We start from the raw sequence: 60,948 nt of genomic DNA, 5'->3' as shown, positions 1-60,948 counted from the left end.
GGCCCCTTCAGGAGCTGGCCCCTCTGCAAAGCCCTCTCTGGCCTCTCACAGGCTGTGGAATTGCCACCAGGTGGCGCTAGTGGTAAAGAACCCGCCTGCCAATGCAGGAGACAACAGGAGATGCAGGTTCAATTCCTAGGTTGGGAAGATCTGGAGAAGGAAGTGGCAACACACTCCAGTGTTCTTGTCTGGAGAATCCCATGGACAGAGAAGCCTCTTCGGCTACAGTCCATAGGGGTCACAGAGTCATACACGACTGAAGTGACTTAGCACACGTAGAATACATCTACTCTGCCCAGCATGGGGCAGAGCTGGGTGACTAGTGTGGCAGGGAGTATTAGCCCAGGGCAGGCAATGCAGGCAAAGAGCAAGAAAAGTACTGGTCTCCTTTATTGACCATGGGCAGGGGCACCTCAGCACTGACCAGGAGGTCAGAGGAGGAACATGTGGGTAGGAGGTAGGGGCAGGGAGACGCCTGCCCTCACTTCCAGTCCTTGAAGAATTGCTTGAAGATGGCACTCTCGCGGCCCTGGGGCAGAATCTCCACCTGTAGGGACGGCAGGGGAGAGTCTGGCTCACAAGGCTGCCACCTCTGCCTCTTCCAGAGCCAGGGAGGAGGGTGCTGGGCACCAGGCCTGAGTCCACAGGCCTTCCAGCCAGTGATGCTCTTCCAGGTAAGCCAAGAGACAAGAAAGATTACAGGGACATGGGCTGAGAAAACAGTGAGAAGGGCAGAACTAGCTAAAATCCATGGCCCAGAGGAGCCACATGAGTGATCCAGAGGCACACCCGGCTAGCTGGACTCCCAGGGGAGCGCTGCCCATCATCCTCTTAGAAAAGAACACAGATTGTGGAATATTACTCAGTCATGAAAGGGAACGCATTTGAATCAGTGCTAGTGAGGTGGATGAACCTAGAGCCTGTTATACAGGGTGAAGTGAGTCAGAGAAAAACAAATGTAGTATAATAACACATATATATGGAATCTAGAAAAATGATATTGATGAATCTATTTATAGAGCAGGAACAGAGATGCAGACAGAGCAGACTTGTGGACACAGCAGGGACAGGAGAGGCTGGGACAAATTGAGAGAGTAGCATTGACATACATATACTACCACGTGTAAAAATAGCTGGTGGGAAGTCACTGTATAACCCAGGGAGCTCAGCCTGGGCTCTGTGACAACCTAGAGGGGCAGGATGGAGTGAGTGTGTGGGGGTGGGGGGTGCAGGGCAGAGGGTGGAAGGGAGATTCAAGAGAGCGGGACATATGTGGGTATGATTCACATTGTCATATGGCAGAAACCAACACAACACTGAAAAGCAATTATCCTCCAATTAAAAAATTTTTTTAAATCTTTTTTAAAAAAGTACATTAACAAGTTAAAAAAAAAAAAAAGAAGAAAATAACATGTACTGTAAAACTCTGAAGGACTGAGAAGGGCCTTCCCACTGGGTGTTTCTGGGAGGGGAGGCCTGACTGCTCCTGACTGTGCCCGGGGCTTTCTCACCCTTCTTGTCCAGTCCACGGACAGGGGACCAGGGAAGCGTCCTAGGAAGACGGTGTGCTAGCACAGGGAGGGCTCCTCACCTGAGTGTTTGGGGCATACCGCATGCGGGTGATAAAGTCCTCGGCCACTTGGAGGGCCGCCTGCCGTTCCTTCTCATTAGCTTTGCGCCCTGGATCATAAGGAGGAGAAATTTTAAAAGAGCAGGGACTCTCTCTAGCCCACATCCCCTTTGTCTCGAGGAGATTTAAGAAGGTCCAAATTCCATGGACAGAGGACCCCGGTGGGCTACACAGTCCATGGGATCACAAAGAGTCAAGCATAACTGAGCTCACACACCCACAGAATAGCTGGCCTCCTGGTCCTAAGAACACCCTGAGGGGGCTCAGTGAGAAGTCAGCCTCTCCCAACTCGCAGCTCCAGATGAAAACTGCCCTCTGCCCGCTCCAATCATCAAAGTGTTCTGCTCGGGCCAGGGCCCCAGGGATATTCAGGGAGAAACTAATGTCGCCCTCTCATGAGACACTCAGGCCCCTCTCTCCCTCTCCAGGGCCCCTCGCCTTTTGAGTCTGTCAACTGTACTGTTATCAAGCCTTGCAAAATTAAATTGGACAGAAAAAAAGGGCATGATTTACTGCAATCTTACTCCCATAAAGCTAGATGCCAACATCAGCCTAATGGTTATACCAACTAAGAGTCAGTAAAAAGGAACAGCAGTGCCCTCCCTTCTCGCCTTTAACCAAACCCTGCTCCACCTGGAGGAATTTTTCCAAGGAAACAATGTTGTCAACTGTGGTTGGCTCTTCAGCCAGGCTATTAAAACTCTAGTTAGCCACAATATATCTGAGATTAATGTGCTGTATCCTTCCTCTGTGATTGCCTGATGCTTCTCTTCCCAGCTCCTAAGTTTACTGTTTTTCCCACTGGTTTCTCCATTCTTTGCTTGGGGCTAAAGACACTTCCAAACCAGATCAAACCGGTTAATCCTAAAGGAAATCAACCCTGAATATTCTTTGGAAGGACTGATGCTGAAGCTGAAGCTCCAATACTTTGGCCACCTGATGCAAAGAGATGATTCATCAGAAAAGACGCTGATGCTAGCAAAGACTAAGGGCAGGAAGAGGATGAGATGGTTGGATGGCATCACTGAGTCAATGGACATGAGTTTGAGCAAACTTCTGGAGACAGTGAAGGACAGGGAAGCCGGACATGCAAAGACAGCCCCAGCAACACAATCCTCCCCACCCCCTACCACCATCCTCCTCACCTCTTAGAAACCTGCCTTGCAGCTTGCCACTCCTGGTCCTTCCCTGAGGCAAGAGTGTGATGCCTAGTAGCTGCCAAGTTACAACACCTAACACTTCTCCATCCTCCTGGCTGGAAATTTCTCCTGGCCCTGGTTCATGTCACAAATATTTACTGAGCAAATGCTATCTCATCAAGGCACTAGAGACAATGTGATTTCATTCAAGAGGTTTATAATCTGGGCAGTTGAGACACATTCAAGAACAAGAAAAGACACAGAACTTCCCTGGTGTTCCAGTGGATAAGAATCCATCTGCCAATGCAGGGGACACAGGTTTGATCCCTGCTCTGCGAAGATTCCATACGCCTCAGAGCAAACCTGTGCGCCACAAGCACGAGCCACAACTACTGAAGCCTATCCACCTAAAGCCTGTGCTCCACAACAAGAGAAGCCACCACAATGAGACACTCAAGCATCAAACCAAGAGTAAGCCCCTGCTCACCGCAACTAGAGAAAGGCATGCAGCAACAAAGACCCAGCACAGCAGGGGAAAAAAAAGAACAAGAAAAGACAAGCACAGAGAATTACTCACAGACTCAGAGATTTGTTACAATATTTTCAGAGTCTGATCTAGCAAGCAGGCTTCTGCCCAAGGGTGTTTCATTTCCAGCCAATACAACCTCTTGGAAAAACGAGCCCTACCAGTTTGCTACCCAGTGCATAAGATGAGATTTCATATCTAGAATTGGTCACAGTCAAGGCAGACAGGCAGAAGCAGGGGTCCCAGTGGCACTGAGGCCTAGGAGAGCTCTGTGGCAAGTGGTCCTCAACACAAAGTCAGCAGCAAGACCTGGGAACCCGAGAGACGGTTCCCAGAGCCTGCAAAGTCTCATGCGTGCTAAGTCACTTCAGTGTCCAACTCTCCACAATCCCATGGACTGTAGACCGTCAGGCTCCTCTGTCCATAGCATTCTCCAGGCAAGAGTACTGGAGTGGGTTACCCTGCCCTCCTCCAGGGGATCGTCCCTATCCAGGGACTGAAGCTGCATCTCTTATGTCTCCTGCATTGCCAGGTGGGTTCTTTATCACTAGCACCACCTGGGAAGCCCAGACCTCGAGAATGAGAATCTCAGGGGTGTGGTTCACTCTGTGTCTTAACAGGGCCCTCAGATGATTCAGAGGTGGGCTGAAGGTGCAGAACCCTTGCCAGGAATTAACCATCAGCCACGGAGGTTCGCTGAGCCAGGAGTCTATGGGCTGGCTGAGCCCTCTCGTGGGAAGCCTTCCTGGTTAGTGGCCACAGGGGCCTCAGGCTGGTGTGGAGAAGCCACACGCACCCTTCCAGATGTAGATCTTGCCACAGAGTCCATTGTCCAGCACAAAGCAGTCATCGGGTATCAGCAGCTCGAGGGCAAAGGGGCTGGAATCAGCCAGCTTGGTCAGGTTCATCTGTCCAGTGGCGTCAGAGACCTGGGGGAGAGTGGGCAGTGCTGTGTCACCCTCCTTCCCGCAGTTCAAAGCTCTGACCTCGGCCAAGGAACAGCCCCCCTCCAGTACAGGTCCCACCCACCAACCCAGGCTGAACAGCAGACCAGAGGTAGGGGAAGAACTGACAGCTGACAGGCAAATCCCAGACAACCCCCACCCCCACTTCAGCCTCAATCACCGCCTCCCAGAGCCCCAGAATCTGTGGAAATTAATTAGACTCCAAATTAACAAGTAAATGCAAAGAATGCAAAAAAGGTACAGTTCAGGGACTTCCCTGGTGGCTCAGACAGTAAATAATCTGCCTGCAATGGAGAAGACCCGGGTTCAGTCCCTGGGTCTGGAAGATCCCCTGGAGACAGGGATGGCTACCCACTCCAGTGTTCTTGCCTGGAGAATGCCATGGACAGAGGAGCCTGGTGGGTTGCAAAGAGTTGGACATGACTGAGCAACTAACACTTCTTTTCAGTGTGCAATGCAAGGGATGCAGGTTAGACCCCTGGTTGGGGAACTAAGATCCCACATGCCATGGGACAACTAAGCCCAAGTGCCACAACCAGAAAGAAGACTGTGGCTGCAACTAGAGAAGCCTGTGCACCACAACTAAGACCCACCGCAGCCAAATAAATAATAAATAAATAGATACTAAAAAAAAAAAAAAGTAAAGCTCAGCACTGGCTTGTTTCAAACCTCCATATCTAAGAATGGGCTGGAAGGGAAGTGACATTCACCTCCCCAGGAGGGCCGAGCATCCGTTCACTTCCCATCCTCCCCTCACTCCACGCCCTGATAAACCACCCTGGGGCCTGGGCCCACCTGCCCGCTGCTTTCTCCTCTCCTCTCAGCCCACAGGCATCAAGATCACACCCCCACCTGGTCCCAGGGCAGGCCCGGGACACCCACCTTATACAGAGCCGCGGCCTGTGCGTTTGTCCGGTCAGCTGTGAGGTCTTCCTCAGGGTTACCCTCCTTCAGAGAGGGCTTGGGACCCAAGACCTGCAGGGACGAGGGCAGGCCACATTTCCAAGGATTCCTGGGCACCTATCATGCCCAGGACCACCCCCTCACTCCCACCCCGACACCCATGTCTGCACAAAGGCGCCGGGCAGAGCTGGAGAGGGCTCGGTCCCTGGATACCAGTCCCTTCATCCCAAGGGGTACTTGACTCTGAGTCCCACAAAGGCACCTGATGAGCCAGCCAAGCCCTAAGCAGGGCTCCAGATGCCCTTACAGCCCTCCTGCTGTGATCACTGCCTCCTTCAGTGGCCTCAAGCAGAGGCCACCCTCCCACTACCCCCACGTCTCTCAACCTGGATCATGTCGGCAGGCTCCTCCCCATCGGTGACGATCTCCACGTGGGCCTTGCCCTGCCGCTCGCTGTCCCGGATGGCCAGCGCCAGGTCCCGTGCCTTGTTCCGCTCCAGTATGTTGGACTTCGCACCACACCAGGCAAAGATGTTCTGGAAGGAAGTGGGGAGGCTCAGGTTAGAGCCACTTGCATCCTGTCCTCTGCAGAGCTGAGGCAAGATGATCAAAGACAAGCAAGAAGGCAAGGGAAACAAGGCCTCTGGGGACAGGAATGACAGTCTCTGTGAGAGCCTTTCTCTGCCCCACACCCCCATCTCCCACAGACTTTTATTTTCCACATCACTTGTGTCATATATTGAAACATCTTTATCTTATTTATAATCTATTTTCCCTGACTAGAAAGTAAGCCTCATTAGGGCATGAGGGTTTGGTTTTGTTTGTCATGACCTGACCCACTGCTGTATGCTCAGTGCCAAGCAGAAACAGGCACATCTTTAGGCCCAGAATAAATAGTTATTGCATGAATGAATTGGGTGAATGAGCGAATGAAAGGGTGAATGGGTGAACAGGTGAATGGCGTCCCTGGGCCCAGAATGTCAGATGCCTCTGCGCACTCACCAGGCATGGCCCTCATCACCTCTACTGAGCAGGGGACTCCATCTCACTGCTTCCAGTCCTCCTTCTAAATAGCATCCAGGTTCCTCTTCCTGTTCCAAATCTTTAGCACGACAGGTGCAGTCCAGACCCTCAAAGACTCGATCTCCTCCTGCCCTGTCGCAGCTCCTTAGCACTTTCCACTCCCACTGGTCCTGTCCCCACCCTGCGTCCAAGTCAGGCTGCCTCCTTCCTGGCTGTCGACAGGCGTGTCTGTGCCCTTCTCCCGCTCAGTGCCTCAGCTCACCCATCACCTTCCCCTGGAATGGCGTTTCCCCTAGTCTAGTCAAGTGGCACTTTCCTGGGGCAGTGGCTTGGCCTAGAAGGCTCCTCACTGCCATAAGCTCCCCCAGCCCATCCCACTGCTCCTAAGAGGACCCTCATCACATCCTGTCATGGGTTAAAACAGTAGCCAGTGACAGACCCGGCCTTGGCTGCCTGCCCTGGGCCAGCAACTTGTGGTCCCCAGATGGCGCTAGTGGTAAAGAACCTGCCTGCCGATGCAGGAGAGCTATGAGATGCAGGTTCAACCCTTGGGTCAGGAAGATCCCCTGGAGAAGGGCATGGCAACCAACTCCAGTATTCTTGCCTGGAGAATACCATGGACAGAGGAGCCTGGCGGGGTACAGTTCAAGGGGTCACAAAGAGTTGGACACGACTGAAGTGACTCATCAAGCACACATGCTGGCTCAGAGTGGGGGCCATAGATTCACCAAGGGAAGAGATGAATGAACTGATTAACGCATGGGACAGGAGGCAGCTAACTCAGAGCTTCAAAGGTTCCAGGAGCACTAGAGAGTAGACTCAGTGTTAGAGGCCAAGACTAGACAGCAGAGGGAGGTTTCTGTCCAAACAAATACAGGGATGTCTTCTAACAGCCACAGTGACCCCCCTTGGAATGGGCTTACAGCTTCTCAGCCCCTTTCCCTCTGCTCTGGCTTCCTAGTCCCTGCCCTTTAAAATAGCACCAAGGAGTTCCCCGGTGGTCCAGTGCTTAGGACTCAGCACTTTCACTGCTGTGGCCCCCATTTCAATCCCTGGTTGGGGAACTAAGATCCTACAGGCTGTGTGCACAGTGTGACTGAAAAAAAAAAAAAAAAAAAAAACAACCCAGTGACTTCCTGGGCAGTCCAATGGTTAAGACTCCGGGCTCCCAACACAGGGGGCCCCAGGTTCGATCCCTGGTCAGAGAACTAGATCCCTGATGCCACAGCTAAGATCCAGCACAGGCATAAAAAAGAGAGACACACACACAGTGCAACATGAGTGGGTGCTCAGTCAGCCTTGCCCACTTACCTGGCCCAGGTCCAGGATGAAGCAGTCCCCTGTGTTGAAACTGTCCCAGCTCAGCATCCGCTCAGTGGCACGAATGTTCTTCTTGCCCTTCACCTGGTAGAGTTTCTTGATGGCAGCCGGGGTGCTTCCTGGGGAGGTCTTGTGAAACGCCGACTCCACGCCGCCTTCCTGCAGCCCAGATGGCCAGCCTAAGTGGGCCCCCCCCGTCCCCTCCCACCAGCACCCCATGCCCCCTCCCACTGGGCAGGAAGGAAAGCAGGCAAGCAGGAACCGGGTGGGAGGAGGCCCCGGCCCTGAGTGGCCTTGGGCCTTTTGCAGGGTCACGACCAGCGGGAAGGAGCTCAAGGAGAAGCCACAAGAGAGGGCGTGGGGAGTGGGTTCTGACCTGGTACTTGAGGCCGTGGGGGAAGTAGCTCATGAAGAGGTCGGACTCATTGCCCTGTGACTCTCGGTGCTGCACAGGCCGCTCTCCGAGCAGGGTGTTGAGGTGCACGGCCAGTATGGCGCAGCCCCCCTGCTCATCCCGGGACGACTGCTGGCCTGGGGTCGGGGGAGGTTGCCGGTGAGACCTAGGCCAGCCCCGACCCCTGCCTGGGCCAGCACCACCCCCCCACCAGTCCTCCCAGTTCCCGCCCTTACCAATCCACAGGTGCAGGTGGGAGAGCTCTTCCGGGCCATTGTGCAGCACCAGGTAGGAGTCTCCCGAGAAGAAAATGCCGTAGTTCTCAGGGGCCACAGGCACTGGCTTCAGCTTCTCCACCCTCCATATGTGCAGGCCAGGGAGCTTCACGGTCGGTGGGAACGGAGAGCTGCTGCGGGAGGGGAGCGGGTTGGTGAAGGCCGAGGCCTGTATGCAGTGGAGACAAGCAGAGAAACCTGGGGCAGGCCTGGGGACTGCGGTGTGGGGGAGAGGAGGGGCTGCCCTTGGAAGTGAAGAGGAGAGGGGTGAAAGGGGAAGGGGTGCACAGCCTACCTCTGGGGGATGGGTGAGTACATGCTGTTTCTGGATCTGCAAAGACAGAATCAAAGCCATTATGATTACAAATGTCATGAGTACCAGCCTTCACGTTGGTCTGGGGAGGTCCTTCCCAGAGGCCAAGTGCTTCATTATTCAACTAATTCACCTCCAAAAGCAGATTTCTCCATTATTCAGGCAAAGAAACTGAGGCTCAAAGAGTCTAAGTCCCAAGTGACACAGTGACTAGTGAGTGGCTAGCGAAAGCCAGGTCTTGGGCTCCTTGGGCCAGCGTCTTCCCCTTGCTATGACCTCTTCTGCTTCTAGACAGGAGTCCTAATTCTGGGCATTGCATGAGGCTGGGATATGCCTCTCTAAGTAATAACGGCTTATATTTGAAAAGTCTAAAATCGATAACTTAAAGTCAATGGATAGGAAACCAAAAAAATAGAGAAAATCAATGAAGCTGGGTTTTGGAAACATCAAAAAAATTGATGACCCTTTTGACAAATTGATTAAGTAAAAGAAAAGACACAAATTTCCAATACAGAAACAAGAGAGATGAACACCACTAAAGATCCTACAAGTATTAAAAGGATAAAGAGAATATCACAAAAACTTTATGCCAATATAGTCAACAACTTATACAAAATGGGCAATCTTTGAAGGATACAAATTATGCAAGTTCATTCAACAAGAAGTAGAGGGACTTTCTTGGTGGTCCAGTGGCTGAGGCTCTGTGCTCCCTTTACAGGGGGCCCGGGTTCTATGCATGGTCAGAGAACTAGATTCCACATGCAAAACTAAAGATTCCACATGCCGCAACTAAGACTCAGCACAGCCAAATAATAAGTAATTTTTTTAAAAAGAAGAAGAAATAGATTATTTGAAGGGTTCTAATATCTACTAAAGCAACGGGAAGTGAAAGTGCAAGTCACTCAGTCGTGTTCGACTCTTTGTGACCCCATGGACTTTACAGTCCATGGAATTCTCCAGGCCAGAATACTGGAGTGGATAGCCTTTCCCTTCTCCAGGGGCTTTTCCCAACCCAGGGATTGAACCCAAGTCTCCCGCATTGCAGGCGGATTCTTTACTAGCTGAGCCACAAGGGAAGCCCAAGAATACTGGAGTGGGTAGCCTATCTCTTCTCCAGTGGATCTTCCCAACCCAGGAATCGAACTGGGGTCTCCTGAATTGCAGGCAGATTCTTTACCAACTGAGCTATTAGGGAATCCCAAAAGAAACTGAAATGGTACTTAAAAACTACCCACCCCCAAATTTCAAGTTCAGATAAATTCTACCAAAAACTTAAGGAAGGCATAATGCCAATCCTTCATAATCCATCCCATGCTGCCACCATTTTCCTGATGTAACAAAATCAGATAAAAATATTATAGAAAAGGAAATTAGACCAAGATCCCTCATGAACACAAGAAAAAACCTGACAAAATTTTAGCACATAGAATTCAGAAATATATAGAAAGGTGAAACATTATGACTAAACAGGGTTTACTCCAGAAATGCAAAGTTGGTTTAACATCTGAAAATCAATGTAATCCACCCTATTGACAAGCCATATAAACAAACATAAAATCATCTCTATAGATAAAGACAAACCACTTAGAAAAATTCTACATCCATTTTTGATTTAAAAAAAGCTTTCAGCAAAAGAGAACTAGAAGGGAATTTCCTCTTTTTTTGGCCATGCTATGGGGCACGTGGAAGAAGACAATGGCACCCCACTCCAGTACTCTTGCCTGGAAAATCCTATGGACGGAGAAGCCTGGTAGACTGCAGTCCATGGGGTCGCTAGGAGTGGGACACGACTGTATAACGTTCAAGTAGACAACCTGAGTGACTTCACTTTCACTTTTCACTTTCATGCATTGGAGAAAGAAATGGCAAGCCACTCCAGTGTTCTTGCCTGGAGAATCCCAGGGACGGGGGAGCCTGGTGGGCTGCCGTCTCTGGGGTCACACAGAGTCAGACATGACTGAAGCGACTTAGCAGCATGGGGCACGTGGGATCTTAGCTCCCCAACCAGGGATCAAATGCATGCTCCCTACAATGGGAAAGAAAGTGAAAGGGCAAGTCGCTCAGTCATGTCCGACTCTTGCGACCCCATGGACTATAGTCCATGGAATTCTCCAAGCCAGACTACTGGAGTGGGTAGCCTTTCCCTTCTCCAGGGGATCTTCCCAACTCAGGGATTGAACCCAGGTCTCCCGCATTGCAGGCGAATTCTTTACCAGCTGAGCCACAAGGGAAGCCCAGTCTTAACCCCTTTTATCCCTGCAATGGGAGCACAGTCTTAACAATCAGACCGCCAGGGAAGTTCCAGAAGGGAATGTCCTTAGCCTAATAAAAGGTATCTACCAAAATTGAACAAAAAAATCCCAGAAAAAAAAAAACACAGAAAAACCTACAGCTAACATTAGACTTAGCGCCTTCTCAAATTCTAAACTCCCTACCTAGGGAATTTCCTCCATTCCCAGGCATTTAGCTATCACTTCTATATGTCCAGCATCCCTCAAATACCAGGATGATGAATATCATCTTTATTCTGTAGGACAGTAAGAGCAACCTTTTTTGGACAAAAGTTATTTCAGGAAAAAAAATGCTCAAGGCAAGCATTTTAAAAAATATTGTCTTCTGGATTTCCCTGGTGGTCCAGTGGTTGAGAGTCCACTGGCCAATGCAGGCGACACACGTTCGATCCCTGGTCTAAGGAGATCTCACACGTCTCAGGGCAACAAAGTCTGTGGGACCCAACTCCTGAGACTACGCTCTAAAGCCCAGGAGTGACAGCTACTGAGTGCCCCAGAACCCATGCTCCATGACAAGAGAAGCCCGCGCATCGCAACTAGAGAGCAGTTCCAACTCGCTGCAACTTAGAGAAAGCCTGCACGCAGCAACAAGGACCCAGTGTAGCCAATATATACATAAACAAACAATTTTAAAAATGTTATCTTTTTAAAAATTAGCAACTGCAGTAGCTATAGCTTCACTTACTCTCCTATGTGCCCAATTCTAGAGGATTTCTTTGACTGAAAATGCAGAGCTCACACAGTCAAGAACTGTCACACAATTTATGCTGTGCGACTGAACAGGGAGCCCCAGTGGTGCAAAAGAAGGACCTGGAGAATTTCAGGGTTGAAAGTCACCGTTAGGAGACTCTTGGGGGGCTGGGGAAGCAGGAAGTGCAAAGAGAACTTTTAGGGAGAGCAGAGGGTGTGGAGTCTGAGTAGGAAACAAAAAAGAAATAGGAGCAGTGGCCATGGGTGTAAAATACCATGTGAGTAATGACTTTGCTTTTCTTTCCTAATTTACAACATAGTACGTGCATACTGAGTCGTGTCCAACTCTGCAGTCCCATGGACTCTAGCCCACCAGGCTTCTCAGTCCATGGGGATTCTCCAGGCAAGAATACTGGAGTGGGTTGCCATTTCCTACTCCAGGGTATCTTCCCCATCCAGGGATAGAAGCCACGTCTCCTGGGGCTCCTGTACTGGCAGACAGATTCTTTACCACTGAGCCACAGGGGAAGCCTTACTCAAAACACAGCTGAAAGGCATATTTTTGGAATCACACTTCCCCAAGGGAGGGGGGCAGACAGTGAGGGGGAGGTTTGGGGGAGGAAACGTCAATGATTCTCAGTCCCACAATGGGTCACATGCTGTGCCCACATCCCCTGCAACAGACAGCTCAGCCTGTGACTCAGGCCCCAAGTGGTGAGGTGACCGCCCCCAAGCACAAGCCAGGGTGGGTAGAGCTCAGGGACAGAAATGGCGTGCTCATTGCCAGCTATTTGTTGTTGTTCCTGAGCTAAGAGCTCAGGCCATAACTCAACAGCAGGCAGACCATACGTGGGGCTGCCAGCCTCCGAGAGCCATCGCAGCATTTTGTTGAGAGGGGCTGGCTGCCTGCCCCTCATCCCTCTGGCTTTCTAGCCTGGCCACCCATTAGAATTACATTTCGAGTGTGTGTGCTAAGTCACTTCATTCACATTTGACTCTTTGCGACCCCATGGATGGTAGCACACCAGGCTTCTCTGTCCATGGGATTCTCCAGGCAAGAATACTGGGGTGGGTTGCCATGCCCTCCTCCAGGGGATCCTCCCCACCCAGGGGTTGAACCCATGTCTCTTGCAGCTCCTGCATTGCAGAAGAACTATGTTAGAATCTTACAAAAACTTCAAAGCCCAGGCCTGGAGACTTGATTCCATGGGTCTTGATTCCATAGGCATATGAACTATGTCCTAGGTGGTTCTGATTCTGCCAGTTAACTGTGTCCAGAACAGCATCTGTATCTGTCTGCATATTAGAGTCACCTGGGTTTGTTTTGTTTTTTTTTTTTTAATCCCCATGTCCAGGCCAGTTAAAACCAGACTCTCCAGGGTGGAGCTGGAGTATTAGTGCCAGAGAAGTTCCCGGTGACTCTAACGCTGCTCCCTGGCCCCCACCAAGCGCCCACTGACATTGGCCTGTCACTCGTCCTCTCCCCACAACCCCTCTGCCCAAGCCCACAGCCCCTCAGCTTCCTTAGTGCCAACCTCAACCCTTAGGACCATCAAAGCCCAGCCACTCCTCCAGACCCATTTCAAGCCTCAGCTGTCATTTGGCGGCTTTGTCCTTCTCTGGGAGTTCTCATCTTCTTCCCGCTCACAGGCTGTCTTAGAGTATGACCTGATAGCTCCGTTGTCTCAGGTAGAGCAGGGGACACGCCCGGCACTTCTGCATTCCTCAAGCAGCCCATGACAAGGTCTATTCAGTTCCATTCTAGGTCTATGCTGGGAACTTGGCATTGGGAAGGGGCCCAGAAATGAAGAACAACCCACAAGTCTCATGGTCTCTAGAGGATGGGCTGCGAAGCAGGAAACCATCACTTCCAGGAGACCACATAAAACTTCCCCTAGGTGCGGAACATCACAGAATCAGATGTCAGCATTAGAAGGAGCTTTATTTAATACTCAGGTTTCCTTGTGGCTCAGATAGTAAAGAATCTGCCTGCAATGCAGGAGACCCAGGTTTGATCCCTGGATCCAGTAGATCCCCTGGAGAAGGAAATGGCTGCCCACTCTAGTATTCTCACCTGGAGAATTTCATGGACAGAGAAGCCTGGCGCGCTATAATCCATGGGGTCACAAAGAGTCGGACACAACTGAAAGACTAACACACACACACACACACACATACACACACACTCCAGATCTGCCTCCCAACACATACCCAGACATGAGCACAGCACAGAAATCCCTACATCCCTCACCATTTCTTCTTGAATACCTTTCCTGGTGGGGAACTCACCACCTCACAGGGGAGCCGCTTCTATACTTCTTATGTTAAAACCTTTTACTTTTTCCCACTCCGCCACAGCATGCTGAGTTACAGGCCTGGCCATCTCCCCGACTCAACTATAAAGGCCTTTCAGGAAGGAACCATATTTTGCCTGGAACCTTGGGCTCTGCCCAGTAGCCTGCAGGCACTCAGGATTAACTGCACTTGTTGAGCTCCAATGATTAGACTAGATGGAGCCTAAGAGATAACCCAGGATTTCAATAGGGAGGAGCAGCCCTGGAGGCAGAAATCAGGGGCCAGGGATGGAGGGGAGGACAGGTGCCCTGCTGGCTGTCCCGAGGTCCTGACTTAGGAAGGAGCTGGCCTTTGAGGACACACTGGGAGTGGGGGAGTTGGTTATGCAGACCTTTCCAGCAATGCCTGTCAGCTGTAAAGATGACAGGTGCTTGATGCTGTCTGCACCCTTCTCAGATTCCGATTCCACTGATTCCGAACAGGTCCCTTCATCGTTTGCCCTTAGGTGTGAAATGCCAACAGCTCCTACCCAACTCTCCAAGAAAGAATCAGGGGTGAGTGTCAACACTAGAGATGACACCAGCTATTCCCAGCCGGGAACCTGGGCTTTCACAGGAGCTGCAGGGTCTAGAAGCCTCATCTGGGGATCCTCAGTCAGTGCTCCCTCCCCAGACACCAAGCAGGACTCCCACCCTTTCCCAGGTGCAAACTGGTGGCACAGCTGGTAAAGAAACCACCTGCCAATGCAGGAGATGCAAGAGTCGCGGGTTCAATCCCTGGGTTTGGAGGATCATCTGGAGTAGGAAATGACAACCCACTTCAGTGTTCTTGCTTGGAAAATCCCATGGACAGAGGAGCCTGGCCGGCTACAGTCCATGGGGTCGCAAAGAGTCAGACATGACTGACCACGCACATGACTGACCCACCCTTTCCGGGCTCCACCTTCGCCTCCCTATACCCTACCCTAGGCAGCTAGCCAGATCCCCATCAGAGTTCTTAAATTTGCAAAAATAATGAACCCTGAGGCATAGTTTGGTCTGAATTCAAATGCTAGGCCTGCCCCCTCCCCCATTCCAGCCCACCCATCTGCTGTCACACCACCATCCTGTCTTAGGAACAAGTTATCATCAACGCACCTCTGGGCTGGCTGAGGGCCTTCAGGAGTCTGGTCAGGTCACTCGGTGTGGTGGCCTCTGTTAGTAGGTCACACACCACCTCTCCACAAGCCAGGACAATCCCTGGTCCAGGCGTCCCTTATCCCACCCAGGGAAGCCACAAGGCTCCAGGGCCTGGACAGGGCAGCAGTGTCTGTGTGTGTGTTGGGGAAGGGGGCGCACCAGTCCTGGAAAAAGCGGCTTCCAGAAACGTGAGTCTCTGTGTCTGCCCTCATCTGCCCACCTAAGAGGGTCCCGGCCAGCCCACCCCACACCCCATCTCCCTCCGCCTTCCTCCCCACTTTCACCTGATCCGCGCAGCTCCTGCTTCCTCCTACTTCTGCTTTTCAGGCTCCTCCAGCCCCACCTCAGTCTCTCACTTCCCTCAGCTCTTCCTCCAGGTGGCCCCACCCATCAGCCCCACCCCTGGGCTCCAGCCCCAGCTAGTGCTGAGGTCCGTCCTCCACAGGAAGGGGTGGACTGTGCTGGGCAGCCAGGCAGGGCCTGAGAGGAGAGCAACACTGCGACCAGGCTGGCTCTTCAGAGACCTGCCCCGCCACTGCCCAGAAGCTGGAAACCCACCCCAGCTCCAAGCCTCCCCATCACATTGGCCTCCGCCAGCGGCAGCAGGCCAAGGCTAGCAGCTCTGAGTCTGGGGCCTGCAAGGAAAACCACAGGAAAACCAAGACTGGCCACATTCCCCGGCTTACCAGCCTGCGGCAGGCATGACTGCCTGGCCCTGGCTTCAGCTGAATTAGTCACATTTCCTGGGTGGGGTCACTGCCTCGGCATCACTTTGTCCTCCTCCCTGGCTTGTCTTTCTCCTTGCCTGAATGACTACATTTGACTTTTGTTGTTGTAGTTGTTGAAGCTCAGTTCCCAGGGAATAGCAGAGGTGGGTGACACAGACTTTGCGATGTCCTGCATGCTGGTTTCCTAAGTGGCCCTAGTGGCAACGAACCCATCCGTCAATGCAGGAGACAAAAGAGATGCGGGTTCAATCCCTGGGTAGGGAAGATCCCCTGGAGGAAGGCATGGCAACCCACTCCACTATTCTTGCCTGGAGAATTCCATAGACAGAGGAGCCTGGCAGACCACAGTCCATGGGGTCCCACAGAATGGGACACGACTGAAGTGACTTAGCACACATGCGGACATTGGGAACAAGCACTGAATCTGAATCTCTCTTAACCGAGTGCTTAGGTCCCTGGTCAAATTCCTAACAAGTCAATAGTAATTCTAAGGGTGCAAGTTAGGATAACGAAGGGTCTGTAATGCCCTGTGGTCACTAAGCCTTCCCAGGTGGCACCAGTGGTAAAGAACCCACTTGCCAATGGAGGAGACATAAGAGATGCGGGGTCGGGAATATCCCCTAGAGGAGGGCATAGCAGCCCACTTCACTATTCTTGCCTGGAGAATCCCATGGACAGAGGAGCCTGGTGTGCTCCAGTCCACAGGGTGACACAGAGATGGACATGACTTAGCACGCACTCACGCATGCTGGGTGCCTCTCAAGTCTACCTTTGCTCAGCTTCTCATTCACCAGATGTGGACTATCACACATTCTCAGCCTCAGGCGCTCTGAGGGACAGCAATAAAAATAATCATGGTTCTGACTCTACCCAGAGGCCATCTTGCCTTCAATACATCATAAGGCCCTGGAGCTAGTCTGTCCAACTTGCTTGTTTGCCTTCCAGAGGAGGCTAGGGGGACCCTGAGAGCACAAGTGACTGGCCCACGATCACACAGGGAGAGGCAGGTAGAGCAAGGGAAGAAGCTTCCATGCCCTCCTAAATCTGTATGGGAGGATGCAGCTAGAATCTGTACACGCTCCAGGAGGAAGTCAAGGGCCTTTTAGCCCAGGACTCTGGCCCATCTCCCCAAGATACCGGCCAGGCTTGGCCCAGGGCTAATCAACAGACTAGTTTGAGATAAGACTCAGCCTTCAGGGCCCCATCCAGGGAGTGGCAGTGGAACAGAATCAATCCACATTAGAATTTCTGGACTGGAACAAGATGAGAAGTTAAATGTTCTCTTCAAAGAACACAAACTCTAGCTGGTACCTGAGTGTCTCTTAAAAAGGTCCTTAAAAAGAGGGTCTGGTGTAATGGAAAGACTGAACAGTTTGATTATGATTCTGCTTCGTCTTCCTGGCAAGCTGCAGTGCATGGAATCTCAGAGTCTGATACGACTGAGCGACTGAACCACAACTGCTTCCTCTTGCAAGTGACTTAACTTTTTGTAGCCTCCCTGTTCCCTATCTGTAAAACGGGCATGAAGATAAACAAGCAGATTAAATGAGATGGTGTAATTAACGAGCAAATAATAGATGGTGGCTCGGTGGTAAAAGAATCCGACTGCAATGCAGGAGACTTGCAGGAGAAAAAGGTTGGATTCCTGGGTTGGGAAGATCCCTTAGAGAAGGGAATGGCAATCCACTCCAGTATCCTTGCCTGGGAGCATGGACAGAGAAGCCTGGCAGGCTGCAGTCCTTGGATTAGCAAAAGATTCGGACATAACCGATTGACTATGCAACAACTAAACAAATAATAGATGCTCAATAAACCTAGATGGTTTTCTCTGGCCAACAGAGAATTTATCCCGGGACCTCAGTTCATGTGCCCGGCATCTCTGGAAGCAATCCTCCTGCCTCCTCCCCCAGTTCACAATTTAGCAGAGAGATGGGAAGTTAAACCCCAGATCACTCCTGGGGTTTGACTTTCCATTGTTGCCCTTCCGGAACCACGCCCTAGAAAGGCTGGTCCACTCCGGTGTGCACCAGTGCGAACCTGAGTGGCTCTGGGGCTCTAGACTCCGCAGCGACCAAGGGCACAAGGATGAATCCAACTCACTGCTCTCTTGCTACACTGGAGCCTCACCTGGCTGAAAAAAAAGGTGGCCCCATCGCGGAGGAGGGTTTGCAAACTAACAAGGAAACAAAAGAGCAGTTCCTTTAAAATAATTTAGGAGTCCCAAGCCTCTTGAAACTCTAACAGTACACACGCTATTATTGACATTATCTGGTAACCAAACACTAAAACTTCTTTTTAACAGACTCATATTTCTCCTCCCTCTCCGGTCTCCCAGTGAGAGATGCTCAGTTGGTCCCAAATGGAATAAAATAAACATTCCTTTAGCACGGCTGCTCCCTCCCGCCCCTCCTTAGGGGAAAGGAGGCGAGATGATTAGACACGCGGGCGCACCCCTAAGAAAAGAGGAGGGAGCAGGGTGCCCCGTGACCAGCTGAGCCCCTCAGAAATCTACAGGGGGAACTCAGGCGCCTGCTGGTCAGACCCCAAGCGCTACTTGCCTGTCTGCGCCCCTCTGGCTCGCTCTGGGCAATGTCTCTGCTGCCCTCTCCTCCTCTCCTCCCGGGCCCCAGCCCAGCCCTCGCCCCCGCCCCCGACGTGAAAGGCTGGAAGCCTCCCCGCCTACCCGAGTGAGTCAGAGGGGAGGGCCGGGCCCCTCGCAGTCGTCCCTCTGGTGGAGGCTCTGCACCGAGAGGGACTGAGAATTTGGGCTGGTATTAGGGAAACTAACAACCTTACTATGTGGTAAACTTGGCCAGAGCAAGGTGTTCACATCCCATTCAATTGTTAGATCCTTGAGCTGGATTAAGCAGGAATAGCTACTTCTCCTTTAGTGCCTGCTTTGTACTCCATGCTTTAAAATCTTTTATTTATTTATTCCACCACACACACACCGTGCCCCCGCAATGCCCCGCACTGCATTTGGGATCTTACTTTCCCACCAGGGACTGAACCCATGCCCCCTGCAGCAGAAGCTCAGTGTTTTAACCACTGCACTGCCAGGGAAGTCCCTGTATTTGGTGCTTTAAACGTGACCTTGTTCAGTCCTCACAACTATTTGTCGTTATGCTGCCTAATAGATAATCCTCTGAGAGGCTCAGAGAGGGTGGGTCACAGGTCCAGGGTCACACTGCCAGTTCAGTAGTAGAACCAGGATTCTAATACAGGCTAGTGCGGCTTCAAACTGGTGCAGCAGATATAACACTCCACCCTTCTTTTTATTCAGAGGGAAACAGCCCAGCCAGTGTCCATACTTGGAGGCCAGGTCTTCTTTAAGTGTGGCCAACAGTCCACACTCCCACATTGGCTTTTGAATGAAGAGAGCCATGCACAGCAGGCCAACCCTCGCAAGATGTCAGCTGACAAGAGGCACCAGGATTAGGGCATGGCCCCTTGACCCAGAAGTAAGAGGACTTTTTCAAGCAGCTTGGAAAATTGCAACCAGTATGACTTTCTCCAAGGCCCACTGATAGGGTCTGGTTCAGTTCAGTTCGGTCGCTCAGTTGTGTCCAACTCTTTGCGACCCCATGGATTGCAGCATGCTAGGCTTCCCTGTCCATCAACAACTCCCAGAGCCTACTCAAACTCATGTCCATTGAGTCGGTGATGCCATCCAACTATCTCATACTCTGTCATTCCCTTCTCCTCCCACCTTCAATCTTTCCCAGCATCAGGGTCTTTTCAAATGAGTGAGTTCTTTGCATCAGGTGGCCAAAGTATTGGAGTTTCAGCTTCAGCATCAGTCCTTCCAATGAATACTTAGGATTGATCTCCTTTAGGACAGACTGGTTTGATCTCCTTGCTGTCCAAGGGACTCTCGAGAGTCTTTTCCAACACCACAGTTCAAAAACATCAATTCTTTGGTGCTCAGCTTTCTTTATAGTTCAACTCTCACATCCATACATGACTACTGGAAAAACCATACCTTTGACTAGATGGACCTTTGTTGGCAGAGTAATGTCTCTGCTTTTTAATATGCTGTATAGATTGGTCATAACTTTTTTCCAAGGAGCAAGTGTCTTTTAATTTTCGTGGCTGCAATCACCATCTGCAGTGATTTTGGAGCCAAGAAAACAAATTCTGTCACTGTTTCCATTGTTTCCCCATCTGTTTGCCATGAAGTGATGGGACTCGATGCATGGGGTCTGACATGCGCATGCTAAGTTGCTTTAATCACGTCTGACTCTAAGCAACCCCATGGACTGTAGCCTGCGAGGCGCCTATATCCATGGGATTCTCCAGGCAAGAATACCGGAGTGGGTTGCCATGCCCTTCTCTAGAGGATCTTCCTGAGCCAGGGAGAAAACCTGTGTCTCTTACATCTCCAGCAATGGCAGGTGGGTTCTTTACCACTAGCACCACCTGCCTGGAGGGTTGTAAGGGAAACAATTCAAAGCCTGGTTCTACCTGCTTCCATCTGGGCAACACCAAGGGACTCCACTCCACTCCTGAGGAAAGCTTAGACACTATCCTCCCACCTGTTGTCCACCCTCTTCTGGCTCTTCTGACTCCAGTCCAGAAGAGCAGATCAGGCTGAACTGTTGCATTTCCTCAGCCTGGGGGGATGGCAGGGTTCTGTCACAATAACTAAACATTCCATATCACATTCTCCCAAAATGTTCATTTGAAGAAACATTGACTCAGGATGCTGCTGCTGCTGCTGCTGCTAATAAGCTGCGTCAGTCGTGTCCGACTCTGTGTGACCCCATAGACGGAAACCCTCCAGGCTCCCCCGTCCTTGGGATTCTCCAGGTAAGAACACTGGAGTGGGCTGCCATTTCCTTCTCCAACGCATGAAAGTGAAAAGTGAAAGGGAAGTTGCTCAGTCGTGTCTGACTCTTAGCGACCACGTGGACTACAGCCTACCAGGCTCCTCCATCCATGGGATTTTCCAGGCAAGAGTACTGGAGTGGGGTGCCATTGCCTTCTCCGGACTCAGGATGCTACTAGCCTTTAATCTGATCAACAATGAAGTTTTCTAGATCATTTCAGCTGCTCTGAGGAATATCCAGGAGTCTGGATGCTTATCTTTTCTGAATGTGCATGCTAAGTCACTTGTGTCCAACTCTTTGTGACCCTATAGACTGTAACCCACCAGGTTCCTCTGTCCATGGGATTCTCCAGGCAAGAATACTGGAGTGGGTTGCCATCCCCTTCTCCAGAGGATCTTCCTGATTCAGGGTTTGAACCTGGGTCCTGCATTACAGGCAGATTCTTTACCGTCTGAACCACCAGGGAAGCCCATTTTCTGGATTAAGCTCACAATTTAAAAGTTTGTTTCTGGGACTTTCCTGGTGGTCCAGTGGTTAAGAATCTGACTTCCAATACAGGGAACACGGGCTAGTTCCCTGGTGGTTCAACAGTAAAGAATATGCCTGCAATGCAGGAGACCTGGGTTCGATCCCTGAGTCAGGAAGATCCTCTGGAGAAGGGCATAGCTACCCACTCTAGCATTCTTGCCTGGAGAATTCCACGGACAGAGGAGCCTGGTGGGCTACAGTTTATGGGGTTGAAAGGAGCTGGACAGGACTGAGCCACTAACACTTCACTTATTTCACTTTCAGGGAACTAAGATTCCACGTGTTGTGGGAACCTAAGCCTGCGTGCCGCAACTGCTGAGTCTGCACGCCACAAAGAGAGAAGCCTGAACGTCAGATGAAAGATGCCACATGATGCAATAAAGATCCCATGTGCCAAAACCGAGAACTGACACAGCCAAACAAATAGATTTTTTTTTTTAAAGTTTGTTTTCAAGCACTGAAGGGTACTCAGAGGCTTCCTGGATGGCGACATCCTAAATTTCCTTGGTGACTGGTTGGGAAAATGGGACTGTCCAATACAGCACAAATGAGCAGGGCAAGAGAAGCTCAGGTGGAGCACTGTGCCCGAGACAGGACAGGTCTGCCCAGGTAAGATCACACTGGATCCTCAGCACCACTCTAAGGTCCTGATAATAGCTCTTTTTTTTTTTGATAATAGCTCTTTTGAGTGTTGGCACTAAGTGCCAGGTGCTGTCCTTCATATGGGTTTCTCATTTAATCCTTCCATTTACCCTCTAAAATAGATCCTCTTTTTTTTAGACTATTTTTTTAAAAATTATTTTCTTTGTCGCTGTGCTGAGTTGTCATTGCTTCGAGCAGGATTTCTCTAGTTGTGGCAAGTGTGGGCTACTCTCTAGTTGCGGTATATTGGCTTCTGTTTGCGGTGGCTTCTCTTGTTGAGGAGTACAGGCTATCGGTATGTGGGCTTCAGTAGTTGTGGCTTGCTTGTGGGCTTAGTTACCCCAAGGACTGTGGAATCTTCCCAGATCCTTGTCCTCTGCATTGGCAGGGAGATTTTTAACCACTGGACCAAAGGGAAGTTCTGAACTAGATCCTTTTATTATCCTCATTTTACAGATAAGGAAATGGTGGCAAAGGGGTATTGAAATAATTTGCTCTAAGACCTGGACATGGAACAACAGACTGGTTCCAAATAGGAAAAGGAGTACGTCAAGGCTGTATATTGTCACCCTGCTTATTTAACTTATTATAACTTAATAAGTTATATTATTATTAACTTATATATATTTATATTTATTTATGTTTATATAAGTTATATAAGTTAATATAACTTATATAAGATATATAAGTTATATATAATAATATAACTTATATTATTAACTTATATAACTGCTTATTATATGCAGAGTACATCATGACAAACGCTAGGCTGGAAGAAGCACAAGCTGGAATCAAGATTGCTGGGAGAAATATCAATAACCTCAGATATGCAGATTTCACCACCCTTATGGCAGAAAGTGAAGAGGAACTAAAGAGCCTCTTGATGAAAGTGAAAGACGAGAGTGGAAAAGTTGGCTTAAAGCTCAACATTTAGAAAACTAAGGTCATGGCATCTGGTCCCATCACTTCATGGGAAATAGATGGGGAAACAGTGTCAGACTTTATTTTTGGGGGCTCCAAAATCACTGCAGATGGTGATTGCAGCCCTGAAATTAAAAGATGCTTACTCCTTGGAAGGAAAGTTATGCCCAACCTAGATAGCATATTCAAAAGCAGAAATATTACTTTGCCAACAAAGGTCCGTCTAGTCAAAGCTATGGTTTTTCCAGTGGTCATGTATGGATATCAGAGTTGGACTGTGAAGAAAGCTGAGTGCCAAAGAACTGATGCTTTTGAACTGTGGTGTTGGAGAAGACTCTTAAGAGTTCCTTGGACTGCAAGGAGGTCCAACCAGTCCATCCTAAAGGAGATCAATCCTGGGTGTTCATTGGAAGGACTGATGCTAAAGCTGAAACTCCAATACTTTGGCCACCTCATGCAAAGAGTTGACTCATTGGAAAAGACCCTGATGCTGGGAGGGATTGGGGGCAGGAGGAGAAGGGGATGACAGAGGATGAGATGGCTGGATGGGATCACTGACTCGATGGATATGAATTTGAGTAGACTCCGGGAGTTGGTGATGGACAGGGAGGCCTGGCGTGCTGCGATTCATGGGGTCGCAAAGAGTTGGACACAACTGAGCGACTGAACTGAACTGAAGACACCCTTAGTAAATACAGAGCCAGGTGGTAGGACCCCCAGTTTCCCTGATCTCCTGTGGTGCATCTGGACTGAGACCTGCCCCTCTCCTCCCTGCCCAGCCCTGCTCTCTCTACTCCTCTCCCGAGGCCTCTCTTGCTGTCAGCAGTGAATAGCATTCACTCTGAGTCCTTCACACATAAAAGGCTACCTCTGCTCATTCTCTAGATAACATGCTTTAAGAAAAAAAGAATTTTTATTTCAAAATAATTCTAGACTCACAGGAAGTTACAAAAATAGTACAGAGTACTGATACATGTTACAACCTGAATTTTTAAAGCATCATGCTAAGTGAAAGAAGCCAGTCACAAAAGATCACATATTATATGATTTCATTTATATGAAATGTCCAAAGTTGGCAAAGCTATAGAAACAGGAAGTAGATTAGCTGTTGCTTAGCATCCCAGCAGCAGCAGCACTGATTTATTTTGGGGGTGATGAAAATGTTATAAAGTTACATTGTGGTGATAACTGCACAACTCTGAGAATATACTAAAAAAAACATTGAATTGTACACCCATTAAAGCTGTCACCAAATGAAAAGCGAAAGGGCTTTGTAACCTTTGACTGGTAAGACCAGCCTCCACCCATTTACACCCCACTTAAAAAAACTGTATAGAGAGGTTCCATGTAACTGCCACCCAGCTTTTCCTAACGGTGACATCTTACTTAACTACCCTTAAGTGTGAAAAGTGAAAGTGTTAGTCGCTCAGTTTTGTCCGACTGTTTGTGACCCTGTGGACTGTAGCCTGCCAGGCTCCTCTGTCTATGGAATTCTCCAGGCAAGAATACTGGAGTGGGTTGCCATTCCCTTCTCCAGGGGATCTTCCTAATCCAGGGACTGAACCCAGGTTTCCTCCATTGCAGGCAGATTCTGTATTGCTGAGCCACCAGGGAGTCCACACTAAGTGTACCTTCCCCTTTAAATCTATCCTTCTGAAGCCCCAGCACCTTTTCTCTAGCACTTCAGAGTGCAGAGAACACCTCACCCAGGCCCCAGGCTTTACAGTTTACAAAACACCCTCTCCTCACACAACCCCCATCCCCCAACTTGATCCTCAAAGCAAACCTGTGGGCCAGGGTTGACGCATTTCTTGGTTTTCATGGTCAAAAGAGCCCTCCTCACTCCCTGGTATCCTGTTGTTTAGTTGCTAAGTCCTGTCCAGCTTTTTTGTGACCCCATAGTCCGCCAGGCTCCTCTGTCCATGGGATTTCCCAGGCAAGAATACTGGAGTTCGGTTGCCATTTTCTGGGCTCCTGTAGGGTTGCTAAATTTGGCAAATAAAAATTTTGATCTGTCACCCCTGTAGGGTAATCAGCTCTAATGTGCCCAGCCAGTGCTGGGCAGGTGGTCATCATTTTGGGACACCGTTGATCACAGACTCTCTAAGTACTGAAAGGGCCCTGGATCATCGCCTGCTTTAGCAGAGCTGGGCTGGGGCTCCCAGGCCAAGTCCTCACTCTGGCTTTCTCTCCGGTCTTTCCACCCCTCCCAGACCGCGCTCCTCTTCGTGCTTTGGTTTGAGAATCTGGCGGCTGGTCCCATAGGCGCAGGCACAAAGGTTGAGCTGGTGAACGGTGTGGGGGGTGGGCGGTGGAGCCCGGTAGGAAGGACCAGGGGCAGCTTGGCCGAGATTGCGACCCGCGCCAGGCGTACTATCCAGATCCAAGGTCCACTGAAAAAAGCAGGAATAAGGACGGCACCAGGCCGGGCCCAGGTGGGACTCCAATTCCCGGCCCCACCGAGGCCAGACCCCAGCCCAAACTACAAATCCCAGCAGGAGTGGGGGATGGGACAGGACCTCGGGAGCGCCGGCCTGCGGTCTTTGCGCCTTGCCTAAGTGCAATGAGCCCTCGGGGGCGAGGTTAAAAGGATGGGGACGCCACAGCGGACCTCGAGACACGCTCACACACACACACATATACAAACACACAGACACACATACGCGCGCCTGGCCTGTTGGTCCCGCCTTTACGAACTACAAATCCCAGCAGGCAGTGGACGTGGGGGCGGGGGCCTCGGGAGGGAGGTGCTCCCGACCGGAAGCGAATGTCAGGCGAGTGTCAGGCGCGGTGGGATCCCCCGGCTCCAGGTGGGGGTACCCCTTGCCTCGTGTGGAACAGGTTCCTTCTCTCCCCGAGGCTCGGCTCCCCGTCCCTGCACACGCTGTTCCACCGTGGTGTCGCCGACTCGAGCCGTTCTCCGAGATCCTGAGCCCCGCCCTCCCGACCCGGCCGGGGCTTCTGGGGAAGCGGATGGCGGGTGGGCGCTTCGGCCAGCGGCCTTGGGTCGCAGAGTCTGCCTCCTTAACCCTCTCTCCACCGCCTGGAGTGAACTCCCTTTTCCCGGAGGGAGGAGTAGCCCGGACCCTGTGACAGGACTAAGCCTGTTGGGGGTCTCTGTGTGGCCTGCGCATCTCATGGAGCAGTCTAGGGAAGGCCAGGGTTCTCCGAGTTCTGGGATGTAGGTCCGGATATTCGGTCCACGGTGTCTGACCGCTCTGACCTCCCTGCACCCCGGCCTCAGCTGTATATGGCAGAGCCATATAAGGCCGAGGGGCTGCCAGGAAGTAATAACCAGGGCACTTTCCTTCTGTATGCTCGCTCTCAAAGTGCTCAGCTCACACCTTAGCGTCTAGCGCCAGCACTCCCCTCCTTACATAAAGATCCGCTGAAGACACTGTAGCAAGGACTTACCCAGGCCCTTTGGTGCCAGTCAGGAACTCAAGGGTCCAGCCTGTCTGGTGGGATGAAGCCCCACTTCATCCACCTGACGAGGCCAGGGCAGTCTCTCTCCCGAAGCCTCTTCTCGGCTGATTTCTGGCTCCCAAGTGAGGGTTCAGGTTACACCTGTATCGAGAGCACTGAAACCACAGTGGCCAGCAACACATTGGACTTTCTGTCTCCAACCCCATTTTCAGCTTTTACACTCTCTGATCTGGCCATATACTGCTGTTCCCTGATCATCAAAGGTGGAAAACACCTAGTTTATGAAGGTATGAGGGCTTCCCAGATGACGCAGTGGTAAAGAATCCTCCTGGCATGCCGGAGACGCAAGTCTTGGGTTCCATCCCTGGGTCTGGAAGATCCCTGGAGGAGGAAATGGCAACCCTCTCCAGTATTCTTGCCTGGAGAATCCCATGGACAGAGGGGCTTGGTGGGCCACACAGCCCATGGGGTCACAATCAGTCGAACAAGACTGAGCGACTAACACACACACACACACACACACACACAAGAAGGTATAACCATGATCCTGTAATGTCACAATGAGATTTTATTCTTCTGTAGTTAGGTGAAGACTAGCTGCTTTCTATAAGTATTCCATTTAATCTTGGAACAGTTAGAAACAACTCCAGAGAGGATATTGAAAGCAAAATGTCCAGGTTCCTTTTGGTAACTGGAGTAGGGGTCATATTAACTGTGGGGTGGTCTCTAAGTATGCCATTGCTGCCTGGGAAGTTCTTAAATATTTTGTTTCCAAGTATTTCTGTTAAGACAAAGTAGCATTTTTGCCCCTTTTTTTCATTTATTTATTTATGGCTGCACTGGGTATTTATTGCTTTGCACAGGCTTTCTCTAATTTTGACAAGTGGGGGGCTGATGGTTTCCTATTGCGATGGCTTCTCTTGTTGAGGAATAAAGGCTCTAGGCACACGGGCTTCAGTAGTTGCAGCACTTGGGCTCACTAGTTGTGGCTGGAGGACTCTAGAACACAGACTTACTAGTTGTAGCTCACGGGCTCCATTGCTCTGAGGCATGTGGAATCTTCCAGATCCAGCGATGGAACTCATGTCCCCTGCATTGGCAGGCAGATTCTTAATCACTGTACTGTCAGGGAAGTCTCTAGCCCCTTTTCTGTTGCCCATTTCTATTACCCTCTAAACCTGTGAGAGTGTTAGTCACTCAGTCGTGTCTGACTCTTTGTGACCCCATGGAGTGTAGCCCCCCAAGCCCCTTTGTCCATGAAATTCTCCAGGCAAGAATACTGGAGTGGATAGCCATTCCCTGTTCTAGGGAATTTTCCTGACACAGGGATCGAACTCAGGTCTCCTGTATTGATTCTTTACTGTTTGAGCCACCAGGGAAGCCCACCCTCTATTTTAAGAACCTAGTTACAGGAATGAGCTCTCTGAGCAACTGAAACTAACTCCTGACTTATGCTCTAACCTGTTGAGTCTTTTCCTAGATAAAAGAAGATTAAAGAATTAAGCAGTTTAAATATGACTAAGCTCTTTACCCCCAAAAGCCCCCTTAGCAATCCTGCAGGCAGATCATGCAGGCAAGATAACATCTGAAGATAGAGTCAACCAGTCTGTACACAATGGAGAATGATAGAGAACCCAACATCCTGCCTGGATGATTCACTGAGATTCTTCCCCCATATTTCTCCCTTTAAAAAACTGTCATGTGGATGTTTGGCGAAAACCAATACAATTCTGTAAAGCAGATTAATCCTTCAATTAAAAATAAATAAGTTTAAAAAAAACAAAACAAAACTGTCATGGCTAAGCAGAATCTTTGGAGTTGGTCTCTAGACACAAGTCCACCTTCTCCCCAGATCACTCACTTTTCCTTTCTACTGACTTTTTGTGCTGCTTGTTCGTGTTAAGTCGCTTGAGTTGACTCTTTACAAACCCATGGACTGTAGCCCACCAGGCTCCTCTGTCCATGGGATTCTCCAGGCAAGAATACTGGAGTGGGTTGCCTCTCCAGGGGATCTTCCCGACTCAGGAATCTTGTCTGTTGCTTTGGAAGGTGCGTTCTTTACCACTAGCGCCACCTGGGAAGCTTGCCTCTCTAATAATTGGCTTCCATCAGCTAGCAGCCAAACCTAGGCTCAATAACAAGACAACCAATCTTTTGTTGAGTAGCCCCTCTGCCCCTAGAGATGAAAGATAGGTGCCATAGAAACTTGGAGACAGTCCTTTGCACTCTATAAGAGCCCATTCTCTCCTGCATTCCAAGACTTAGCACCAGACTCTTAAATCAGTAAGAGCCTGTGTGACTTGCCAGGGATATGCCAAAGCTATTTAACATCTAACCCTGCTTCCTGAAGATCCAACCGGCAGGGTACAGTTAAAATCACAGGGCAGTATTATTAAGTCATTACTGGAAATATATCTAAGGATAAGGTGCACCAAAAGCTGGGTTCTTTTGGGCTTCCCTGGTGGTCCAGTGGTTGAGACGTGTTCAATCGCTGTTGTCCAGGGGACACGGGTTCAATCCCTGATCCAGGAAGATTCCACGTGCTGTGGGGCAGCTGAGAGTGTGAGCCACAACTACAGAAACCCACGCACCATAAAGCTCATGCTTTGCAACAAGGGAAGCCACTGCAATGGGAAGCCTGAACACAGCAAATAGAGAATAGCCCCTGCTCTCAGCAACCAGAGAAAGCCCACACACAGCAGCAAAAACCTAGTGCAGCCAAAAATAAAGAAATAAAAATTAAAAGAAAAAAGTTGGGTTTCAGGGCCTTGGGAGCAACTTAGAAACATACATATTCTATACATGAAAGTACTTTCACCTATCCTGGTTACACATCTGGGTGCAACAGCAAGATTCCCATTTTGGCAGAGATATCCTTGGCACATGAATAAAAGTATGTTTCAATAAATGTATGTCTAAACTAGCATTTAAAAACCATAAACAGGGACTTCCCTGGGGGTCCAGTGGCTGAGACTCTGCACTCGCATTGCAGGGGGCCCAGGTTTGATCCCTGGTGGGGAACTAGAGCCCACATGCCGTAACTAAGACTTGGTGCAGCCAAATAAGTGAATATTTAAAAAACAAAACAAATTCATTATTTTAGTAATATCTTCCACTTATAGTGGAATTATAGTTGAATTTATCTTTAAGGTTTTGAATACTGTTTGTATGTATATATATGTATATATTTAATCTCGCATTTGTATAGGACTTCAAAAATTTCTGTTGATTTTTCAAAGCAAAGTCCTCACACCAGCAGTTGGTTGAAGACCAAGTCTGCGGTCCTGCTGGCCACGCCCTTTCCTCTGTCAGCCAGTCTAGGGGGTGAGGAACAGCCCGCCATGCCTCTTATCACCACCAGGGGTCGTCCTTTGCTGTGGAACAACTTACTGCTCAGGTCCCTGTGGCAGGCAGGGACAGGGCGGAGGGCGCTGAGGGCTTTGGTCTTGTGTACACAATCAGATGGCTTTGGCCCAAGGCCCAGCATTCATCTCCGCTCTAGTTTCAGCTTTTCCGTTGGTTAAGGTGGGGAGTGTGATCTCAGGGCTCTCCACACCCATCAAGGAAGGATGTGTGACCGGAGACACATCTGTGAGTGGCAGCTTCAGGTCTCTCCTGAGGGGGAGATTGAAGGCCAGGTCGGTTTTCCATACTCTTTCTGGCTCATCAGTCATGGGCGGAAAGAACAAGGGAGCAATGCCAACAGGAGATGCCTGGCTCTCCAGATAGGAGCTGAAGTAGGAAGCCTAAGTAGGGCCTTTCTATATCTGGCCAAGTAGGGGGTGCAGGTGGGGTTGGGGAATGAGAGGGGTGGAGTGTAGGGAAAGTGGGGGTAGAAATAGATGCCACTATTAAGGTAAATAGAGGAAAGGACCCAGTAGGGTGATGACAGGGTCAAAGGTACCCAGAGAAGAGTTGTTGGTAACCATTTGCATTTAAAGAAGCAGATACACAGAGAATGGAGAAGGAAATGGCAACCCACTCCAGTATTCTTGCCTGGAGAACCCCATGGACAGAGGAGCCTGGCGGGCTGTAGTCTGTAGGGTCACAGAGACTCAGACACGACTGAGCGACTCTGCACCCACGTAAACAGGGAAGGGGCTGCTGGACACTGTGCTGAGCCTAGGCCTGTGGTTGGTGTCCCATGACAGGAAAGGAGCAAGCCATGGGCCTTTCAGGGAAGAGATGGAGGCTGTTTGCAGGCAGGGGCGGGGCTCTGAGCAGGCAGTGAAGAGTGAGTAACATTTGAATGTGCAGCTACAGCAAATGTTTTTGAGAGCCTGGTATGTGCCAAGCTGTGGGCCAGGCACTTGGGATTCGGTAATGAACCAGACAGACACAGTTGCTACCCGTGTAGAGCTCTTATAGTTGAGTGGGAGTTCACAGCCCAGCCCTGAAATGTACCCACAGATTTAATTACAGTGGGAGCCCCAAGAATGTGTGTGGGAGACACACTACCCTGGTCTGGGACCCCTTCTGAGAGTCACAGAATCTGTGGCCTGAAGGAAGAGGGAGGCAAGGGGCAGGAGTCGTTCCTGCAGAAGAAAGGCAAGGGCACAGCCCCCAGGTAAGGAACCTGTTTGAGACTAGAAAGGGATGAACCAAGCCAGGTACCATTATACGTGTTGGCAGCCACCCTGTGTGTGAAAGTGCATCTTAGGCGCTCAGTCATGTCCGACTCTTTGCGACCCCATGGATTGTAGCCCGCCAGGCTCCTCTGTCCATGGAATTCTCTAGGCAAGAGTACTGGAGTGGGTAGACATCCCCTTCTCCTGAGGATCTTCCTGACCCAGGATGGAACCCAGGTTTCCTGGGTTGCAGGCGGATTCTTTACCGTCTGAGCCACCAGGGAAGCCTCCCTGCCCCCATCTTATCCAGGCTTCCAGCTACTGGGACACCTGCTGGGCTCTCCCACAGGCAGAATCTGGGCAGTGGGTTAATGCATCAAGTTTAAGGACTGCTAAAGGAGCTCTGGTGATCTGCATGATAAGGAGTTGAGGAGGGAGAAGGCTGGAGTCTGGGGGGAGGGACAGGGTGATCACAACATCTGTGAAGGTTGCCAGTTGCAGAGACGATGAGAGTGGATTTGGGGGGGATGGTAACAATTCTTGAAGTGGAACATACATGTAAGAAAGTCCTTTTTTCTTTCTTTATATATTTATTTATTTATTGGCTGTGCTGCATCTTAGTTGTGGCATGTGGGATCTAGTTCCCTGACCAGGGATCAGACTTGGGCCCCTGCATTGGGAGCGCAGAGTCTTAGCCACTGGACCACCAGGGAGGTCCCTCTTCCTTTTTTTCTTTTTTAAACTGCACTTAAGAGTGTCCTCTCTTCTCCCCACACCCCACCCTGCACTGTGCAGCACGTGGGATCTTAGTTCCCTGACCAGGGATGGAACGCATGCCTCCTGCTCAGAGTCTTAATCACCAGACTGTCAGGGAGGTCCCTAGAGTGCCCTCCCTCTTTGCCATATTCCATAAGGACAGTAAAGATCTAAATTTCTTCCAAATGAAATTTCCTTAAGTTAACAGGGTGTAGCTGGGGCCACCTGGGGCCCAGTCATAGAGGAACCACAGACAGAAGGTGAGAGAAAGTGCATCCATGGGGAAAAATGGAAAGGCTGGGGTTGGAGAGGTAGGTAGGGCTGGAGAGGTAGGTAGGGCTGATCTTACTAGGCAGCCGGAAGCCTTTGTCTCCATTCAAGGGGTCAGAGGGTGGGGGAGGGTCGAGCAAGGGTTCCTGGCAGAGCTGGGTCAAGACTCAATCTGTTGTGAGTTAGTGATCCAGAACAGGGAAGTGCAGGGTGGGTGGTACAGAGACCTGGCTTTACCCTAGATGCCAGAGAAAGCCATCCTCAGCTTTCAGCTGCAACCCTAACTACTGCTGAATCTGTAGAAAGCTAGTGCTCTGCTCTCTAGAAAAATACCAACTGAACACCCAGTTTTGTATCTACCTTCAGGGAGATGGAGGGAGCGCTGCTCACAAAGCTCTGAAGCTGCAGCAATAAATGAAGGTGCGTCAGGGAGGGATGCAGGGGTTCGGCCAGAGACTCATCTTAGGAGGCTGGTCTGAGTGTCATCGGTCAGTCTCCATCACGTGCCACAGATGCCACCAGAGTAAGCTGAATCAGCAAGCCTGAGAGGGTGGCAGCCAGGAGTGGGGTGAGGGGGTAGGGGAGGGCTTCTGCCAGCTCGTGCTAAACCAGCTCCCACATTGCCCTTCTCTCATCAGCCCAGGAAGACTCCTTCTCTCCCTCTTGCTAACCACCTTCCTTCAAGATTGTCCCGACCAACTTTAACCCATCTGCAGACAGTTCACTTGGCCTAATGCCTCTTCCTACTTGCTTCTTGGGCTTCTAACTAGACCACCCGCTCAGGTAAAAATATCCTTAGGAATCCTTAAGACTCATTCATTCTCCCTGACCCCTCAGAGGTCCTGCTTCCTTCCCCACGTCCCCCTCCCCATCCTCTGCCACCGACGTGGTCCTAACCCGTGGTCAGAAAGTTCTTCTTTTCCTCTTTCTGCCCCATCCTCTTCCACTTACCCTGATGCATTCCTGTTCTCCTGGGAGAAGAAAGCCTGTCTTATCACTATGCTTTTGATTTTTCCCACGTGTCCCCCTACTTCCCTGGCTTAAGGGACCTTGGTTGTCCTGTAGTGACCCCTAGAACCTACCCTTGGCCTTGTCCCCCACTCCCAGGGTTGTCCTTCTCTTGGTGCGTCCTCATAGCTGAAATCCAGGTCATCCCTCCCTCCTTTGCTTCCTTCTTTTTATTTTTTGACCTGTATCGACTGATTTTTTTAAAAAATTATTTTTGGCTGGGTTTGTGGTGCTGCACCCTGGCTTTCTCTAGTTGTGGCAAGCAGAGGCTAGTCCCTAGTCGCAGTGCGTGGGCTTCCCATTGCAGTGGCTTCTCTTGTTGAGGAGCATGGGCTCTAGAGCACACAGGCTTCAGCAGGTGTGGTTCCCGGGCTCCGGAGCACAGGCTCAGTAGTTGTGGCGCATGGACTTGGCTGCTCTGAGGTGTGTGGAATCTTCTTGGACCAGGGATCAAACCTGTGTCCCCTGCATTGGCTGGTGGACTCTTTACCTCTGAACCACCAGGGAAGTCCATTAGTTTTAAAAATTAGAAAGTTAATTAATGCTTGTCATATTAAAGGCCCAAGAAAAATATATAGAAATATAGAGTTATGATAGAAATATAAAGCTATGACACTTATTTCTACCTTGCCTCCTATTCTCATGAGATACCTGGATGCGGCCCTCCCAGTCTGGGACTTCTTGGTATTTCTGTGGTGATCCCACTGATGCTCCATCTGTAAATCAGAGTTCTTCACTTAAAGGAAGAGAAACCAGCCCTAGCTAGTTTAGACTGGAAAATAATTTATTAAAAATATTCTGTAGCTGGTTACATTACCAGGAAGACCAGAGAACGAGCCAGGAACAATGTCGCAAAGGCCATAGCCAAGCTGATCCCAGTCCTGGTTCCACTGGGGTCTCAGCCTCTCTGGCCTCTGGAAACAGGATATAGCGATCACCCCGTCCCTAGGGTAGATGGCCCTGGGGTGCCAGCTTTGGCTACAAAGCCCAGTGTGGGGGCACCTGGCTGGCAGAATGCCTACACCCCAGCAGTTAAGGAGGCCGGGGAAAGCCGCATCTGGCTTCTGGGATTGGAGGCAAGAAGTTACAACACGGAGGTGGCTCCCAAAGCAGGAAGTGCTCCACAGCCAGTGGAAATGGCAGACCTTCAGCCTTTAGGGGTCCACAGTTCTCAGCATCTCCTGCTCCGTAGCTTACACCCTCCCCCTCTGAAAATTCTGACTATAGCCTGCTGACTTGTCCTCCATCAGGTCCTCAGAAACCACCCCCTCATGCTCACAATGCTTCACACACGCTTGGGACCCCAGCCAACCTTGGCCACCCTCCCTGTCTACTGGCAACACCACCATGGACCTCAGCACCACCTCCTCAGGAAGAGGTGATACTGCACATGTGCTGTGTGTTTCATGTAACTCTCTCAGTCACTCAGCCGTGTCCAGCTCTTTGTGACCCCATGGACTTGCAAGAAGCCCTCCAAGCAAGAATACTGGGGTGGGTCACCAGTCCCTTCTCTAGGGGATCTTCCCGACCAGGGATTGAACCCGTTTCTTTTACATTGCAGGCAGATTCTTTACCACTGAGCCACCAGGGAAGCCCAAAGTGTGTTTCATGTGCTTCATCTTACTCAGCAGAAGCACCTACACCACAAGGAATGCCCTGTTCTCATCCCCATTGACACAGAGGACAACTGTAGCCTAGCGAGATGGAACGTCTCCTGGGGTCTGTCCTCTCTATCACTGGGAGGGACCTCTGGAGGGGGCGGTCTGTGTCACGTTTCTTCGTTGCTGGCGACCCCTGTGTTCCCAATGAGCTAAAGGCTGTCTGTGATTTCTAAAGATGTCCTAGGAGTTGCATCTTCTCAGAATAAGAAGCGTTTTTTAGAGCAGCATTTCTCAAACTTGAACGTTCGTAAGCATCATCTAGGATGCTTGTTTAAAATAATATAGATTCCCACTTCCCTTCTGGAACATCCGATTTTTAAGATCTCAGGGAAGGTCTGGGAACCTAAGACTTTAATAAGTCTTCCAGTGATTCTTATGATCATGCAAATGGGGGGAACACCGCTCTCCAGAGCTGTTTTTTTTTTTTTCTTAGAGTGGGTTTAGACTACGTTGCACCTGAGGATGTTGACCTCTTATCATTGAAGATCAGCAGCTGAGATCCGGAATATGCAGAGAATCACTGGGAGCTGTGGGAGGACCATAAAATTGACACTCAGATGCTGCCAGACAGTGGGGCACTGGAACCTTTAAAATGTGAGTTTCCAGCAATTCCATTTCTAGGAATTCATCCCAAAGGAATAGCTATAGTAATGTGCACAAGACAATGCTGTGCCAAAGAAGGATAAAGAGGCTGTCCAAATCTGCCTGTGCCATCAGCGTGAAGCGTGGTGCTACAGGCCTGGCTGCGGTGACACAAAGCCATGAGACACCCTTTGTCCGTCCTCTGCTCCCTGATCTGCCAAGCCAGTGCCCCCACCCAGAAGGCATGGATACCATCCTCCTTCCCTCACCCAGGCCCTGGCATTTGCCTATGCAAAACCCTGAATAGGGGAGGAGGTGGCTGAGGCCAGAGCTGTCTGGACTGGGAAGACCACTCAGTTTGGGGTTCGCATCAAGATAGCGTCTAGAGAATCCTGTTGAATTTGACAGGAGGTCCCTTTGGGGTGGGGGGGATGTTGCCCCCTGCCTTATGGTCTAAATGCAGAACAAAGGTCAGCTGGGGAGGGGAGGTTGGGAGGAAACCCCTATCCCGGACTCCAGGCCCGGATTCTTTCTTGATTTTCTTTTTAGTTTTTCCTACAAATAGGTACCTCTCAAACCATCCCAATGACTTTCCATAACTTCTTTTTTATTGAAGTATAGTTGATTTACAATATTGTGTTAGTTTCATATATATATATATAGTACATATATACATATATATATATGTGTGTGTGTGTGTGTGTGTGTGTGTGTGTGTGTGTATGGCACCCCACTCCAGTACTCTTGCCTGGAAAATCCCATGGACAGAGGAGCCTGGTGGGCTACAGTTCATGGGGTCATGAAGAGTCGGACACGACTGAGCGACTTCACTTTCCCTTTTCACTTTCATGCATTGGAGAAGGAAATGGCAACCCACTCCGGTGTTCTTGCCTGGAGAATCCCAGGGACGGCGGAGCCTGGTGGGCTGCTGTCTATGGGGTCGCACAGAGTCGGACACGACTGACGCGACTTAGCAGCAGCAGCAGCAGCAGCAGCAGCATATATATGTGTGTGTGTGTGTATATATGTATTCTATTTTTTGGATCCTTTTCCATGACAGTTTGTTATAAGATATTGAATATAACTCCCTATGCTATGCAGTAAATCCTTGTTTCTTATCTATTTTATATATGGTAGTGTATATCTGTTAATCCCCTACTCCCAATTTATCCCTCCCTCCACCTTTAGGGTTTCCCAGGTGGCTCAGCGGTAAAGAATCCGCCTGTCAAGCAGGAGATACAGGTTCAATTCCTGGGTCAGGAATATCCTCTGAAGAAGGAAATGGCAACCCACTCCACAGTATTGCTGGGAAATCCCGTAGACAGAGGAGCCTGGTGGGCTACAGTCCATGGGGTCGTGAAGAGTCAGAAGCAACTGAGTATGCATACTCCTTCCCCTTTGATAACCATAAGTCTGTTTTCTATGTTGGTGCATCTGTTTCTGTTTGGTAAATAAGTTTACTTGTACTATTTTTAAAATCTTTATATATTTATTAAATTTTTTTTGTTTTTTGACCACACCACGGCTTACAGGTTCTCAGTTCCCTGACCAGGGATTGAACCCAGGCCACAGCAGTGAAAGCCAGGAATCCTAACCTCCAGGGCATGAGGGAATTCTCAATTTGTACTATATTTTAGGTTCCACATATAAGCGATATCACACGATATGTATCTTTTACTATCTGACTTACTTCATTTAGTATAATAATCTCTGGGTCCATCCCTGTTGCTATAAATGGCATTATTTCACCCTTTTCTTTCTTTCTTTATTTGGCTGGGTGGGGTCTTAGTTGCAGCATGTGGGATGTTAGTTCCCTGACCAGGGATCGAACCTGGGTCCTCTGCATTGGGAGCACAGAATCTTAGCCCCTGGACCGCCTGGGAAGTTCCCTATTTCATCCTTTCCTATTGCTGAGTTCATAACTTCTTAAGTGCCCTTTTGCTTGCAGGTCCCAAGAATTATCTGGTCTTCCTGTCTATTGTCTGTGGCCAGCTCCAACCCTGGGCCCTCTCCGCAGTGCCTCCGGCCTCCAGAGATGCAAGTACATGGTGTTCATTGTTTCTTTGAGCCAACAGCTAAGACGTCACCAAAATAAAAACCACAGGAAAGCTACAGTGCCCTAGAAAGGTCTTACTTTGACGAGATCCTCATCTGTGTCCCCTCATTTCCTGTCTAAACAGAGCCCGACCCAAGGCCTGGCCTGGGCTTTTCTTTTTTGCCTCAGAACTTCTCAGAAGTTAGAGTTCCAAAGTTCACTCAGGTAACAGAGCACCGGGGCTTCCCAGGTGGCTCAGTGGCAAAGAATCCACCTGCCAATGTGGGAGATATGGGTTTGATCCCTGGGTCAAGAAGATCCCCTGGAGAAGGGAATGGCAACCTGCTCCAGTATTCTTGCCTGGGAAATCCCATGGACAGAGGAGCCTGGCGGACTACAGTCCATGGGGTCACAAAAAAAGTCAGACACGACTTAGCAACTAAACAACAGAGCACTAGGATGCTATGGGCGTCTAAAGGAAACGTGCGACTACCGACGTTTCTAATTCTATCACAGGAAAGGAGGATCAAGACCCAGTCCTAGGTGAGGTACAGGATGCTCAGTGGCTAGTGCATACGCTCTGGCTTGTGCAAAGCTTGCATTGAATCCCACCTCCAACACTTACCAATTGTGTGCCCTTGGGAAGGTCACTTCATTTCTGAGTCTCAGTGCTCTGGACTGAATTGTGTCTACCTCCAAATTCATATGTCGAAGGCTTAACCCCACATGTGATTGTATTTGGAGACTGGGCCCTTAGGGAGGTAATTAAGGGCAAATGAGAAAATATTTTTTAAAAAAGGGTAAATGAGATGATAAGGATGGGGCCCCAAAACAAAACTTAAAACAGAAACCGTATAGTCAAAGCTATGATTTTTCCTGTAGTCATGTACAGATGTGAGAGTTGGTCCATAAAGAAGGCTGAGGGCCAAAGAATTGATGCTTTCTAGCTGTGGTGCTGGAGAAAACTCTTGTGAGTTCCTTGGACTGCAAGGAGATCAAAACCAGTCAAGGAAATCAACCCTGAATATTCACTGGAAGGACTGATACTGAGGCTGAAGCTCCAATACTTTGGCCACCGAATGCAAAGAGCCGACTCACTGGAAAAGACCCTGATACTGGGAAAGATTGAAGATAAAAGGAGAAGGGGGTAGTAAGGATGAGATGGTTACATAGTATCACTGATGCAATGGACATGAATCTGAGCAAACTCTGGGACATAGTGGAGAACAGAGAAGCCTGGTGTGCTACCATCTACAAGGTTGCAAAGGGTTGGACATGACTTAGTGACTGAACCACGACAACGACAAAACAGAAACAATACTGTAACATATCAATAAAGACTTTAAAAATGCTCCACTTAAAAAAATAAAAAGAAACCTCTCTCTCCAGAATTCTCTCTCTGCCTGCATGCACAGAAGAAAGGCCATATGAGGACACAGCAAGAAGCTGACTGTCTGCAAGCCAGCAAGAGAGTTCTAGCCAGAAATCAACCCTGACGCCACCTTGACCTTGGTCTTCTAGCCTCCAAAACAATAAGGAAATAAACTTCTGTTGTTTCAATCACCCAGCCTGGGGTACTCTCTGATGGCAGCCTGAGCTGACTAATATGCCCATTTTCCTCATCGCAAAGCAGGGAAACAATTAGGAACCACACCATGAGGCTATTGTGAGAATCCAGTGAGGAAATGTGAGTGTAATGCCTGCCTGTTCAGCTTGCCTGCAGCACCTCCAGCGCCTGGAATGGTGCCTGGTATATAGTGGACGTTCAATAACTACCTACCAAATGAACAGCTACATCCATCAAGAAAGGAATCAGGGACTTCCCTGACCGTCAGTGGTTGAGAATTTGCCTGCCAATGTAGGGGACACAGGCTCAAGCCCTGTTCCGGGAAGATCCCACATGCCACGGGGCAACTAAGCCGGTCTGCCACAACTACCGAGCCTGCGCTCTAGAGTCCGAGCCCTGCAACAAGAGAAAGCACTGCAATGAGTAGCCCCCCATCCCCGAAACTAGAGAAAAGCACGCACAGCAAAGAAGACCCAGTGAAGCCAAAAATAAATGAATAAATCAAAAGACAGCAGTTGAACTAAATACAACTACATATTTCTGAGCTTTTCAGTAACTTTCATCTCCTTGATCATCGATCAATAGTCACCAACAAATGACAGCAGGCACAAAAGATGTAAGAAGAGTGTCTGCAGGGATCGTTTCCTGGTTGTTGTTTTTTTTAAATTTTTATTTATTTATATATTTTTGGCTGTGCTGAGTCTTCGTTACTGTGCAGGTTTTCTCTAGTTGAGGAGAGTTGGGGCTACTCTCTGGTGCTGTGCACGGGCTTCTCATTGCAGTGGCTTCTCTTGTTGCAGAGCACGGGCTCCAGGGCGCACGAGCTTCACTGTTGCAGCCTGTGGGCTCAGCAGCTGGGGTTCCTGGATTCTAGACCACAGGCTCAATCGTTGTGGCTTAGTTGTTCTGCTGCATGTGGGATCTTCCCAGATCAGGGATCGAACCATTTTTTCCTGCACTGGCAGGTGGATTCTTTACCACTGAGCCACCAGGGAAAGCCTATCTCCTGTTTTTAATTGGATCTAATGCCCTGTCTTCTGTCAACTGGGAAAGGGTGTGGGCTGGCTGATCCTGAGTGGAGTCTGAAACTCTAGGAGGAGGGGAATGTTGATCAGAAAACTGGGGGCCCTTGGTCCAGCTTTGTGGGCCAGGGCTTTGAAGAGAGAGTTCTTCCCGTTTTTTTTTTTTTTTTTTTTTGGAGGGGGTGGGGCAGAGGGGCTAGAGATTCAGCTGTGGGAGGCGATGAAAGGGAGGTGAGGGGAAGCTAGGGCTGGGCGTGGCATGGGTGAAGTTGGCCTGGGGTTGGAGGCCACAGCAGGTCCTCCTTCCTGGTGCTTGCGAGATGCAAATGATAGGAACAATAGGGCCCCTGTCACCAGGCCATTTGCAGTAGAACCTGGGCTCAGGGGAGGCAGAGCTCCTTCACCCTAGCCATGGTGAGACTTGGTTCTGGGGCAGCCCCTGATATACAGACTTGCCCACCCTGGGGCCCCAGGACTCCAGACACGGAGAGTCATTCTAGATGTACTGATTACCCCTTTACTCCCCTCCCTGACCCTTTTCAGGAGAAGCTCAGCTGGAGAAAGGCCAGGTGAGTCCCCGGGCTCCTCTCTTTTCTCTACCCTCCTCTCATTTCCACCTCGCTGCAACTTTCCTGGGCATAGCCATCCTTAGAGTGGTGCTGATTCTGCCCGGTCCTACCACGCCCAGCGAGATCATTCATGTGCCTCCACTGCCCAGGGAACACAAGGGCTCCCCTGCTGCCGGCTTCCCTGGAGCACCAAGTTCTCAAGCTGTGCACCCAGGGGCATGAGCTCTGCCCCCAGACTCTTCCTCCCACTTCCCTGGTCCCAGGCTGCTGTCGCACAACTCCAGGGGGCAGTGCCATGTCTGTGAATGTCCCTGGGCTGTGCGATGTCTGGCTGACACAAACTCAGGGCCCCTTGGGCAGAGCTGACTAGAGTCCAATTGCAGGTCGGGGCCACCGCTTCCACCTCCAAGATGTGCAAGTAAGTGATCACCCCCCCACCCAGATGTGTAGTGTGTGCGTGTGTGTGCACTCAGTTGTGTCTGACTCTTGGTGACCCCTTGGACTGTAGTCTGGGATGTGCAGGGGTCCCTTCAGAGTCTCCCCTGGGGGTTCTGGATACCTCCTGCTCATTATAGTTCAGCGCTTCTAAGTCACTGGGCCCAGCTCTTTCATCTGTCTGGTTCAGAATTAGAGCTGCATGGGGTGGAGGACTGGCAGGCTTCCCAGGTGGCGCTAGTGGTAAAGAACCTGCCTGCCAATGTTGGAGCCGGAGAGGCACGGGTTTCATTCCTGGGTCGGGAAGATCTCCTGGAGAGAAGGGCATGGCAGCTCACTCCAGTATTCTTACCATGGACAGAAGAGCCTGATGGGTTACAGTCCTTGGGGGTCGCAAGGAGTCAGACATAACTGAAGTGACTTAGCACGCATGCAGTGGAGGACTGGCATAGATGGAACAGGCCGTTAGGGCCCCTTATCTCCAAAATGCCTCACTGGTCCTCCTGCAGTGTTGGGAAAGCCCATCATGAATGGTTCCTTTGAGGCCTCTGGAAAAGTGCAGATAGTTTATTATATCTGGGAGAGAGAGCAAGTCATTATGCTAGAGAGGGGCTGGGCGGGGAGGAGATGAGGCCAGTCTCACCAGTCTCTTGTTCAGACTCCCAAGCTTGGAGAAAAGATGAACCCTGCCCATCTCCTCTGTCTGTCCCAGGGATCTGGAGACACAGGGTAAGTCCAGCTGCTGAGCCGGAGCTGGTGGGTGGGAGGAGGCAGTGGCTGCCGCCACTGCTCCTGTATCCCTTCTGTCCTTCCTGTGCTCAGCATTCCTTCCTGGAAGCCCCAGAGGAGGAGGAAGAGGAGGAGGATAAATATGAGCTGCCCCCCTGTGAGGCTCTACTCCACCACCTCACCCCTGCCCACCTTTCTGGCACTGAGGAGGACTCTTTGTACTTGGGTGAGGGCTGGGAAGTTGAGGCAGAGAGGTGGGGATCCGGCAGAACAGGAGGGTCCCCACAAGGGGAGAGGGCCCAGGTTTGCTTCGTCCCCTTCTGTTTGGCCTGGGACAGCGAGGGGAGGTCTCAGCTGGCAGTCACTGAGGCCTCTGGGTTGGGCAGAGAGGGACAGAGGAAGGGAGGGAGGAGGGGAAAGGGAGGATCAGTGGGAAGGGGTGACGAGCCTGGAGGGGCCGTGTAACCACGGCAACAGCGGGCAAGCAGGAGGCCTGCCAGGGTCCCTGGGGCCTGGAGACCCCCCTCCGAGATCCCTGTACAACTTGGAGCAAGGGTAGGGATGCCAGGAGAGTCCCAGTCACTGCTGGCATCCCACCCCCACAGCTCCCAGCTTGGCCAGGTGGGGGCAGGGAAGCTGGCCGCCTCCAGTTGCCATGGCGACGGGGCAGTCGGGAAGCCAGAGAGCAAGGGAGGGGAGGGAGGAAGAAGGGAATAGAGACTGGGTGAGGGGGCCAGAGGAAAACAGGAACCTACGTGGGAGGAGCCCACAGAGTCACAATGTTGGAGTGTTTTCCAGATCACTCTGCTCCCCTGGGCCCTCCCACATCACCACTGCCACCACCACAGCCCCAGCCGGAGATGGTACACAGCCTCCCTGCCCGCCCCACCCCAGCGCACCATTTTCCAGTGAGTAAATCTAAGAGGCATCCCGTATGCAAGATTCCCCCACATCTGCATTCAAGAGGCCCCTGAAAAATTAGCTGCAGTCGGAAGCCAGAGCCCTGTTGAGAGTGGCTCCTCCCACCTGCCTGGTCTGGTCCTTGCACCCTCCCCATCAGCATCACCTAAGACTCAGCCTTCTCGCCTGGGCCAGGAGTGGGGAGTGGGGGTGGGTGGGTGCACTGAAGCTCCCCTACCTCTCGAAGCTGAGAGCTTCTCAGGACCCTCCCTGCCTGTGGAGTGAAGAAAGCCCTCGCTCAGCTGCCAGTCACTGCCAGCTGTCATCCCTCCATGATCCCGGGTGTGGGCTTTGAGAGCTGCCACTTTCATCCTATATTGTATGGGAATAAAAAGAAAAAGAGGCTCACAACAAAGAAAGAGCCACAGAACAGAGGTAAAGAGGAGAGCTGCCTCCTTTGCACATTAACGCTTGTGTTGTAGTTTTTTTGGGGCAGGGGCTTTCCTGGTAGTTCCATCGGTAAAGAATCTGCCTTTCAATGCAGGAGACCTGGGTTCAGTTCCTGGGTTGGGAAGATCCCCTGGAGGAGGGCATGGCACTCCATGCCACTCCATGGCACTCCAGTATTCTTGCCTGGAGAATTCCCTGGACAGAGGAGCCTGGTGGGCCAGTCCATGGGGTCACAAGAATCGGGTTTTTTGTTTTTTTTAAAGCTGCACAGATATACACAGTCCTTCTGCGTCCCACCCTGCTAGTGTTGCCCTCCTCATGCTGCTGCTCCCTGACCCCTGTTCTCCCTCCTGCCACTGCATTGTGCCCACAGCCCAAGGCAGCGCCGAGCCCACTGGAGGCCCTGAAGCAGAGCTGGCCCTTTGGAAGGCGAGGTAATAGGGATGTCCAGTCTCATTCCGAGGCCCACCCATTCCCTGCCCTGAGAAGGGGAATCCTGGCTCCCATGAGGTCGGGGAGAGAGTGGAGCTGGCCTCACACTGGTCTCATGCTTTGCCCAGTCGCTGCATCCCCCCAGTTGTTCCTTATTTTTACCTGCTGATTCCCCTAGGGCAGGCAGTTTGGGAGGAGGCTGAGGCCCTCACTCAGAGTCCCTGGCTCCTCGGCCCCTTGGGCAACTGCTGAGGTCTCTGGGTCAGGTGAGGGGCACCCTGGGGTATGAAGTAAGGCGATTAGGGGTGAGGAGGGCTTTCTCCTGGGACTTCAAAGCTGGCTCTGAGGATCCCCTCAGAGAAGCTCCAAGGAAGCTCTGCTTTTCCAGCCTAAGTTTCACTAATTCCTTTCTCCTTGCTGCTCCTGACTGGTGGGTCTCTCCTTTTCCTACCAGAGCTGGGTGAACCGGCCCGAGAGGTGAGTGGCCCCTCACTCTAGGACTGGCTAGGAAGTTGGTGGTGGTGGTGGGGTGGGGTGGGAGGGCCAGGAAATACCCCTAAAACCAGGGGAAGAGGCCTGGAGCAGGACCCTTCCCCTTTGGCCAGAGGCTCTGGCAGGGCGTCAGCCAGTGTCCTGGGGACGTGTCTGCCCCGAGTTCCTCCTGGACTCTCAGGCTCTCTGAGCCCAGGATGGGAAGGAGGTGCTCATGGGTGCCCTCTTCTGGGCAAAGGAGCACTTTTAGTCATTCCATTTCCACCTAGGATGGGGGTTGGGGGGGTTGAGGTACCAATAGCTCCCCTAAGTGATGGTTTCGTCCTCCTTCCCACTCACTGCTCAAACCCTGGGTACCACACTCCCTCCTTATCTTAGGTGCCAGGCCCTGCGAAGGAGCCCGATGAGGACATCTATGTGGAGTGTGAGCCCAGTCCAGGTGAACCCCTCTCTCCACCCCGCCCTGCCCTGCCCTGAGGTCCTCGGCTGCCCATCAGCAGCACAGCACAGTCTTCTGGCTCCATTGTCTGCCCCATCCTCTCTCAGTACCCCACCAACACATATCTGCCTTCAGACACACACACACAGATGCCTCTGGTCTAGAGTGACCCACACTGTTCCTGCCACGGAGGGAACCCCCTTAAAGCAGGGGCTGTGGGGGCTTCCCAGCTGTTGTGGCCAGGACAGCGCTCTGCCTGGTTGAACAGACTCCCCAAAGGTCAAGCTGCAGAGAAGCAGAGAAGACTCTGCAGCTGCCCCCCAGCCCCGCCCCAGGCTCCTGGAGCTCCCTGCTTGATGCTCAGCCCTGCTGTTTTAGTCCCAGCCTTTACTCAGACTCTGAGTTCCCCAATCCTGACGGCCCCAGTCCCTCTACCAAGGATATCCGTGGGGCCCAGGTGAGTGCCCCAAGTTTGTGTGTGTGTGTGGGGGGGGGGGGAATGGCCAACCCAGGCATCCCCAGCCTTGACCCTGAGATCTCTGGGGTCACTGAACCTTTTCTTTTGAAGGAGGTAAAGGCCCTGAACCCTTGTTTCTCAATTTGCTCCCCACAGGCCCACCATAACCCCCCAAGAAGCTCAGAATGTAAGAGGCTGGGGTTGGGGTGGAGCTGGGGGTGGGGGTGCGGAGGTGAGCTGGGAGTGAGGGGGAGAGAGAGGCTCAGAGTGGGACTTCCTGCCCAAAGAAGCAGGCCTGACTCAACATCCTGTGTCCTAGGGAGCAACAAAGGCCACCTCTGAAGGTAAGTATGGGCATTACCAGCATGGATCCAGGCACTCACGTGGGGCCCTCCCTAGCCACAGCCCTGCAGGCCACAGACTGTCTCCCAGCCCCCCTGCACCCTGCTTGGTTGAGGAGGTCCCTGCAGCTCTGACTCCAGCTGACAGCAGGTCTGAGAGGATGCCCCCTGGGCATTTTCCAGGGTCTGCACCAAATCAGGAAGCTCCCAGCCTGTACCTTAACATCACTCCTCAGTTGGAGGTCACACGTGGCCTAGCTGGTGGGTCTTACCGGGATCCCTAGGAGGGGAGGGGTGAAGCACTGGGTGTCCCACTTTGGCCTTCAAGCCTTTGCACACCTCCTGGGACCTCCCCCACCCTCGCAGCGGGGCCCAAAGCCTCCCAGGTCTAATCCCTGGCCAGCCCCAGGGCTATAATCTGCTTCTTCCAGCAGAAAGGAGAACCTCTCTTTCTTCTATAGCCACCATCCAGAACACCTCATGTGCCCAGGTGAGGAGGGGCTGCAAGTGAGCTGGGGGGCAGAGGGGAGGCCCTCAGGAACAGAGCCCAGGTCCACACCCAGGAGCCCTTTTGGGCTGGATGTGTGTACACGGCTTTAGACAGGACACATTTTGTTGAGCTTGCGTGGACTCAGCCTGGGGAAGACCGACAGGAACACAAATAACTGCAAGCCGCCGGGGTGTTCTCTGCTCCCCATTCCCGATCTGGTGCCCTGGCATAACACCGATCTGCTGGGTGTGTGTACAGGAAGGCAATCTGCTGGGTCAGCCTTGGTACTCAGCGAACTGTGACCGCCATGCTGCTGAGAGCGCCCTGCTCCGATGCCAGAAGGTGGGCCACCCACTGCAGATCCCCAGGGCCTTCTCAGAAACCCCTTCTGCTCAGGGGCTGTGGCTGGCAGGTGGGGGCAGCTGGGCAGGGATTGGAGTCAGGGCTGCAGCTGGAAATGTGAGGCTAATGGATGGGCGCCCCTCCCCAGGATGGAGCATACACCGTGCGCCCCAGCTCAGGCCCTCGCGGCACCCAGCCCTTCACCCTGGCAGTACTTCTCCATGGCCGAGTCTTCAACATTCCCATCAGGCGGCTGGCTGATGGGCGCCACTATGCCCTGGGCCGTGAGGGCAGGAACCATGAGGAGGTGGGTGCTGAAGTGGTGAAGCTCAGCAGAGCAGCCCCTGGGCCCAGCTGGGAGCATTTCCCTGGGGAAAACCCCACATTTTGTCTTTTTCTGGAGTGGGTGATCAGTCATTTCAGTTCAGTTGCTCAGTTGTGTCTGACTCTTTGCGACCCCATGGACTGCAGCATGCTAGGCTTTCCTGTCCATCACCAACTCCCTGAGCTGCTCAAACTCATGTCCATCGAGCTGGTGATACCATCCAACCATCTCATCCTCTCCAAGGGTGATCAATATCCTTGGCCACAAGTCTGAACTCTTTCCCAAAAGCCTGCACTTTGAGAAGAGGCCCACTCTACTCTGGAGGAGTTACCCCCTCCTGCAAGGCCCAGCCTGCCTGGAGCCCAGGTTGGGGCATTTGTACCTGTATGAACCCAGCTGGGAGGACGGCAGGGCCCAGGTAGTCCAGATTTTCGTCTGTACCAAGAACTCAGCTTTGCACCTAGCATTTGCTAGGCTGCAAACCAGAGACAGTCACTCCTCAGGTCCCCATACCAGAGGTCCCGGGCAGAGGCCCCAGAGTTGTTTGGGGGAAATGCGCACTGGTGCCATCAGACAAAAGGCCTGGAATGGGGCAGCAGGATGCACTGGAGCTTCATGGGGCAACAGGAAGGAAAATATGTAGAAAAATGTCCAAAAGCGCCCTTGCCAGAGCCCCCCAGCTCCCTCAGGAAGTTTCTCCTGGCACAGGGCTCAAGGGCCTCACTGATGCCCTCCCGTCCCTGTCCAGCTCTTCTCCTCCGTGGCCGCCATGGTCCAGCACTACACGCAGCACCCCCTACCGCTCCTGGACAGACAGAGCGGCAGCCGGCAGCTCACCTGCCTGCTCTTCCCCACCAAGCCCTGACGCCACAGCACATGTGCAGCCTCACCTCTGGCCCCATATTTTGCCCCGTGGGCTGTCTCCCTCTCCTCTTCCAGTTTGCCACCCCCCAGATTCCCCCATCCTTTGTCCCAGCCCCTCCAGGCCCCTGGGAAGGATGGCCTAGAGACAGAAAGTGCCCCCAAGTCCCTACTCCATTCTCACCCAAAGCCTGACACTGCTACTCCCTGCTCCCTCTCCACTGGGAAGCAGGGGACAGGCAGGGCCCCCATTCCTGGCCCCCAGGCATGCCTCCCAAGCTGCTCTGAATGAAGCTCTTCTGCGTGAAGCTGAACCTCACAGGGGAGAGTCTGGGCAGTCCTGCTTGAACACAAGGAGAATCCACCCGCATGTTGTAGGAGGTTTAACAGGGAGCTGGCCTCTGGAAGAGACTTGGTGGCCCTGCACATAGTTTTGCTTTCAATAAATATTTGTTGAATGAATTCTTGAATTCTGTTGAGCGAAGCAGAGACAGCCTCCTCCGTGAGGCGCCGAGGTTCTCAAGTGTCCCAGGGCACAGCCTGGGCCTGGGAGTGCTAGAGCAGTGGTGGCCAGGCCAGGACAGAAGGGCCAGCCCCTTTTCTGCCCTTTGGCTGGGGTTTTGGCCCTTAGATGGTCTGAGGCGGCCGCCCTGGGTGGGCTGAGTTTTGTTTCTTTTTGTTTGCGGGAGTCAGGGTAGGGGCAGGAGAAAGGCTCGGTGCTGCTCGGCCATCCCATGAAATGACGAGAACAGAGCTCAGTACTTGCCCACCACCCATTTACCGCCTAGCATTCCATCCGGGAGGGATGCGCCCGATTTTGAGCGCTGGGTGTTGTCTGGGGTGGGGCGGACCCCAGGAAACATCTGGGTATGAACCGGGCCAGGCCGCCATGGAAGGATCCATGCGTTGTTCAGAGAAGACAAGAGGCCATCGGAGCTGAGCTGCCCACAGGCACGCCCCCGCGAGGGAGGCTCCAGGGATGCGGGCTCCGAGATAAGCCGGCGGGCCCGCGGGCGGGCGGGAGAGCGGAGAAGGGCGGCCCCGCGCGGGCTGGGCCGAGGGGCGGGCAAGTCCCCGGGCCCTGGCGCTGCGCCCGGAACACCCCGTGCCGGAAGCGCATGTGACCGTGACTCCGCAGAAGCCGCGAAACAAAAGGCGGCTCAGCAGTCTCCAGCGGCGCTCGGGCTGGCACGGAGGGCTCGGACCCCTGCTCCTAGCCGTAGCCTGAGCTCTGCGCCCACCGACCCTGCCCGCACCCAACCCCAAGGCTGGGGTTCCAGGGCGGGAGCCAGGGGGAGGTGGTGAAGGAGGGCGCGCGGGTGAAATGCAAACACGAGGCTGGGTGGGCGCTACGGGGGTCCAGGCTAGGCGTCCAGGAAAGCGTTGTTGCCTTCACCACAGCTGGCTCTGGCAAGTTTCCCCTCCCAACCTTAATTCCTGTAACGGAGGTGAAGATAATCCTCCCTACCAGTTACCCCATGGTTGGGGGGCTTGCGTGAGGTGGACCATGTGGAAGATGAGGACTGTGCAGGGCCTAATGGGCTGCACTCTGACACTTCTTTCCCCTCAAAAACACGCGTGTGAATTTGGGTCAGTCAACTGCCACTTCCAGTGTTCAATATAGCACGGATGTAATTTCCGCCCAGGGCACCAGGAGGAGGAGCAGGATGGGCAGACGGCGCAGGCCGAGGTGGGGGTGGATGCTGCTGCGCGTCCATGTGGGGAGGGGACTAGCAGCTGGGCTCTAGTAGAGCCGGGGGATAATAGTGAAACCTTTTACAACAGGTTGGGACTTGAACTCAAGTGGCTGGGACTCAAACCCAGTCAAAACCTTGCTTGGGACTTGAACCCATATAGCTGGGACTCGAACCCAGCCAAAACCCACAGTGGTTTTAGGACCTAATGAAGCTCCGGTTCTTCATGTCGCATGGCAGAAAGAATTCAGTGACAAAGTGATAGGTGAGAAATGAATTTATTCAGCTACAGAGAGAGGCACACTCCACAGAGTGACGGCCATGGCAAAGGGGGAGTGCAGCAGCCAAATGGGGCCTGGTTAGTTTTTGTAAGCTGGGTCATTTCATATGTTAATGAGTGGGAGGATTATTCCAACTGTTTATGGGAAGGGGCAGAGATTTCCAGGATTTGGGCCACCACCCACTCCTTAGTCTTGACAGTGCCTTGGAACTGTCATGGCACTCCTGGGTGTGTCATTTCACTTGCTGATTGAGGATTAAGGTCTAGTCTTGTCTGCATCTCGGTCCCATTTGATTCTAATCGGTTTATGTTGTGTCCTTGGGCTATGTCTCTCTTTCAAAAGTAGTGCCCTGCCCCTTCCCCTCCTGTTACAGTAGGATCCCCAAGTGAGACTCCTTCTGCTCTGGCTCCCTCCAGACTATGGATGGGAGTGGCCGCTCCCTACCCTTTACCCAGACTGACTCAGGCAGGAACTCAGGGCTGGAGAGGGTGGGGACCCGCCTTAGGGTGGGCCTCAGGATACTAACGGAATCTATTAGAACCCTACAGTGGCCCCACCCTTCCCTCACCCCTCTCCCTGTACCAAACCAAGCAGTTACTGATGAGGACAATAGAGTCACAGACCCAGTGTCTGATGCATGTTCCTGTGTTGTTTTACAGATACTATAACTGCCAACAGAGGGAAAAAACCCTAACTGCATAATGACCAGACTGTAGCCATGACATAAGCTGCTCCATCTTGAGCAGTACTGAATCCATGGCTAGCACAGTTCTAAGAACTGGCCTCAAGAGAACGGATTAACATACATGTCTCAAAATAACCTATATCTTTGTGGGCATCAAACTGACTGTAGTTTACTCTGCCCATATATGTCAGCAGGCAACTAAAATTGTCCACAAAGACAGGCTACAGACCCATGTTAACATTTTCCACTCTGAGAATAAATACTGTGTCCATTGTTAGCATAAAGAAGTTACAGAAGATGGATCTTTGCCCCGTAGTCCCATAGGTATGAAATGATGTTTGGCAGTGGGGAATTCAAAGAAGCTCTTTCACCCCTTTCCTGTTGGCCCACTTCTGTTCCTAACTTTAACAGAGCCCAATTATAAGAATGAGATCACTAAGCAATTGAAACTTACTCCTTAGCTCTCCTGAATGCACTCTATACTTGCCAAGTCGCTTCAGTCGTGTCCTGCCAGGCTTCTCTGTCCATGGGATTTCCCAGGCATGAATATCGGAGTGAGTTGCCATTTCCTCCTCCAGGCACCGAACCTGTGTCTCTTAAGTCTACTGCAGTGGCAGGTGGGTTCTTTACCACCAGCACTACCTGGGAAGCCCAAGCCTTGTCTAAACTGTTGATTCTTTTCCTAAATGAAAAGAAACAAGAATGAAAAATTAAGCAGTTAAAAAATGAGTAGTTCTGTGGAGACCACGGTGGTCCAGTGGTTAAGATTCCTCGCTCGCAATGCAGGGGGTGAGGATTCCATCCCTGGTCAGGGAACTACATCCTGCATGCTGCAACTAAAGCCCATTGCAGCCAAATAAATTAAAAAACAAAATAAGTAGCTGTCTACCCCTGCTAACCCACTTAGTAATCCTGCAGGCAGAGCATGCAGGCAGGATAGCGTCTGAAGACAAAGTCAGCCAGTCTGTACACAATGGAGAATGATGAAGAACCCAGCCTCCTGTCTAGATGATTCACTGAGATACTTCCCACCAGTTTTTCCCTTTAAAAACTGGTATGGCTGAGTAGAATCTTCACAGCTGGTGTCAGTACACAAGTCCACCTTCTCTCCAGATTGCCGGCTTCTCTGATTAAAACACCTTTCCTTTCACTGACACTTGCCTCTCGAATTATTGGCTTCTGGGTGTCGGACACAACTGAGCGACTGAACTGGACTGAACTGAGTGGTACGCAGCTGAACCTGAGTTCAGCAACACATACAGACTCCTGCATCCCTCACCAGATATGCAGGTTTGACTTCTCTGGAGGAGTCCTCCACCCTAGTGCCTGTTTTATTTTTAATGTTGTTGTTGTTTTTCACCAAGTCATGAATTTACCTAGCTCTGAAGCCACATGGCCTGTGGGAGGAGAGTAGAGGCCACCGAAAAGAGCTCAGCAGTTAGTGGCTGCTTGGTCCCAGCTGAGGGAACTAGTCTCACTCCTTCCCTCCCTGGGGAGAAAGAGGAGGAGGGAAGGAGTGGGGGCAGTCCAGGTAGTGGGGACAATCTGTGACAAAAGATCCAGAGGGCCAAAAAGAACATGATCTGGAGAGCAACTCAGCCTCACTGGTGCCTCCTCAGATTGCAGGTCTGTGCTTAAATGTTCCCTTCTCCGGGAAGCCTTCCTGGCTGCCCCAGCCTAGGCTTGGGCACCTAATACATCGCAAGCAAGTGCCTTTTTACTCCCAGGAAAGGATCAGCTGCCACAGCTGCCCACTATTGTGTATCCAGGACCTGGGATACAGTAGGTGCCAAATATTTCTTGAGAGAGTCACTGAATAGGTCAAGTCTACTCTGGATCTCTCTGAAGCTCATAATGTTCCTTGTCAGGACTTCCTTTGTAAGAGGAAAATCTAACCTAGTGTTTTCCAATAGAACATTCTGTGGTGATACGAACATTCTATAGTTTCATTGTCCACTACAGAAGCCATTAGCCACAATAGCACTTGAAATGTGACAGTGACCAAGGAGCTGAATTTTTAACAATAATGTAATTAACTTTTTTCAAGTTTTTTTTTTTTTTTTGGATGGGGTGGGGGGGGGAGGCGCTGTGCCATGTGGCTTGTGGGATCTTAGTTCCCCAACCAGGGATTGAACCTAGGCCATGGCAGTGACAGCACAGAGTCCTAACCACTAGACTGCCAGGGAATTCCCTATAATGTAATTCATTTTTAATTAATTTAAATTCAGATAGCCACATATATAGTTCATGGCTATCAAAATGTTCTGTGTCTCTTAACTTCCCGAGTGTGAGGGGCAGTGGTGAGAGAGAAGTCTGGAGAGGGCGTTGGCAGCTGGGTCCTCCATAATGAGTGTGAGCAAAGGGGAGCCACTGAGGCTCTGAGCTGGGGGGTGGGGGTGCTGGAGGGATGGTATTTTCGGAGGATCGCTTCAGCTGTGAAGTGCTGAGTGGGTCTGAGGGCAGCACGGATGCAGGGAGAACAGTTTGGGGCTGCACATATTTCTGTGATCCGGATGATAGATGACACCCCTTGTTTTTCACCATGCCAGTCACCCTCCAAACACCCCCTGTCTACTTCCCCTCATCCAGTGAACTAGACTCTAGAAAATTCTAAGCACGGTCACCAACTGGGGGATCAAGTCTTGAAGAAATGCCATTTGGTGAAGAAGCTTGTGGATTACCCAGAGTGCTTTGCTGTCTTTAGTGGCCTGGAAGGGCCAATAGGGCACAGGGTATGGCATGCAAGCTTGCAGCTGGGGAAGGCCTGAAAGTGTGGCTGCTCCCAGACAAGACCACACTGTGGGGCTCAGAATGTGTTCTGTGCAACCTGCCTGCATGCTTTTTCACTTTGGTTTCTAAAGAGGCACTCTGGGAATTCCCTGGTGGTCCAGTGGTTAGGACTTGCTGGTTTCACTACTGAGGGCCCAGGTTCAGTCCCTGGGGAACTAAGATCCCTCAAGACACACAGCACAGTCATAAATAAATAAATAAAAAGTCAGTCTGATCCCTGGGAAAAAACATGGGATTTGGGGGCTAAAGGACCTAACTTTGAATCAGGCTCAGTAGCTTTACGTCTGTGTGACCTTAACCTTGGTCTCTTTACTTTTAAAATGGGGCAATTAATGCTTACTTTTTAGAGTTGTGAGAGTAAGAAATTTTATCTATCTATCTATCTAATGTATATTTAGCCTAACACACCCTGACGTGTACTAGAGTCGAATGATTGGTACCTAATAACAGTCCCAACAGTGAATATGGGCTTCCCTGGTGGCTCAGATGGTAAAGAATCTGCCTGCAATGCAGGAGACCTGGGTTCGATGCCTGGGTTTGGAAGATCTTCTGGAGAAGGGAATGGCAACCTACTCCAGTATTCTTGCCTGGAGAATTCCATGGGCAGAAGAGCCTGGCAGTCTGATGTCCATGAGGTCACAAAAAGCTGGACACTGAGCAACTAACACTTTCATTTCACTTTCAACTGTGAATATAGGTCAAGCCTGGTTGCATTCCTGACAGCATGCTCCATTTTCAGGGGCTCCCTGACTTGTTTCCTCAACACACACACATACATACACATGTGACCTTAAAGGCATCCTTGGTATTATAATTATTGTTCTCTCTGCCCACCTGGGTTTCCTATCCCCCTCCTCTTGGTAATACTGGCTACTCACTCCAGTATTCTTGTCTGGAGAATTCCATGGACAGAGGCCATAGTCCATGGTGTCACAAAGAGTCAGACACAACTGAGCAACTAACACTTTCATGTGGATATTGAGCTCATTAAAAAAAAAAAAAAAAACACCTCCTTATTTATCTATTTCTTATTTATTTATTTTGTTTTGGCTGCACAGCTGGCAGGGTCTTGATTACCTGGCTAGGGATTGAACCGGGGCCCCCCACAATGAAAGCACAGAGTCCTAACCACTGGACATCCAGGGAATTCCTGCTGAAATCATTTTGGAAGTGTTTTTAAGTTCTCCCAGATGTTTCCTTTCTCTACTGTGCAAATCTAGTGGAGGAGAGAGAGGGGCGTTGGGAGCAGAAGGATTTTTGGAAAGTCTGGTTTTCAGATACCCACGGACCATGATGAGGATGTCACAAGTGGGTGACAAAAAAGGAGAAAAACACCACCTGAAAAGTGAGTTCTTCCTGAAGCAAAATTATTCCATTTAACTGTTGTCTTTGTTCAGTGGCTAAGTCATGTCCGACTCTTTGTGACCCCAAGGACTGCAGTCTGCCAGCCTCCTCTGTCCTCCACTGTGTCCCAGAGATTGGTCAGATTCATGGCCATTGATTGAGTTGGTGATGCTGTCTAACCATTTCATCTTCTGCTGCCCCCTTCTACTTTGCCTTTAATCTTTCCCAGCATCAGGGTCTTTTCCAATGAGTTGGCTCATCAAGTCAGGTGGCCAAAGTATTGGAGCTTCAGCTTCAGCATCAATAATCAGGGTTGATTTCATTTAGGATTGACTGATTTGATTTCTTTGCTGTCCAGGGGACTCTCAAGAGTCTTCTCCAGCACCACAGTTCCAAAGCATCAATTCTTTGGTGTTCAGCCTTTTTTATGGTCCAACTCTCACATCTGTATTTGACTACTGGAAAAACCATAGCCTTGACTAGATGGACCTTTGTTGACAAAGTGATGTCTCTGCTTTTTAATATGCTATCTAGGTTGGTCATCGCTTTCCTTCTAAGGAGGAAACATCTTTTAATCTCATGGCTGCAGTCACCATCTGCAGTGATTTTGGAGCCCAAGAAAATAAAGTCTATCACCGTTTCCATTGTTTCCCCATCTATTTGCCATGAAGTGATGGGACCAGGGGCCATGATCTTAGTTTTTTGAATGTTGAGTTTTAAGCCAGTTTTTTCACTCTCCTCTTTCACTTTCATCAAGAGGCTTTTTAGTTCCTCTTCACTTTCTGCCATAAGGGTGGTGTTATCTGCATATCTGAGGTTATTGATATTTCTCCTGGCAATCTTGATTCCAGCTTGTGCTTCATCCAGCCAGGCATTTTGCATGAAGTGCTCTGCATATAAGTTGAATAAGCAGGGTGACACTACGCAGCCTTGTAGTACTCCTTTCCCAATTTGGAACCAGTCTGTTGTTCCATGTCTGGTTCTAACTGTTGTTTTTTGACCTGCATACAGATTTCTCAGGAGGCAGGTAAGGTAGTCTGGTATCCCCGTCTCTTTAAGAATTTTCCACAGTTTGTTGTATCCACATATTCAATGAAGCAGAACAATTTAATGGACCACCTTTTAAGAAAAATCCAGTTTCTCTTTCTTTTTTAGGTATTAAATTATACTTTCTTTCCAGTCACTTGATTTTTGGAGTAGGAAATGACAACCCACTCCAATATTCTTGCCTGGAAAATTCCATGGACAGAGGAGCCTGGTGGGTTTGCAAAGAGTTGACATGACTGAGTGATTAACATATTATACATTATTATCTTTAAAATGGGGTGGGAGGAGCAGGGAGGTTGGCCTAGATAACTTCCAAGGGCTTTTCCAACTTAAATAGTCCCAGCTTCCCCAGGCCTGGGGCCAAGTACACACTGCCTGGGATTATGTCTCTGTCACCCCCTGGCCTGCCTCCCCCGCTCCCTCTATCTCCTCACCAACCCATCCTGCTCAGCCCCATCAGGTTTGACCTCCTGCTGAGCTTTCCTTGTGCTCCTTGGGGAGAAGCGCCCCATCTTTAGTGCAGTCTGGATGACGTGATAACCCAGGAGACACAGTTTGTAAAAGGCAAGTGTGAGTTTTGAAGAGCCTCGTGTCCAGCCCGAGATAATGAGGGAATCAAATTAGAAGGACAGAAGATGCAGAGCAGAAAAACCAAGAACAAGGCCTGAGAAGTGGGCCAAGAAGGGAAGAACATCATAAGAAACAAGTTCTGGCTGGAGGATGACGTCCTAGACACCTACACAAGCTGTAGCCCACCTTGTCCTGTGTCCTCATTCTGTAGATGAAGAGATTAAGAGCCCAGGAGGGCAGAGAGGTCTGTGATTGGGGGGATGGGAGATGGGGAGGATGGATGGCAGGTGGCAGGAGGAGGAGGCATGTTTGTTTTTCACTCTAGCACCACGTCAGCAAGAGATAAGGCCTGGAGAGAGAAAGGAATTGAGAAAGAGAGACTTGGAAACCAGGTCCAGAAGAGACTAGAAGCACTAAGTTAGGGCTGATCCAGGCCCCCCACGAGCTCTTATGTTCCTCTGCTCTGCCGCCTGCTCGGGTCACCTTTCTTTTGCCCATAGCCCTCAGCTTAGCTCTCTGGACAACCCAGAAGTGGGCCCCAGACGGGCTGGCCACAGGAGGCTGGTAAGATAGCCAGAGAGTGAGGAGGACTGATCAGTGCCCTCCAGAGGACCCCTAAACTCCACACACTCTTGTTGAGAAACTCCTGGAATCGGGGAGGTGAGGGGGGACTGTTGTGGTGCTTACATGTAGAACCGACTCCTGGGACTTCCCTGGTGATCCAGCGGTCAGGAATCTGCACTCCACTGTTGGGGGCACAGATTCAATCCTTGGTGGGGGAACTTAGATCCCACAAGCATCATGGCACAACCAAAAAAAGAAAAAAAAAATCCAGACTCTTGCTCCCCAGGCAGTACACTTTTGCACCCCAAAAGGATCCAGGGACAAGAAGAAGTGCCAGCAGCTTTCACATGCATGAGTGTGAAGTCGCTTCAGTCGTGTCCGACTCTGCGACCCTATGGACTGTAGCCTGCCAAGCTCCTCTGTCCACGGGATTCTCCAGGAAAGAATACTGGAGTGGGTTGGCATGTTTTCCTTCCGGGGATCTTCCGGACACAGGGATCAAACCTGCATCTCTTATATCTCCTGCACTGGCAGGTGGGTTCTTTATTATTAGTGCCACCTGGGAAGCCCTCGTGCAGCTCTCACCAATGCATTAAATCCCAAACAGTGGCCCTGGGTCCTGGGAAAAACACCATAGTCAGGAGTCCCTCTGTGAATCTCCTATCATAATTAACTTAAGATGAATCATTAATAGAGCAAGGGCAAGGTGGAAGGCCACGTTTGTAGCAACTGCTGCTGTAGGTAGAGGGTCATTTTTAAAGCATGGATGTTGGAGGTAAGAGAGAAACCAGCTCCAAAGTCCCCAAATCTACTTGGGAGATGCCACCAATTCTAGGAAGTCTTCCAGTAAGGAGACCTTGGGCAGGTGGGGTGAGCCTCTGCAGCTCAGAGCTGTGTGTACTGTTCTTGATCACATGGGCCATTCACGGCCTGGGAAGCTAGGAGCTGGGGCAGCTGGGTGACCAGGAAGTGGAGAAGACCCAGGCTGCCAACTCCTCCTTGCCACCCTCCCCCCGAGAGCGAGAGTCAAGGCCAGGAATCTCCTGGGAGCCTCCTGCCTAATTCCCAGGGCCTGGCAGCCAGCTCGGCTGCTGACGCAAGGCGAGGGGTGGGTGAACTCAGCCTGTCCCTGGCACACAGAGCTTCCTGTGCACCACCCACCCTGAAAAACACACCCATTCACTTCCCTCTGCTCTGGCCTTCCTAGGTCTCCAGCTCCTTTTTTCCGCAAGCAGAGTAGGGCCCCCTGAGGATCTGCGAGCAGACCCTACCTGGGGCTAAGGTAGCATTTCTGACTCAGTCCTGCTCCTCTCCATGGGTGGCCTGTGAATGGGGCTGGGACCTGGACCTACCCAGTGGGAAGGCAGGGCCTGGGCACCCCTGGGCCCTCAGGTTCTGTCCCTGCCAGCAGCCCACTTCTTTAGGAAGAAGTCTCCAGCTCATCCTATTCCTTTAGAAGGGTGGATTTTCCTCTACTTGCCCTCACCTCTCACTTTCAGAGCCTAGGCCCAAGGAAGAATGCTGGGGGGGCCCACCTGGGGGGGCTCACCCGCCCTCTTAGGCACCCTAAAGGCATTATCAGCTCAAGAGGAAGATTCATTAAGCATCCATTTAGGACAAGCATCCATTTACGACATGCATCCCCATGAACCGGTAACAGTTACCTAATATGCAATAACATAACACAGATGACCTGTATGCCTCATTTTACAAAGTGCTTTCAGGATGAATCAGTGCCTCAAGGGATCCTGGTGACAATGCTGTGACATGGGGAGGCCCTCGAAGAAGAAGCCGAGGCCTAGAAAGTTATGTGGCAGAACCAGGAGTCCCGCCCACAGGGTGTTGCTACATCCTCCTGCTGCCTTTATCCTGTCTCCCAGGTATACACCCGAACAGGAAGCAGGCTTACTGGAGACCCAGTTTATTTTTTTAGTATTTTATTTATTTATTTGTCTGTGCCAGGTCTTAGTTGCGGCATGCAGAATCTTTAGTTGCAGCATGTGAATTCTTTTAAAAATATTTATTTGACTGCATCAGGTCTGCACTAGTTGCAGCATGCAAACTCTTAGTTGTGAGATACAGGATCTTAGTTCCCTGACCGGGGATTGAACCTTGGCTCCCCCTGCATTGGGAACACTGAATCTTAGCCACTGGACCATTAGGGAAGTCCCTGGAGGCCCGGTTTAGACAGAGGGAGGGACTTGGTTCAGGAGAAGGAGGAGCAGGTGGAAGAGGCAGGGAGAACAGGACTTGGGGGATCTGGGGTAGAGGCACAATGGGAAGACCTGGAGACCTCCTGGGGAGCCCCGAGATCTGGGGGAAGGGGGCACCGGGGTTGCAGCTCCTGTACCTCAGCTGCTCATTCAGACTGAGGCTCACTGGCCATGCTGATCAAGGGCTGGCACCTGCTGGGCTGGGGCGGATGGAATGAGCCCTCCAGGTTTGGCCCAGGAGCAGTGGCAGTGGCCACCTCCAGCTTCCCTGTTGATGCCAGGGTTGAATGAAGCTGTCTGCATCATCTGCCCATTCTACCTTGCCTGCCCTCTCCCCATAGCCGTGCCTGACCTCCCTGGGTGGCCACACGCCCACCTTCATGACCCTCCCCACCTTCCCAGTGGCTCTCATCGCTGACACAACTTCTGAGGTCGATGCACTCAGACTGCTAGGGCTGGTGGGTGGTGAGCACACAGTGCCCTGTGTGGGAGGGTACAGCCTGTGCCAACTGCCCCCCAGCCCCATACATGTTGGCCCTCGGGCCTCGCGGGAAGGTCTGTGATGGATCCGGAGGGGAAAAGGGAGGCAGGTGCGTTCTTCTCATTGGCAGCCCTCAGTGATGAGACACCCCACTCCAGGGACCACCTGAAACCTGGCCTGCAGGACCCTCCGAACCCTTCATCTACCCTCCTATCCCCTCACCTACCCCTTGTGGTCAGAGGAGGGGGATCCAAAGGAGAAAACCCCAGAAAAGCCAGTTCCTGGCTCTGCCCAACCTTGAACCGGTTCCTGGAACCACTACAATCGCTTTCAAGTTTGAAGTATATTTATTTTTTATTAGATATTATGATCACATGATATTACATGAAAACAGCATAAAAGGATATAATCCAGAGAAAAACAAGCCTCCCTCCCCCACCCCTTTCGCTCAGCTGCCTTGTTCTCCCCAGAGGAAGGCAGTGCTACCAGTTCCTTGTGTATCTTTCCAGAGATAGTCTACATCACCCATTAGGGTTTTGATTATCGGGGCTCACCAAACAAGGTCACATCCTGCTGAACTTTTCTGCTTGGGAAGGGGAAGGATCAACTGCCCTGCTTTTTAAAAAAATTATTATTAATTTTTATTGGAGTGTAGTTGACTTATAATTTGTTAGTTTCAGGTGTACAGCAAAATGAATGTGATACATATACATATGTGCATACATGCTAAGTCGCTTCAGTCTGGTCCGACTCTCTGAGACCCCATGGACTGTAGCCCTCTAGGCTCGTCTATCCATGGGATTTTCCAGGCATGAATACTGTAGTGTCTTGCCATTGCCTATTCCAGCGGATTTTCCCAACCCAGGGATCGAACCCTGTCTCCTGCATTGGCAGACGAGTTCTTTACCACTAGAGCTACCAGGGAAGCCCACATATGTTATATCCACTTTTTTTTTTTTTTAGATTCTATTCCCATATAGGTCAATACAGAGAACTGTTAACTCCCCAGCTTTGAACAGTCCTCAGAACAGACAGCAGGTCATCAGAGAGAAACTCCCACAGGAGCCCACGTTCCAACTGTGTCTCCCCTTCCTCACCCTCCACCTGTGCTGTGTGGATCCCCAAGGCTGAGGTGAGGAAGGGCAGACAGCCTTGACCTCATTCCTTAGAGAGGAAAGCTGAGGAGCCTGGAGGCTAAGAAGACTCAAGATTGTCCTGTAAAGCTGGGGTACCCCAGTGTTCCTCTATCATCACCCCACCTCCTTAATATCTTCGCTTTGTCTTCCAAACAACCTTGAGTTCCTATCTCATTGGCACAACTAGACTATGGACATCTCCAGCGCAGGCGCAAGGACTCTTCCTCTGCCCCTTCCAAGATGAACTCTGAGCTGGACCCTGTGAGGCCCCGCTGCAGCAGCCAATGACATTGTCTGAGGCAAGTGAGAGAGGCAGAGGGCGTGCTGTTCTTGCAGGGTCACTCCAAGGCCCTGCAGCCTGCACCGGTACACACCCACATCCCTACCCACCACACTCCCTGCCCCACAGGCCCCGCGCCTTGTGGGTTTTCTTCTTACGCAGTTATCTTGGTTAATGCCACTGCTCTGAAAGCCAAGGCCGTGGACTGGCTCCCCAGGGGTGGAATCATCCCGAGAAGGAATGCTGTGTTCTGTGAACTCTAGAGAGTGTTGCAAATTACAACTGCAAGACAAAAAGAGACTGTTCTTCCATGAAACGGGGTGCACAGTTCTCCGGCTGGAGACAGGTGATTTCCTCCGTCATCACCTCTCCCCTTACCTCCCCATCCAACCCCTGTGATCCTCAGGCTTTCTCTAGAATTAGCCCAGGTCCATCCTCCCACCTTTTATGTAAAAGTTCACTTAGATAAAGCAGGGTCTCTCTCTCTCGAAAGGTCACAGAGGGACTCCCCTGGTGGTCCAGTGGTTTATACTCCACGCTTTCACTGCAGGGGATGAGGGTTTTATCCCTGGTCGGGGAACTAAGATCCCACATGCCTCACGGCACAGCCAAAAAAAAAAACTTTTTTAAATAAAGAAATAAAGGTCACAGAGTGCCCAGAGGGATTCTGCGCTCAGAAAACAGGATAATAAGAAGGGCCAGTGGCTTCAGAAGGTATGAGTTGTGCCTGTTTAGTGACACAGCAGGAACAAGGGGAGACATTATTTATTTTAGAGAACAGACAGTATCTGCTGTGGCTATTGTATGAATTCAGGCTCAGCACTTGGGTGGGTGTGAGGATGTCTGTGGGGTGAAGGACTCCGGGGACAGGGTGGTGGCAGAGGCCCATGGACCAGAGGGCCTGCTGATTTGAGAGGACTGGAAGGCCTTGCTGCCAGAGGGAGAAAAACAGATGGAGGTGGGGCAGGTTAGAATGGGAATCAGAGAGGGAATTCCTGCTCGGGGAGATGGGTGAGGAAATGGTGACTCCAAGGTCTGGCAGGTCAGGGGTCACAGAGAGGGACTCTTGGTGGCTCAGATGGTAAAGAATCTGCCTGCAGTTCAGGAGACTTAGGT

General features: G+C 51.1%; 2 protein-coding genes across 8 annotated transcripts; one reads left to right on the top strand and one right to left on the bottom strand.

Moving 5' to 3' along the window:
- Nucleotides 1-372: 372 nt before the first annotated feature.
- On the bottom strand, nucleotides 373-26,123 carry CAPG (capping actin protein, gelsolin like). 7 transcript variants are annotated; one of them, XM_055540362.1, is made up of 11 exons: nucleotides 15,227-15,393; nucleotides 14,901-15,106; nucleotides 8,471-8,506; nucleotides 8,137-8,306; nucleotides 7,883-8,037; nucleotides 7,498-7,665; nucleotides 5,550-5,699; nucleotides 5,143-5,235; nucleotides 4,092-4,224; nucleotides 1,592-1,680; nucleotides 373-547 (listed from the first exon to the last, which is right to left on the bottom strand). In XM_055540362.1, the coding sequence occupies exons 3-11, from the start codon at nucleotides 8,491-8,493 to the stop codon at nucleotides 482-484; spliced, it is 1,047 nt and encodes a 348-aa protein (XP_055396337.1). In that variant the 5' UTR covers nucleotides 8,494-8,506; nucleotides 14,901-15,106; nucleotides 15,227-15,393; the 3' UTR covers nucleotides 373-481. The 7 variants fall into 7 exon arrangements, with proteins under 7 accessions (XP_055396337.1, XP_055396332.1, XP_055396334.1 ...); XM_055540357.1 differs by having other exon boundaries at nucleotides 8,137-8,309; nucleotides 15,227-15,392; XM_055540359.1 differs by lacking the exons at nucleotides 14,901-15,106; nucleotides 15,227-15,393 and adding an exon at nucleotides 26,005-26,123 and having other exon boundaries at nucleotides 8,137-8,309.
- A 13,582-nt stretch (nucleotides 26,124-39,705) lies between these two features.
- SH2D6 (SH2 domain containing 6) lies at nucleotides 39,706-46,751 on the top strand. The gene is made up of 11 exons (XM_055541735.1): nucleotides 39,706-39,716; nucleotides 40,438-40,472; nucleotides 41,148-41,222; nucleotides 41,334-41,444; nucleotides 43,455-43,477; nucleotides 43,871-43,931; nucleotides 44,327-44,388; nucleotides 45,058-45,219; nucleotides 45,478-45,561; nucleotides 45,710-45,868; nucleotides 46,635-46,751. The coding sequence occupies exons 1-11, from the start codon at nucleotides 39,706-39,708 to the stop codon at nucleotides 46,749-46,751; spliced, it is 900 nt and encodes a 299-aa protein (XP_055397710.1).
- Nucleotides 46,752-60,948: the final 14,197 nt, after the last annotated feature.

Source organism: Bubalus kerabau, chromosome 11, assembly GCF_029407905.1.
Source record: "Bubalus kerabau isolate K-KA32 ecotype Philippines breed swamp buffalo chromosome 11, PCC_UOA_SB_1v2, whole genome shotgun sequence".
NCBI lineage: Eukaryota > Metazoa > Chordata > Mammalia > Artiodactyla > Bovidae > Bubalus > Bubalus kerabau.
Note: the sequence above shows the minus strand (reverse complement) of the source record. Positions and strands in the feature narration are given on the sequence as shown.

Coding starts and splice junctions, on each gene's coding strand:
- CAPG (XM_055540359.1), bottom strand. CDS start 8,493: ATGTACTCACCCATCCCCCAGAG. Junction 8,310..8,470: donor TACTCACCCATCCCCCAGAG/GTAGGCTGTGCA, acceptor CCCCTCCCGCAG/CAGCTCTCCGTTCCCACCGA. Junction 1,681..4,091: donor CAAGATCTACATCTGGAAGG/GTGCGTGTGGCT, acceptor CTTATGATCCAG/GGCGCAAAGCTAATGAGAAG.
- SH2D6 (XM_055541735.1), top strand. Junction 41,445..43,454: donor GGAGGACTCTTTGTACTTGG/GTGAGGGCTGGG, acceptor TTTTCCTACCAG/AGCTGGGTGAACCGGCCCGA. Junction 43,478..43,870: donor TGGGTGAACCGGCCCGAGAG/GTGAGTGGCCCC, acceptor TCCTTATCTTAG/GTGCCAGGCCCTGCGAAGGA.